This window comes from Meriones unguiculatus, chromosome 2, assembly GCF_030254825.1.
Source record: "Meriones unguiculatus strain TT.TT164.6M chromosome 2, Bangor_MerUng_6.1, whole genome shotgun sequence".
In the NCBI taxonomy this organism is placed as follows: domain Eukaryota; kingdom Metazoa; phylum Chordata; class Mammalia; order Rodentia; family Muridae; genus Meriones; species Meriones unguiculatus.
This window is the reverse complement of record NC_083350.1, coordinates 190,478,374-190,547,023: the sequence shown is the minus strand read 5'-3', so window position 1 is coordinate 190,547,023 and position 68,650 is coordinate 190,478,374. Positions and strand designations below refer to the sequence as shown.

At 45.6% G+C, this 68,650-nt stretch overlaps 2 protein-coding genes, 1 long non-coding RNA gene and 2 pseudogenes across 11 annotated transcripts; 2 read left to right on the top strand and 3 right to left on the bottom strand.

The window, feature by feature from the left end:
- Nucleotides 1-8,940: 8,940 nt before the first annotated feature.
- On the bottom strand, nucleotides 8,941-31,427 carry LOC110559538 (Fc receptor-like protein 1). 8 transcript variants are annotated; one of them, XM_060378532.1, is made up of 11 exons: nucleotides 31,302-31,427; nucleotides 18,958-19,079; nucleotides 16,761-17,039; nucleotides 15,688-15,975; nucleotides 15,264-15,542; nucleotides 14,977-15,102; nucleotides 13,968-13,992; nucleotides 11,365-11,441; nucleotides 11,145-11,216; nucleotides 10,629-10,660; nucleotides 8,941-9,660 (listed from the first exon to the last, which is right to left on the bottom strand). In XM_060378532.1, exons 2-11 carry the CDS (start codon nucleotides 18,968-18,970, stop codon nucleotides 9,589-9,591), a joined length of 1,263 nt encoding a protein of 420 aa, XP_060234515.1. In that variant the 5' UTR covers nucleotides 18,971-19,079; nucleotides 31,302-31,427; the 3' UTR covers nucleotides 8,941-9,588. The 8 variants fall into 8 exon arrangements, with proteins under 8 accessions (XP_060234515.1, XP_060234513.1, XP_060234516.1 ...); XM_060378530.1 differs by lacking the exon at nucleotides 31,302-31,427 and adding an exon at nucleotides 22,286-22,412 and having other exon boundaries at nucleotides 19,059-19,079; XM_060378533.1 differs by lacking the exon at nucleotides 31,302-31,427 and adding an exon at nucleotides 22,286-22,412 and having other exon boundaries at nucleotides 16,761-16,892; nucleotides 19,059-19,079.
- Nucleotides 31,428-31,507: 80 nt separating this feature from the next.
- On the bottom strand, nucleotides 31,508-43,177 carry Cd5l (CD5 molecule like). Of its 2 annotated transcripts, none has more exons than XM_021655010.2 (6): nucleotides 42,998-43,177; nucleotides 40,599-40,634; nucleotides 35,772-36,095; nucleotides 34,437-34,772; nucleotides 33,577-33,897; nucleotides 31,508-32,279 (listed from the first exon to the last, which is right to left on the bottom strand). In XM_021655010.2, the coding sequence occupies exons 1-6, from the start codon at nucleotides 43,023-43,025 to the stop codon at nucleotides 32,203-32,205; spliced, it is 1,122 nt and encodes a 373-aa protein (XP_021510685.1). In that variant the 5' UTR covers nucleotides 43,026-43,177; the 3' UTR covers nucleotides 31,508-32,202. The 2 variants fall into 2 exon arrangements, with proteins under 2 accessions (XP_021510685.1, XP_021510686.1); XM_021655011.2 differs by having other exon boundaries at nucleotides 31,508-32,230.
- Nucleotides 43,178-44,429: 1,252 nt separating this feature from the next.
- On the top strand, nucleotides 44,430-47,891 carry LOC132652238 (uncharacterized). Its single transcript, XR_009589720.1, has 2 exons — nucleotides 44,430-44,474; nucleotides 47,800-47,891. It is a non-coding gene; the product is annotated as an uncharacterized LOC132652238 (long non-coding RNA).
- Nucleotides 47,892-56,538: 8,647 nt separating this feature from the next.
- On the bottom strand, nucleotides 56,539-56,786 carry LOC110559540 (cytochrome c oxidase subunit 7A2, mitochondrial-like; annotated as a pseudogene).
- A 7,009-nt stretch (nucleotides 56,787-63,795) lies between these two features.
- Nucleotides 63,796-63,918, top strand: LOC132652651 (small nucleolar RNA SNORA17; annotated as a pseudogene).
- Nucleotides 63,919-68,650: the final 4,732 nt, after the last annotated feature.

Genomic DNA, 68,650 nt, shown 5'->3' with positions numbered 1-68,650 from the left:
TTTTAGTCATTAAAAAAGAGTAGAAGATTTTACTTTCCCAAGAATCAATTCTGCCCCTTTGAGGGTGGCATCACCCTTGTTGGAATGAAGACAGAGACCTGAAAATCAATGCCTCTCAGCAACCGGAATGCTGGACAGAAGGTCGTGGCTGTTCAAGGGTGCCTTTATAGAAGGAAAAGGCTCATGGTTGGCTTTCAACACAAAAAGGCTCCAATGACAGCAGCTTTGACAAGTGGTGTGCAAAGTCAGGCTGATTCTACATATCAATCAATGCAAGTACATGTCATAGTTAAAGGTGAACATGCTGATAATTGCTGGCAGTTGTTTTGTGTCGTTGGAAAGAGAGGCTTAGGAAACAACTTTCTGAACCTTGCTGTCCACCTTAGCCAAATATCACATCTACTCCTGCTCTGGTTAAGCAGGGCTTATGTCTTCCTTACTTCACAGGCCTAGCACCCAGCAGAGGGCGTGGCATTGAAAATCAGGCTTCCAAATAGAATGGTGAGTGTTCAGTTAGGTTTTAATTTTATTTAACAAATATCCTACTCTAACTACGTCCCACGTACTATCTCAAATAGTTAAAAACGTAGTCAGTTCCTGAAATTCAATGGTAAACAGAAGTGATATATTTTTGTTTCTTAGATCTGACAATCCTAACCAGTCACTTCTAATTTGCATAAATAAGTTAGTGAAAGAAGTGTTGAATGGTTGCTAGTGCTCCATTCAATCCTGACTTTCTTGCTGCAGTCCCGAACCTTGAGCTGCCCATCACCACACACTTTCATGGGCAGAGAAGGAACCAAGTCTTCAGGTTGTGTCTTATTCAGAGAGCTGGTGTGTAAGAAGGCAGGACTGACACCTAAAAACACTTCCTCTGTGAAATACATGAAAAATATGTTTTGGCCGTGGCCAGCAGAAGGGAAGTAAGGGCAGTCAGCCATTTCAGAGCTCAGCTCTGCCCTCTCAAGGACCAGTGTACCCTGAGGGCCGTGCTGTCCATGTCCCACTCACTTTTCTCCACTGTTGTCTCTCTGGTTTGGACTCCCTCAACGATGTTGAAGCTTACATTCTTCAAGCACCTTCTGGACTCTGGTGGGGGCTGAGGGCAGGGTTAGCCGACTAAAGAAACTGTTAACAGTATACCCTTTCCCCATTGTGGGGTACAAACCTGTGGTAATTTATGCTGAAAAATACAAAGTGTCTCTATGTATCTTTCCTGTCCCCACTCACTTCTGCCTGAACTTATTTCATACTGAGGTGAGCAGAGTGACTTTTCTCATTTCTAAATTTGGAGAGAGAGAAAAATGAAGCTGGCTCAACTCAGCTGCCTCCTCTTACCTCTTGATACAAGCTGGGATCTGCAAGTAGGACTTCCTGGAACTGGAGGACTCTAGGGTTAGAAAGCGAGTTCTCAGAGACACATGCAATCACATAAGCTTACATGTAAGAGAAATAAACATAAGTGAATACACATGTGAACACATGGGGGTTTACAAGGAAAGGTATTGATACGACCAGGGCCTCTGGTTCCCGTCTTGGGCTTTAATAATACAGTGTAACCTTTTCTAGATTGAAGAGATGATATTGGGCTTTTAAAACTTTTTAAACTTAACTTCTGAGTTGGCACCAAGGGCTTGCAGCATTACGGGAAATGATTTGTGACCTTAGAGGATGACACCAGGTTATGACATTTTTGCTCAAAGGTTCCTACAAAGAAAGGACCACACCCACTGCTGGAAATGAGTAAGATACAGGAATCTTATGGAGGCCTCTAAATATCCATGGAAGTCTTGACAAATGTAGAGAAATTCAGCCACGCTTGCTTCGAAGCCATTGCTCAAGAATGGCAGCAACAATCCGTGAGGGTGTGAAGTTGCTCAGCAAAGGCCAAGGGGAACGGGAGAACTTTCCCCCGCAGCCACAGCTGAAACAGCTGAAGCACATAGGCTCCCGTCTCTTCACTTTTGTAGGAACTGGTGACTGGAATAATATTTGGGGGTTATAAAATTTGTTGTGTGCCATAAAGTATCAAATAGGGCCTAGTACAGCTCTGCTGCTGCTTCGGATGTCACCCCAGAATGCACCCTGCATTCATGTCCAAGGAGAAACCTGAGGGACCACACTTGAATTCCTACAGCACTCTCCTGGCTCAAGGGTGAAAGTGTCTAGGCAATTACTGAGAGACACTGCACACCAGAAGGTCCTGTCCGTGTCCTGTAGGAACTGTTTCTAATCTGTGTGTTTCAAAAGTATGCAGGCATCAGGTTACTGGGGAGGAGCCCATTGGAAAGAACTCACACTCACTAGACTCTCTGAGCACTGGTTTCAGAAACATACACCCCAGTTTCGTTTCAGGGAAAGTGATGGGATAGATTTTCTGACTGAAACAAATGTGTGAGTGTGATGAAAACACTCACCAGGAGAAGAGCTAGTGAGGGCAAATGCAGGCCCACACAGAGAAGCTCTGTTCAGCATCAAGTCCTCACCAGGTGTGGAAAGCACACCCTGAGAGAGAAAGTGACATCAAAGAAGCTTTGAATAAATTCAGTGAAGAAGAAAATCACTAAGTAAGTGGGTCTCACCAACCTCCATGCCAATGAACGCCTGTCAGCATTAGCCTTGTGCTGCTAAGTGCTCAACTGGCTTGAGAGGGGTTCGGATCAACTGGCACCAACAGGCATCCTGCCGACACCAGACAAAGAATTTAGCTAGTTTCCTTCATGGGTGAGTCTGTTTCTTTTGTGGTATGTGGAGACCCTGATTGCCCATACAGCCCATACCCGGGACACTTCTGAGATTTATCAAGAATAAGAAACCAGAAGTTTATGTTGTTTTGATTTAGGATTTGGTTTATTTGGAATTTAATGTGTTCAGATTTTTATAAAAGGGTTGTTCAGTCTTAGGAATAATAATACTACATATTAATAATAGACACAAATGCTAGGGAGGAACTAACCACTTTTTGAGTGGGTCTAAGGCCACTCCTTGAGATGGAAGCTATACTCGATACCATCCATGAGGCCAAGAACCTGATACTATTATTTGGCTGGATGAATTTAGCAATAAAATGACTCCTAATGACATATTGCTATACCCTACATGAGTGCATTGCTGAATCCTCATCAGAGAAGCTTCTTCTTACAGTGGGTGTGATTAACAGGGACCTGCACCTGGGCAACAGGCAGAGAATGAGAAGCTTGGGGACACTCAGCCTTACATGGCGTCTCACAACCCCTCCCATAAGGCTGAGATCTATGAAAAGAAAAAAGACCATCAGAGGCAGAGGTAAGAAAGACTGTCAGAGGCAGAGGTAGGTGACTCTTTTAAGGAAACTGCATTTTCCAGACATAGCAGAGGCTGTGGCAGCATGCACAAGACCAGGCAAAATCCTGGCAGGAAGGAGGAGAAATGAGCATAAAGTCCCACCACTAGCCAAGTAGTTGTTCACAAATAATAGCTTCTGGGAGAAGAAAAAAGTCAATTGTCAATCAGTGGCACTGATACTAGGTATATAAAGGAGTTGATTAATACAAATAACATATAGTTTTAATGGCTTTTTTCACCGGGGCATGTATTGTTAGTTTTTTGGTTATTTTCTTTACTGTAGAGAAGCTTTGTAAATTTCATGAGACCCTTACGTAGTGGAAATAGACATGCTTTTGTTTTGGTCCCAGGTGTGGGATGTGGACTGACTCAGATGGTCACAGCAGCAGACTGTTGGCCTTGTGTGGGCTCTGAGAGGAGCTCTTTGCCAGCTGCAGACAGTGTAAATCTGAGGACTCTGGAGAGAGACTAAATGCCAGAGCTCAGAGAATGTGGAGTTCTGAGAAAGAACAAGGCTGCTCCTGTTGCCTTTGGTACAGTGAGACAAGAGTTTGGGGGTCTCCTGAAATGAGGATTGGACTCTCCGCCAGGAACCTGACAACCCTAACCAGCAGGAAACAGCTAAGAGAACGGTGCCCTTTCTCCCACTAACCCTTTCTCCTACCTGGTGTTAAAAGGGATTGGAGTAGGGAGAACGAGATATAAAAGCATGAATAAATAAATGATAGAGCACATAGTTATGTGATACCTATGAAGTTTTGATATGATGAGTACACCAAGTGTTTAAACCAACTTTATCATATTTCTTCAAATTTTTGTCATTTGTTCAAAAACTTTTCTTCTAGCTTTTGAAACCTACATTGCATTGTTGTCATCTACACAGTCTTCTGGGTCACAGAAACCTTAAACTAATTTATCCTATCTAATTGTAAATTAGCGCCTGTGGGCCAGCTTTATCTTCTCTCCCGCACCTGGTACTCTTCTGGTAACCACTGCTTCACTGTCAACACCTGAAAAATCATTTTGCACTTCACGTGAGTGCGATGATATATGATTTATGTTGATGTGCCTGGCTAATCTCACATACTGTGATAGCCTCAGCAATGTAAATGTTACAAATTAATAAATTCCATCCAATTTGGCTCCATATTTTAAAAAAACATGAATAAAAGAGTTTTTTAAAGAGTATGCGAACACCCCCACTTGTCAAATTTTGTTCTTACTTCTCAAGGAACTGGAGTCCTACTGAGAAAGCCATTGCCTCTACCTCTGTCTAGTCTGGTCAGAGACATGGACGCATTCATGGCAGTGGAGCAGGAGCTGAGAGCTACATCCTGATCTGCAGGTTGAAGGAGAGAGAGACAGAGACCGACACAGAGATGGAGAACATGGGCCAGCTGTTGGTCTTTGAAACCCACTGCCAGTGACACACTTCCTTCAGTGGGGCCACACCTCCTAATCCTTCTTAAATACTGCCACTTAAAGGCTAAATATTAGCATTTATGAGCCCATGGGGCCATTCTTATTCAAACCACCACATTCCACTCCCTGGCTGCCATAGGCTTATAGTTATGTCATAACACAAAAATGTGTTCAGTCCATCTTCAAAAGTCCCCATAGTCTATCACAGTCTCAACAATGTTTAAAGTCCATAGTCTCTTCTGAGGCTCATGGCAATCCTTCCCTAATGTAAAATCCTTACCCATGTAAAGTCAAAATTAAAAAGCAGATAACGTACTTCCAACATAAATTGACACAGAATATATATTACCATTCCAAAAGGAAGGGATGGGAGCATAGTGAGGAAATACTGGACCAAGCAAGACCAAAACCCAGTAAGGCAATTAATTCCTCATCTCCTAGTCTGATGTCAAAGTGCTCTTCAATCTCCAGCTCCTCTCAGCTCTGACACCCTTTTCTCTCTTCAGCTGATGCCACACCTGGTCTACAGTGTTTTCTTGGCATTGCACAGCCCTCAATCTCCAACACCTACAACGCAATCTCAGCTTCACACAACGGCTCTTTGGGACATCCCTGATACACGCCTGATCTCAGGGGCTTTCCTTAGCTACACAGACAGATTCTACAACCCCGTTCTTGTATCCGTGAATTTAAAGCCAGAACCACACTGATCCTTCCCCAGCCCTGGGAATGCTACCATTAGGGAAATGCCTGGCAGAGAATTCAGGCCCAAATTGGTTCCTGTCTCATTTTTCTTATCAGAACCAAAAGGGATAAGGTGGAACCTTGGCAACCACATGGACACCAGAGCAATATGTACAAGTGATTGAACAGATTGCTCATCTTCATAGTTTGGTCTATATAGAGGTGATGTTACTTTAGAACAAAAGTTAATAACTGAATAAGCTCTCTGGATGGGAAATGATTATTACATGTCCAGGCAAAAAGAAGGAAATTCTAACCTCCCCACTGGCCACAGGTGGTCCCTATGCAAGCTCCTCAGTGGGAACCAATAACAGATAAGGAGACTGAGGCAGAAGTCCTTATTTTAAGTTTTAGGGGGGCTAAGAAAGCCTGAAGTTAAGTCTCTGAATTATTCATAAATGGCTACTAGCTACCTTTTCAAGGCTGAGAGAGGACATGAAATATTGTGCTAACAGAGGTGGGATCCCAAGGACAGGAGAAACGTTTAAAGAGCAGATTTTGACTCAGCCAGCCCCCATTAAAGCTTCAGAAGCTTGCAGCTGAGCCAGGCAAGGCCCTGGGTGGTTTGGGTCAGGCTGCTACTCTGGTCTTTTGTAACCGTGGTCAGGAAGAGCCAAGGAAGGATGAACATCACGAGGAACCGCTAGCTGCCATCAAGGAAGCCCCCAGTCTAAATCAGGTCCTGCTTCCTCTGAGGGTTGGGAGGGCTATCTCCAAAGGTAGGCCAGGGCCCTGCCCCATCTGTGAGGACAGTCACTGGGAGAATCAATGCCCCAAGAATCTGTTGAGGCAGAGGCCTTCTTTCTCCCCCATCATGATGGGTCCCAGGGCCTCCTGAATAGGATCCCACCCCAACAGCATATCTTGACGTGCCTTGGTGATGCAGGGGTGTGTCAGCTCGCTCTCCTCAATACTGGTACTTGATTCTCAACCCTCCACTTCTTCCCCAAATCCCAGCAAATGACTATTGTGTGGGAATATCTGGCCAATCCCTTAAAGTTTATTCATCCTCTTGCCTGATTTCTGTCACTCCTTCCTAAAAGACCCTGAGACCCCGGGTCTTCTTTTGGGAGGATACCAAGGCAACTCTTATACAAGAAAGCATTTAACTGGGGCTGGCTCACAGTTTTTGAGACTTAGTCCATTATCATCGTGGTTGGGGGCATGGTGGCATCCACTGGCTGAAAGAGAGCCAACTGGGCCTGGCCACATCTCCTAATCCTTCTATTCCTATTAAAGAGTTCCACTCTCTGGTGACTACGCATTCAAATATATGAGCCCATAGGGGCCGTTCTTATTCAACCATCCTGGATATCCCTGGACCATCCTGCTGCAGGGATATCCAGAGAGCCCACACTCATTTACAGACGCTCTCTCAGGATCTAGTAGACTGGACACAACCCCAAACCATGCTGCTCCCATATGGTTAACTGTCTGTTTTGTGGGCATTCCAAGGGAGTAATATTCCAGGCCACAGAGTCTTTCAGATCTCCTAGGAGAGATAAGACCCATCTCTGCAAACCCTTGGCAGATCTCCGGAGGGAAAGGTGTTTTAATGCCCGTCAGGTGGCCTTGGCCTCAGAGACTGCCAGCTAGACCAGTGCACATGGTGGGGCCCTTCCAATAGGTCTGGTTACCTCAACTTCTCCAGGGGACGGCGCCGGCATCCCTCCATCCGACACAGCATCGGAACAGAGCACTCTACCCACCAGCCAAGCAGTGGTTCCTCCTGAAGCCACCCAGCAAGTAGTCTGGGTTCGTCACCTAATTGGTCCATCAGCCGAGTACCTGCAGCCCAGGCGCCACAGACACAAGCGTCTCCCAGGCAGGGCTAGCAGGCGCACCTCGCAGTGGCAGGACAACGGCCACACTTCTCATCATCCAGCTAAGGAATACAGGCCGGACAGAGGCTTGTTCGGGTGAAACAGAAGAGACTCCAGGCATGTAAAGCAGCTCTCAGGGTCTCACAGAAGGCTCTGTGGAAGAGCGTAAAGAAATCTTTCTGGATTTTGTTTTTGCTTCTGTTTTTTTCAAGACAGGGCTTCTCTGTGTAGCCCTGGTTGTCCTGGAACTTGCTCTGTAGACCAGGCTGGCCTGGAAACCTGTAGGTCTACCTACCTCTGTCTCCTGAGTGCTGGAACTAAAGGCGTGCACCACCGCCGCCACCACCGCCGCCGCCGCCACCGCCTCCGCCGCCTGGTGACTACTTTGTTTTTAATATGATGCAGCATCATTGTCCCTGCTTCACTGGAGTCCATATTAGCAGGTCAAGACTTTGTAAAAAAATATCAGCCTGCATTCCAATTTCTGACATTTAAAACTTACACATAGTGACCTTGACAGCTACTTTCTTACTGTAAATAAAGAAGATGGGGTCCATACTTTGTTACCATAAATAAGGGAGATGGGACAAGCATTCTGGCTCCCTGGATTTTTGCTTTTTTTCTTTTCTTTTCTTTTTCTTTTTTCTTTTCTTTCTTTCTTTCTTTTTTTTTATGGAGTATGGGATCAAACTGGGGCATTGAACATGCTAAGTACTTTACCTCAGAGCCAAATCCCCAACCCTGATCTATTCTTACAAGACTCTTTAATGTTTTTTTAACCTTAAAAACAGAAGTTTTGTACCTTTGAAAAAAAAATAAGAGAAGAAAAATGCAAAAGGCAAATATTAAACATAAGAAGCTAGTGTAATCTCCACTAATAATGGAATTTACACACAGACGATCAACTGAGTCAACTATAAACATAAATTGGCTACATCTCCCTCACATGCTGATTCTCTCTTGCACTGCTGGAGGGTGTGCAGATTTTCATAGACGTACTGGAGAGCATTTAGTAACTGTGTTAGCTCAGATTTCCAAACGTATTCCTCAGATAACTCACAGGAGGGTATAAACGAGAGGACTTTTAAATGGACACTGCATTCATCATAGGAACATTTGAGACAACTTTAAGGTCCATCACTGATGAAAGTGTTACAGTGTTGTGAGTAGACTGTGCCCCTGGGCTACACACTTGAGACTGTTAGAATGAGTGGCACACGGTGGCACACACCTGTACACCAGAACTTGGGAGACTGAAGCAGGAGAATCTCAAACTCTAGGCAAATTTGTTCTACATAGCAAAGTCCTGTCTTAAAAAAGAAAAAGGTTAAAACAATCAGTTTTAGGTTATATAGATTTACTATGTAAAAAATGCATATATTCTGATATGAATACACAACAGAATTTCCCCCCATCTTTGATAGTGTGATAGATACAGATAGATGCAGCCCTGGAAATGTTTCAGCTACTTGAATAGCTGTGCTTTAGATTTCCAGTATTTGTAGGCATGTGTGTTTGTACACAAATGGAAACCACCTAGAGAAATACAGGCTAAGTTTTTACAGTGGCATATGAAGGCAAAGACTAGTTTTTACTTAATCTCTAATTGTTTTAATATATAAATGTGAACATATAATTGATTTAAAATTAAAACAGACCAAGCAAAATGAGCATGTTTTCAGAAGTCTGATGACTCAAGAATAAACACTGTGTTCCTATATTCATAAAGCTTAGCATAAATATTGCACCAAGTTCAGAACTTGGTAAGCCTTTCAAACCTATAAAATTATAAACCTGAGAAGATTTAGACCAGCTTATATACACAAAATACACTGCTAAAATTAAGTGTAACCACAGCAAATTTTTATGCACCTGTTAAACTTACAGAGACTGAAGGCACGCCGAGCCAGGCATTTCAGGTGGAAACTGGGTATTATGTGCACAGCAGCACAGCTGTCTCCGCCACAGACCTGTAAAGCCACTGAGCTTGGCTTCGTACACTCTACATCTCACTGTCCCTCTGCTCCAAGCTTGCATCACACAATTTTCATCTTGTAAATAACCATCTGTGTGCCACTTGTCATGCTCCAACGTGAATGGTCTCCACCCAGATGCCACCAGCAAATCCTCCCAGCTGCTTTTCGGGTGGTTCTGCCGGGCCTGCCCAGCTCCTCAGTAGATGAAGAACAGTTCCCTGAAGGGACACATGTTGGGGAGGCGCGGGCAGCTGTCCCTGTGCTGAGCATTCCCGGGACCCCTTGCTGGTCACATAACTTCACATAGTGTCTCCATAGTCCACATATGTAATGTTGATGTTCCTTGGCTTCGAAGAACCCTCAAAGGAGACCTGGAAGGACCAAAGAAGAGAAGACAAGGCCATTGGGCTTTTCCCCAGTCGGCCTGGATGCATTTTGTCATGTGCACACACACCACTTTAAAAGGAACCTCTTGAAAGCCTGTGGTCTTCTGGTGGCGCTGTCAGAGGAGCCTCTGACACTCCAGGCGTGCTTCTGCTGGCCACTCTCCAGGCAGCCATGGTTCAAAGGTGTCAGAATAAATAAACTGAACTGAGTGTGCTCTCAGGGCTCACCAAGGACTCCAGTTCTGCCCTGAGACCAACTGCAAAGCACCTGTGAGACTTGTCGGACCAAAGTCAGAACACCTGCAGTTTTCAGAAAGTACTTTTGCAGCTTCATGAATGCTTTAAAAAATTTAAATTGTGCATATATGTGTGTATCTATATGTGAGCTTGTGCACATGAGAGTGGGAGCAGAAGGCAGCACTGGATCCTCTGTAACTGGAGACGCAGGTGTTTGTGACTGTCCAGTATAGGTGCTGGGCACTGAATTCTGGTCCTCTATAAGAGCAGGAAGGCTCTTAGGTGCTGGCATCTCTGCAGCCCTCAACATGGGATATTTTGTACCACCCAAGAGTTATAAGTTATGAATTTTTCACAATACAAGTCATTATCTCAGTTTTATTCAGTATTTATTTAGGTCCCTTCATATTGCTAATCATACAGCACTAGCTGATGGCTGTACAGGTCATTGGTATTTTAGGATAAAAATTTTCAAATAAATAGAACTTTTAAATACGTACAAGGCACGACTGAACTACACGTCAGCACATTGCTCAAGAAAATGCACCCACAGCCTCCAAACCCCCCCTCACTGCTCTAACTAGATGCTTATATCTCTACTACACAGGCGGATTAGGACCAGGACATTTCCCTCCTCCCAAGTGGCTGCAAAGTGAAGGGCACGAGGGCAGTCTCCAGAACTGAGAGAGAACAGAGAGAGAGAAGGGCTTGCTTACCTCGCTTGTCCTGTGCGTCCTCCTGTGCTGAGCTGCGGAGAACAATAAGCATGCTGAGAGCCCACTCATATTTAGTCTTTTACACCCTCCTGCCTGTTTTCCATAGAGTGATCTCCAGCAGGATTTCCTGTCTTCCTTTCTATCACATGAACAATTACCTTAGTGTCCACAGAAAATGTGCCAGCCTGGGGTGGCTGGGCAATTCTCCCCTTTTGCCATTGGAGACACTTTGTACTTCTGGTGTTGTCATAGCCTGCCATGTGTACGATGGGACAAGAGCAGCAGCTATGGTAGAACACGGCCCAGAGCGTGCAGGGCGGTGTGAACCACAAACGCTGCTAGGCCATCCTAACAACAGCACTGGGCTCTACTTGACACAGCTGCCAGAACAAAGGTCAGTTTTCAAGTCGCTACAGTTGGCCCTGAGGACAAATGCTGCCAAAATGCCAAGCAGAGCTACTGACTGTTCTGGACAGACAAAAGCCAGAGAAATACTCATCCGTTTCCATGTCTCACCTGCTGCTGGGTCCAGCTCCTGCTGCGTACAGTACACCAGCGAGTAAACTTCATTATCCCTTACAGTGCTCACTGAAACAAGAAAGGAGACACAGACAAGAAAGGTTGGCACAGTCCTTTCCCCATGCTCTTTCATTCGCCCCTCCCCACCTCCCCTAGCAGCCGACAACACCCTTGCCAGCTTGCTGTGCCATGCCCACGAAGGTCTCGGAAGCCTTACCATTCTCATACACGGGCTGCCCCGTGTCAGGCGAGTTGAGGTAGCTGGATTCTTGGCTCGCAGGCCTACGCGGGCTCCTGCAAACACAAAACACATGCCATCCCAAAGGTCCCAGGCATGATGTCTGAGGCAGCTAAGTGTGAAGGAAAGCATGGAGCACCGAGAACTCATCCATGGGCAAACAACGGCTGGAAGGCCAGCTCTGTGTTGAACACCCAGGCCTCGCCTGTGGGCGGTGGGGCTCTGTGGTGCCCGTCCAGAGCATGTGCCGCCCAGACACACCGTGTTTTGCTCACTCATTCCCTATGATATCACCCACACGTAACTGTTACTGTGTAGGTATCTTGATCATATTCAGTTTCCTCTGCCAGTTAGAGTTCAGTGGCAGAAGGAATCCTGAGTGCACAGATAACAGCAGACAACTTGTGAACACCACAGACAGCAGATGTCAGAATCAGCAGTTGAAGAAGCTTTTTACTGGGAGGGAGGAAGCATGCCTTGAAAGACCCTCAGCAAGCACACACAGCGGGCGCACACGTACAGTGGGCACACTGCAAAAGACCCTCAGCAAAGCATTCCCGGGATGGGGTTGGGGGAGGGGTCTTGGAAAGCTGAAGTCCGACTTCTTGAGGGTTTCTTCTTTTTCTTCTTCTTCTTGTTTTTAGTCATTTAGTCCTAATCTGGAGTTGATTAGTTGAAGAAAGACTGAATGGCTGATTGGACCACAACTGTGTGTAAAAGTGTCCTGATAAGATCTTGAACTTGGGAGCTAAAGACATGGCTCAGCAGTTAAGAGCACTGACCATTCTTCCAAAGGACCTGGGTTCAATTCTCAGCACCCACATGGTGGCTCACAGCCAGCTGTAACTCTAGTCTTAGAGGATCCTATACCCTCCTCTGTGGGAACAGCACACACATGGTACACAGGCAAAACATCTATGCACATAAAAATAAATAACTTTTTTAAAAAGAGAAATTTTGAACTTGTTGAGCCAGTCTACCAGCAGGGGCCTATCGGTTTGAGCTGCCAGGCGTTTGTCTCAGGTCAGGAGTGAGGAAGAAGACGGCCATCTTGGAAGTTCATCGTTTTTATTACCTAGTCATGATTTTCCTCCTTACCTGCCTGCTTATCAGGGAGTCTGATTTCTAGTACTCTAGAACAGTGCAAGGATACTAAGCAAAGAAATTGTGGTCCATCTCAGCTAAACATGGACAGCTGGCTAGAGTGAGCAACTTGGGGAAGGAGCAAAAGGGAGCAGCTACACATGCGACACCTCCGGGGCTGTGGAGCAGCTCTTTACTGGTGGCGTGGAAGATACCTAAACTAACTGTCTACCCCTCAAGCATTTCAGAGACATCCTCCTCCTCTAGGCTTCCAACAAACTTCACCAATCACTTTTTCAGTGTGTTGCTTATGTTGTCTTGCATTTCAGAGAAACGTAATGTATACAACTTACCTTTCAGACGCTAAAATACTTTTAGAGCCTCAGAGTTTTCCCATTTACTCAAACATTTCTGCTGTAAGCAAGCTGGCTGCATGGATAAACCAGTGGCAAGACCAAAAGCAAGCAAAGGAAGACAACTGCAGCACCATCGGAAGGAAGCAATGGAGAACATGCAAAAGGATTTAAATAATCAGCAAAGAGAAATGCCACTGGGGGAAACTCAAGAATGAGTTTTAGCTGTGCTAAACCAGGGAGGCAGCTCACGAGAAAGGACATCAAGGCTTTAAAGGTGTGTCTCATAGTACCACACGGCACCTCGCAAGCCCAGGAGCAGGGAAGCAATGAGCAGTCTTATCCACCTCTGATTCCTATGGACCACGAACCATAAAAACAACCAGTACGCCATAATAACCTGAAGGGTACAGTAGTGGCTAGTAGTACTCAGGGCTAGTGACATCACCAGTCGTGGAGGAGAACATACAACTGCCACTTAACTAAACCAGGAAAATGTCTAACTGCATTGCAAATATTTGTCCTTATACCCAAAGGTAAGTGCGGTCCTCACCCCTCATGAAGGAAACTTCTCTGCAGCAGACGGAGAACTTTACAGAAACCACAACCAATTAAAATGCAGAGTTGTGAAATCTCTTTCTGGTATATACATCTACAAAACAGTCCCACACCAAAGGCTGTGGGAACATAACAGAAGCGGGGCTGGAGAGATTGTGAGACTGTGTCTCCTGGTGAAGTCTGTGGCTTCATCCATAAGATCTCACCAACATGGCTATCTAAACAAAGATGACCCAAATAGACAGACTAAAGTGGGAAAGACTGTATACAAATTGCTCCAGGCAAGCAAGGAATGCTGGGAGTGGGAGACATAGTCTTCCCCGGGGAAGAGCACACCAATTGGTTATCTAATACCAACAGCCCTGGAAACATCCACACAAATAACACTATCAGACTGAGCAGGTTGTATTTAGGGTTAGAAATATATACATGTAATATTTGTATAAACAGCAATCAACAAAAAAAAGAGGCCATGAACCTGAAAAAGAGCAGGGAGGGGTATTGTGAAATGATGTAATTATACTATAATCTAAAAAAATAAAAATGTTTTCGGCCTCATCAGCACATGGGAGAAAGCAGGGCCCTTACCTGACTGGACCATCCAGTTGTCTTCCTGCAAAGCAAAAAATAAAAAATAAATAAATAAATAAGAGCGTGGTGTATCAGCGGAGCCCTTCTTGCCCTGCCTCCTGCCTTGATGGTGCTCAGTTTGGAGGGCACTCTGTCCCCAGGGGACATCTGGTAGATATTTCTGGGGGCTTCGTGTCACAATTAAGGTTATTCAGGTACAGAAGAGTTAAATCAACTTCCCAAAGCCTGTAAGTACTAGAAACATGGTTCGGGACCTTCTGTCTGTTACACGCTTGGCTTTAAATTTTGCAGCCACCCTGATGAAGCTCAGCCTGCCTAGAGCCCCAGAGCCAGGCGCTGACATGGCCAGGTTATAGAGAAAGAGAGATTGTGAGGCTGTGTCGGGAGACGTTGGGAAGGCTTGGAATTCCACTGAGAGCCCCACCCAGGCCTCTACTGACCCATCTTCAACTTGCTCAGCAGAGAACAGGAGACCAAGGTGAAGCATAGATACATGTGAAATTATGGGTTGTGATAAACTGGGAAGGTAAGTAATTTAAAATTCAGAATGGGGAACAACGGAGGAAGAGGAAGAAGAGGAGAAGGAGGAGGAGGAAAATGATATTCTTCCCCAAAGTGAGAACTGTACAGGAATGATCAGCACCTGTAGGGACGTTGACTGTGTTTCGGGGGGGAAGGAAGAGCGCACGCCCTTGGGTAGGACTGCGCCCTGATGCCAGGCCTGGAGCTGGCGAGGGGGAGCCGCCAAGCGCCCCTCTTCTGTGCTTGCGGACTGGTTTAAAAAGTTTCCTTTTACATAAAAGCTAAACCACCGAAGAAAAAGACATCAGCCGGTAGCATATGAGAGAGAAATAACGTTCCTCAAAGTGGTGTTTTCACAGGCTGTGAAGCTACGGAAAAGAAGACGGAGGCGAGGAGACCAGGCGTGAGCTCCGCTCTGCACGGTGCGGTGTGTCTCAGGGAGGAAGGTTATGGCCGCGAAATATGAATCCACTCGGTTACCAACCTAGTCTTCTCTTGAGCCAGTAGCAAACTATTAGGGCCACGGTGATGAGGCCAAGACAGCCAAGCAGCCACGCAGTGACCCCTGACGGGGGAAGACGGCGGCGGTTCTCGGCGGCGGCGGAGAGACCTGCGCGCAAGCTGCTGTGAGGAAGGGGCTGGGTTTGCAGACCCTCGGCTTCTCCCCCACCCGTGCCCTAGGGCGCAGTGGAGCCCGCCCGGGTCGGGACACGGCCGGGCCACCGCGGGCAGCGCTGGCGCCCTCCCGGGGCTGGGGAGACCCACAGATACCCGTCAGGTTGAGAGGCACGGCGGCGCTGCGCTGGGCGCCCGGGCCATTGCTGGCCTCGCAGGAGAAGGCTCCGGAGTGCTCCGCGCGCAGGGAGAAGTTGAGCGATGCCCCTCCCCCGGAGGGGGCCGAAGCGTTCCCCAGAGCCACGGCCTCGTGGTAGAAGCGGTAGAAGATGGGGGGAGAGCCTCCCGGGGCCTCGCAGCGCAGCTCCACCAGGTCCCCCGGCGCAGCCCGGCCTCCGGCGCCCCCAAACGTGAGCACGGGGCGAGACACTGGAACTGATGAGCGGCGGACGCTTAGAGAGCCGAGCGGAGCCGGGCCGCGGACCCAGCACGTCTGCCCGTCCTGGGGAGTGGGGGAGTGTGGAGGGGGAGTGTGCACCTAGGAGCCCCGCTGGCCAGGATGGGTATCTGTGTGACTCACCTCTGATGTCAATGCTCACCAGCTCACTGGGAACAGGGCCATAGCCGTTGTCAGCTGCGCAGTAGTACTGCTGAGCGTCACTTCTGTTCACTTCGGCAATCTCGAACTCTGCTGTTAGTGAATGCTGTGTCTTTGTTCCCAGGTTTGAACCCCGGGCCCCTCTGTACCAGAGGTATGTTATGTTTCCAGTGGCGTTAGCAACGGAGCAGATGAGGACCAGCCTGTTTCCCTCCATCACCCTTCCCCCAGGGGGCCGGGTCTTCAAGCTCACATCAGAGACAGGGATTCCTGTGGGGACACAGGTAATGAGGAGGGCTCTGAGGAGGAAGTGTTTCAGAGAGGAGGAGGAGGTGTGGAGGTCTTGAAAGCAAAGGCTGCTGGCAAAGTCAGTGATTTTTTCTTTTATAGCTTAAGTTGGGGCTGGTGTTCTGCTGAACTGGAATCATCTTAGGTTTGGCTGATAGTCACAGGGTGAGAAAAGCACCATTCCTCTACCGTGAGAGTATGTGATGTCATTTCCCACCCTAGGATAACATACTTCCCTCTAGTGATTTCAAGTCCAAGTTATAAATCAAACTGTGCTAGGAATACTCCTTCAGACTCTTAACTTTCTGTGTGTGTGTTTAGTCAGATGACTTAACTTCTTGTAGATCCAATATCCATTTGTAAATGTATTACTGTCATTACCTTCTACAACACCAGAATTCATTCACATCTGCTACATGTGTGCTGTTCAAGCTTTTCACAGCTGGGGGTGGGTGTTGTTTTCACCAGTGTTGAAGTATTAGCATGTTTGAGGTATTGGACATTTGCTTGTGATTATCAACTCTGACATGGAATCACACGCATGGTCCAGAATAGTAAAACAGAAAAAAAAAAAAAAAATCTTTTTTCTCCTGTTGTAGGCTTTCCCATAAACCCTTCTCCAACAGCCTTCCCTACACACTTCTACAAAGCCTGCCCTTGCTACTTGATTGCTGGCAATGTGTGCCTCCTCTGCTGTGAGAGATGGCCTGTTCTGCTCTCTTTTCCTCAGCTCTCAGTCTGGAAGCGTAAGCTCCGCACACACTCACTCTGCACGGGTATCCTGATTGGCAGGCTCCACCTGTTGGTTGTGAGACTTGTGGTCACTGCTATGCACTGGTAATAATCTGGCCATTTCCTCCATAGAGCGGGGATCTGAAGCTTTGGGGAGCGGCTGCAGCCTGACCCAAGAAAGTTGTCATTACAGGAAAAGCAGAATTGGACAGATTGCCTCTGTGCAGGGAGGTCGATCTTGCAAGTCAGGGTCACTGAACGCCCCTCTACAGGTTTGGAAGGGCTGGCTTCTAGCACAGGATGGGGAGACAGCACTAGAGAAAACACAGAAACACAAACTCCAGGGCAGTATTTGTGATTACACATCTTTTGTGTCCTCAGCCAGTAGGATGTCCGACTCCCACCACCTCCCTCATGAGTTTCCCTTTGCTGTGAACCCGTCCTGCCCCTTCTGGTGCACCCTGACCCTGTGTGTTGACATTAGCTTCCAGAAGGCAATCTGGATTTTACTTAGATCTCAGTATCTTATTTCTGGCATAAGTTTTGAAGTTCTGACAGTGCAGGTATATTGATGACTGTCACTTGCGAATGAGAAGCTTGAGGTTGTGGTAAACTGTCTCTGTCTCTTTCCTTTTGCCTTTCCCCTCCTTTCCTCCCTCCCTCTCTCCCTCCCTCCCTCCCTCCCTCCCTTTCTTCCTTTCTTTGTCCTCCTCTGGTTGTTGTCACTGTCATTGTCCTCCTCCCTAATTTTGGTAGTACCAGGGGTCTAAGCCATGGGGCTGTGTACACCCTGGACAAGTGCCCTACTACTGAGCTAACCCTCTTGACAAGGAAAATGGTTCCTCTCCCTAACACCTAGGCCCACAGTATCATTTTCAAAGGTACAGCAGGGGACCTGGGGGCGGTACCGAAGCAACTCAGAGGGGCTCTGTTCTCTGTCACCTCTTCCCTTAGCCCTCTGCTGCAGTTCGTGATGGAGAAAAGAGAGTGCACCTGCTGGAAGTGCCCTGAGCCTGCTGTCCGCACAGGCCAGATCTGTCGATTCTACCCAGACCTCTGTAGAGTGTGTGAGATAAAGTGAAAATCTAACACATGCCTTAAGCTGTAGGGATATAGGCTTTGGGGTGTTAGCAGTGTGTAAGGGTGATGGAGGTTCTTTCCTCATCTTCCTCATTTGCTTAGCCCTGAGAGCCTCCCAATTTGGGAGACTTCAGTAGATTCCCTAAAAGAAATTATTTCTCTCTTCATCAGATGAAAATACCAAGTCCTCTGGATCCCTGGTAATTCCTGGTTCACTGTCTAACCTCAGACCCTTCCTACAGGATGACTTTTTGTAGAGTCAGTGATGCCAGCAGTCAGCCTCGAGTGCTGCTAACTCCACAGAGTTTGGAGCTGAGCAGAGGGAGGGATGGGGGACCCTGTCACAGACCTCTCTTCTGACTGGGTGAACAGAACAAGGAGCAAGAGGCTAGCTAGCAGCGCCTCACTGCAAGAGTCTGGGGCTCTGCCTGCAGATCACAGCCTGTTTCAGATAATTCTCAGGCATCAGAGATTCTCTTAAAAGCATGTAAAGCAGCAATTTCCTTGTCCTTGGGTGGGTTTATATTTCTGGTCAGGCTGTGGTTAGGTGGCTGGGCTTAGAGGTGAGAGAGAGACAAAGGCACACAAAGCATTAGCACACACATGGCCTAAACTCGAGATCAGCAAGGGACCCAGAGGACCAGATCCTTCTGATCCCACTGAGGAGCCTGACCCTGCTGCTGGGTGCACCAGACACTCTTTAAACCTTGTGGCTAACAGTGTGTGTGCAAGGGAACAGTTGATACATGGTTAATTTGCATAAATGCTTCACAGTGAAAAATCCTTGCGGCAAGAAAATCAATTAAATTTGCTTATAGCAAGGAGAGAGAGAGAGAGAGAGAGAGAGAGAGAGAGAGAGAGAGAGAGAGACTACAGAGTGGAGCTAAAAATAGCAGGAAGCAGCAGACATGTTGGATTTTGGGCGTGGCTGAGGACTGACTGCAGTGCTGTGCCCTGCATCTCTTTGTCTTCATCTTCTCAGCCCTTGGCAGTGGATCCCAGCTGAAGCCACGGCCAGGACCTGGAGCCTGTGAAGGAGAACAGACCCTTTCTAACGTAAACCTTTGACGCTCTCTGCCATCTTGGTGTGACTGGTCCTGGTTCTGAGGTGTCACCCCGCTGGGCAGACATAGAAGTCTCTGAAGTTTTTACCCAGGACAGGCATGGCTGGTCAGTCATCCACAGGCCTCGTGTGCTGATTGGGGTGACAAGGTACCCCTAGCCTTCGAGGAAGACTGGGAAGCACAACTCACCAGCAGCTTCACAGGGCACAGCTGGAAAAGAAACCAGCACAGGCTAGACCAGAGCAGTCAGTTCCACACACACACCGCTAAACTTCTCTGAAGGGCTCTCCCAACTGTACCCCCTCCTTCCCTTGTGCCTTCCCCACAAGTCCCTCTTCTTCTGCCATTTTCCCTGCATCCCTTCTTGAATTCCTTTCTTCTTCATGTTCTTTTTATGAAGGTAATTTTTATAGGGTAATTTTTGGTAACCTTTGTCTCTGTGATGAAGAACCTTGTTCTTAACTGCCTGTCTGTCTGTTCCTCTACCATTGTCCCCTATTCCTTCCTCCTCTCAAAAATCTGAAGTATCATCTCTGGACTCCCTACCAGGTGTAACAACAGCCGAACAAAAGGAATAAAGGTCTCATTCAGGAGGCCTGGAACCCCACAGGCTGCCAGCACTCCAGCAGCGGATGCTTGGGTCCAGAGAAGAATTAGAGCTCCTCAAATATTCTCTCCTAATCCAAAGATCTGGGCATCTTATTGGTCAAGTAGGAGAAATTCTAGGGAAAATGCAGGGGCTGAATTAGTTAGGAGAGATATTGATATTCACATGCTCTCTTACAAGCCACAAGGTCCTGGCACGGGTGCTCCTCCTCTGTGAGATTGAGCTAGTGAGATGTGTGAGTGTTCACAGAGTGCTGAGAATAGGGCCTAATATTTCTTCAAGATCCAATCAAGATTTTCTCATAATAATTATTTTTATTATGCTTAGTTTGAAATGCCTACTTCATTAGAAGCTTATTTGAATAATTACTTCTTCAGATAGTAGCAAGGACTCAGAGGGAGCTGGCAGGAAAGTCATATTTATATATTCAGTCATAAATAAGTACTTCTGCATGCTTGGCTGGCAAGGACTCTCTGCTAACGTGGGAGACAATGCCACAGCTAAGGCTTGGAGGACATTGCGGAAGTGAAGACAAAGTGATTGTGGGCATAGAGGACTAGAAAGTTTGCTGAGATAGTGTGTATACAGGAAACACAAGGGACACCTCAACAGTATGCTGCCTAGAGAAGGCCCAAACAATGATATTGGTTCACATGCTAGCTCACAAGGGGAAGCTCATGGAATCTACCCCTAGACAAAGAATCATAGACAAATAATCACTGCTGTGTGTGCACACGTGTGTGTGTGTGTGTGTGTGTGTGTGTGTGTGTGTGCGTGTAGGACTATCCTTTTCTAGAGATGAGTTCCCTAATTGGTTGTCAGCCCTGAACTTGTATACACAAGCCATAATAAACTGACTCAACAGGTTGTAGTTATATATTTATGTATGTATATGGAACAGTAATAATAAAAAAAGATTATCAATGTGTGATGAAGTGAGAGAGACATGAGTGGGGTTAGAGGAAGGACAAAGAATGATAGAATTCTATTTTAATTTTAAAATGTTGATAAAAATAGAATATTATTTCAGAGAATGATGCTCAGATGAAAAATAAAGCAGAGAAGTGAGTTGTATTGATGTTTCAAACATCAATACAACGGGACACTCAGTGCACTCCCAGCATAGAGCAGCAACCATGAGGAGAGAGGGAGGGAGAGAGAGAGGGAGGGAGAGAGACAGAGAGATGGAGAGACAGAGAGAGGGGGCATAGAGCAGCAACCATGAGGAGAGAGGGAGGGAGAGAGAGAGGGAGGGAGAGAGACAGAGAGATGGAGAGACAGAGAGAGGGGGCATAGAGCAGCAACCATGAGGAGAGAGGGAGGGACAGAGAGACAGAAAGAGAGACAGAGAAGAGGGAGAGGAGAGGGACAGAGAGACAGAGAGGAGGAGGGGAGAGAGACAGAGAGGGGGCATAGAGCAGCTACCATGAGGAGAGTGGCCATGAGAGAGAGGGAGGGAGAGAGAGAGACAGAAAGCGGGAAGGGGAGAGAGACAGAGAGAGAGACAGAGAGTTATTAAGTGCTATTTCTAAGTTTTGGGACAGAGCAACCAGAAAAATGATGATGACATTTATTGAAAGAGAAAAGTTGTGAGGAAAACTGGGTAAGTGTGGTGTAGTGCTGACAAGAATCAAGAAAGCGGTTTAGGATGCTGGTAGATACATGAGTAGCCACTGACTGACTACATGAGAAGGCTTTAAAGACTAAGTCAAAGCTGGTGAGATACGATTAAGTTTAGAGTTAACATGACTCATTAAATGACAAAAAGTTGTGTAAATTTGGAAAAAAACTACAGATGAAGTCTAGAAATCCACTTCAAAACTGTCAACATATTGAGGACAGATTCAGTCTGGCAAAGGAGCTAAGTGAGAGCAGCAAACAGGAAGCAGAAAGAAAACAGAAACATAGCATTCTGGAAATCAAGTTAACTGTGTCTCCCGTGATCCACTGTGTCTGTCTCTGAGAGGCTGAGGAAGCAGGAAACGGAAATGACCTTTGGGGGAAGGAACGTGGAAGCTGTGGGTGATGTTAGCCAGGACAATTTCAAAGGCATAGAGGGGATAAATGGTGATTAAAGCCAGTTCACAAAACAAAAAATCTGAAACAACTGAACATTTGCCTGGATTAAAGATGAGAGAGGCGCTCGCAGAGCAAGACTGAGAGCACGAAGGAATCTTTGATATGATGGAACTGTTCTTTGCTTTGACTGACATCTGGAAAAAGTCTCAAGAGCCTAGGAAAGGTGAGTCTCAGTGTAACTAAAAACAAAGATTAAAGAATCGGGGAAGTGAAATGAAGTCACCGAGAGCAGAGAGAAAGAGATGGTGCAAGGATGAGAAAAAAAGTTCTCCAAGTATGCTCCAGCACTGCTGGGAATAAGCTGGAATAGAGGAATGGTCCCCTAACCCTGAGTGGAAGAGAAAACATAAGGCAAAAGGGTCTTAAATGAATAAGTGGACACTCCTATCTTTGAGACGAGGTATGTTCACGTGCGAGAGGAAGACAGGAGGTTTTTGGTCATTGGTCGACATGACACTAGAAATATAGAGAATTTTCTTAATCAGTTATAAAATGAGCCCCAAAAGGATTTAAGTTTGAGGAGTAATGAGAAGACATAAAATAATGGTAGTGAGAGACCAATTTGTTGCCTACATTGTGTGTGTGTGAGAGAGGGAGACAGACAGATAGACACACACGAAGCAAGCATCCCTGAATACTGCCAGTCAGAAACGTAGTTCCTAAAACTCTCTACCCCTTTTCAAGCAGTGAGAGCCCCGATCCAGACAGCACTCTAAGTTGTCCAACTCACCACAGAGCAACAGCAGGAGCCAAGGCAGCATGAGGACCATGGGGATGGTACCTTGAAGGTGCCTCTCACCAAAAGAAAAGAAAAGAAAAAAATGCAGAACCAAACTACTCACATAGGAGTCAATACAAGGCAGAGCGCCTGAGGTTTGAGGAAGTCGGGACCGGAAGTTAACCTGCACTCAGCGTGAGCTTACAGAGCTAGATGTGCGAATTGAACACTGCCCAGTGGTTACTCTCCACTCCCCTTCGTGAGCTGAAACATCTAAGATACTCTCCTTCGTGTGGTTTGGGTAAATTTCAGGACTTCCCAGTGCATCTGCAGATGAGAGCTCTCTTTAAATGCACCTCAGGGGTTTCCAGCAGATGGTTCTGGCTTTTGGTGAGCCTCACAGGAAATCATAGGCGTCATAAGCTGGGAGGTATTTGGAGGAAGATACAGGAGCCGCGTTCTCAGCGGTTAGCCTGTGTGCCCTGGAAGACATCTCCTTCCTCACTAACTCTGCTATCTGTGACACCCTTTCCCCCTCACACCAGGGGAGGGTATGCAATTCCTCCCATTGCTTTCTGTAGCATTTCTGTCACCATTTCTTTGCTACCTGAAGCTTGTATGTGATTCTCTTTATGGATTAAAGGGGAACAAACCATTTTTATTTTAAAACATTTCTTGAATGTTTTACCATCTAAGATTAACAATAGCCAGGCAATCCGTGAAGGCTGAGTTGTGAGGGGAGATTGAAAAGTCCGTCTAAGTTTGGGTATCAAGTGCAAAGAGAAGGATTAGGAAAAGAAGTGAACTCAACTTCAGGAAACACTGGCACTGGCAACTGTTGGGATGACCATCCCTCACACGGAGGTGTGTTCCTGTATTTTCAACTGTTAATTCTGTGCTGTGGAGACAGGGTTTCTCTGTGTAGCCTTGGCTGTCCTAGACTCACTTTGTAGACCAGGCTGGTCTCAAACTCACAGCAACCCACCTGCCCCTGCCTCCCTGAGTGCTGGGATTAAAGCATGCACTGTGCCTGGCTGCTGACAGAATTTTGGTACTGTACTTTTATGGCCTAGCACCAGCTTCCTATACGTAAATACTTGTCCTTTCTCACCTGCCCAAAAGATTATTGTCTTGTTGCTGATTGGCTCAGAATGGGCTGTGGCTTTGTGTGTGTGTGTAATAAAGAGCTGAGAACCAGAGCTGGGGCAGAGAGTATGGGGCTGAACTTCTGGGCAGGCAGGGACACAGGCTGAGAGGAAGAGATGGTCGGTCAAGAAGGAAGAGGTAGGAGAGCCACGCAGAGGGATGGTATGGAGAAGTCACGGTAACTTTTAACAGCTAGCTGAGAGACTGCCCCAGCATCAGGCCAGCAGCTTTAAACCACACAGACGTCTCCGTGCTTCCGATCCTCATAAGCCCAGCGATAGGTAGCCCAGCCGAATGTCCAGGGAAATCTGTGAACACCAGACATTTGTGTCCGCAAACCCTTGTGAAGACGGCTGACCAATTTAAACTTTCAGGACCAACAGGAAAGCCACCACCCCTTGAAATGCAGAAGAGGAAGTCCAGGAGGGAGGGGCTTTTGCAACAGTTTCACATCTCTTTTCCTTTGTGTCCTGCTCCAGTGCCCTTTGATTTCTTCAGATTAAAATATCTTTCCACACTGCTTCATAGATTAAAAGGCTTTTAAAAAATTCTGCCCATCAGAGTGCAATTAGCATAAACTAGAATGAATTCATCATAAGTGAAAGGAAAACTGTTGGCCCAGGACCCCCAAGACCAAGTTCTCAGCACAAAGGTGACTTATTTTCCCCAAAGGGACATAGGACAGGGAATATGAGACAAAGAGAGGAGAGAGAGCATGAGGGAAAATGGGAAGGGAACAAGAGAAAGGGGGAGTCGGACGACAAGGGGAAGGGGCAGGTGTATTTGTACTGGAGGCCCATAGGCAGACAGCAGTTTATAACCATAAAATGGGAATCCTGGTGTTAGGGTTAGACAGGTTAATTAGATGAGCCAAAGGGGGCTTTTGGTTGCTGACTTCAATACTTGGATAGTTGGGCCTTGGTAGTCAGCCTCGAGAGGAGGAAGTGGGTGGATAAGGGAATAGACCTTGGGGGCCAGCTTTAGGAATGTAATCTAAGGGTTTTAGTAGGGCAGAGGGGCTGGGGGAGAAGGGCAAGGCCTGCCAGAGCCAGCTTTGCCGTGCTGGGCTGGCCAGAGTCCCTTCAATAAGTATACAGGCAATGGTTTCAGACAAAGCTAAACTGATTTAAATACAACCATAGTAATTGTTCTAGAATATTTGTATCATCTCAGCATTATGTATGTGGTTACTAAACATCGGGTCACAGTCTGACCCTATGAGTGAGAATTCCTGGAAAAAGCCATGTCTGCAAAGAATGACTGACTAGCACTTCAGTGATGTGAAGACATTGGAATGTTGCAAGTCCAGGGCCAGAATTATCTTGGGCATCTTTATGCCTCCCCATTGCTGTCCTCTGTACATGAGCCAGCCTCTTCTGTCAATCTGAGGCACATTTTGGGGAATGTCCAAATGGAGCCCTAGTTTTCACCAACCAGATAATCTAATAAATGTGCGAGGCTCCCTGCTGTGCTCTAACCCACCTACCTGATGTACCTGCTGACATGTTTGAAAAGTGCTTTGCTTTATGACTTTCTTTGTTCTGGTACTGTAAAAATTGATACCTTGTTGGAACGTGGTATTTAGAAAAAAAGGCCTGACTCTGTGCTTTTGGGCCATGATCACTCTTGTTCACTCCAGAATAAGCCATCTCCTTATTCCTTGGGGATAGGAGCTCTCCTTCCTTGACAAGCCCACTATGCCAGGCTCAGACAGAGAACCCCTGTCCCATTGTCTCTCAGGGATCCGAGGACAGGGACTTTGGTACATTCCCGCTTAGAAAACACTAGTCAGCTGTTGCTGCTCACCCTCAGTGGGTCACTGAGAACAGCCAGATAAATATCAAAACCAGAAAGAGGATATTTACTCCAAGTAGCCATATTAGGAGGGACAAGAGATACAGTGATCTCCCTAGCCCATCTTTGGCGATTCAGCATGAGATCAAGTTTTAAAGGGGTCTGGGTAGCAATGTGCGCCTCTGCGCAGTCCTGGTCAAGGTGTGATTTGCCCACCACTGACCTGTCCTTGTCTGGGCTTGCATCCACCCTGGAAGGTGGACTGTCACAGGTTAGAACTGTGTGGAGTCCCAGGAGGAAAACTCCCGCTCCAGCTGGGTCCAGGGGTCTTCCTTTCACTCTCCCTGTATGGCCGGGCACCGTGGCGCACGCCTGTAATCCCAGCACTCCGGGAGGTAGAGGCAGGTGGATTTCTACAAGTGTGAGGCCAGCCTGGTCTACAAAGCAAGTCCAGCACAGCCAGGGCTACACAGAGAAACCCTGTCTTGAAAAACAAGAAAAAAATTTTAATTCCATAGAAGTTTCAGTGTCGTGGAATCCAGTGTTTCATTTCTCCCAGGCTGGCTGTGGAGTGTGTGTGTGTGGGTGAGTATGTGTGTGTACCTATGACTTCTCAGGCACCCCAAGCCTGTGTAACTGTTTATCTGCATTCTGTTACTATAGATTAGATTAGTATCTGTGGCTTCCTAAAAATGAAAATGTATAATATTTATTCTGTTTCTGAATTTATTTCCTTAGCTTAGTATTTCTGAGATCTCTTCATGCCTTATTGACAAAATACCTGTAAACCCTTGTGTGTAAGTATTTGAGTAAATATTTGACTGGGATTGTTGGGTCTGGAGATATTTAACTTTGGAAAAGTTTTTTCTGTAAGTGATTTTACATTCCTAGCAGACATCTGAGCCCCCACCATGACATTACTTTTCAGCCATTCAGACCCACCAGCTTCCCTCTGAGTGTTTGTTCTGTGTTTGTAGACTTTTACATGTTTTCTGTCTTGCAGTGTCTAAATAGGATAATGTATATCATTATTTAGAGCCAGAGCTATTTATCCAATTACTAACTTCAGGTATAGTCAGAGAGAGAGTCTTTTTGGTAGAACTGTAGGTGGTTGGCAGTTTGGACCAGTTTATGAATCTACCTCTTATTTTCCTACCAATGCACTTCAAAGAGTTCTCTTATTTTGGCAAAGTCAAATTTACAAATTTTATAGTTACGTCATGTTTGCTATGTCTCAGAAATCCTCTCTTTCAGGCAAGAAAACGGTGTAGATAATTAACAATCTAGTCCTGTGACCTTTGGTGTTCTTTAACAGTTCTCCCCGGAGTTATATGGTTTTCAGTGTTGGGGTGGTTTACATTTTTGTTGAACATATCCTTGGTTCTTTCATATTTGATTATATTGTAAGCAGAAATATTATACATGTTCAAGTTTAATTGCTGCTTTACATATAAATACAATTAATTTTGTATATGGAAATTTTGCTAACTTAAGAGTAGTTTTTTGGTAGAGCCAGCATTTTTTTCTAAGTTTTATTTTTTTTTCACAATTTATTCATTATATATTCCAATTGAAGCCCCCTCCCTCAACTCCCTCAGTCCCACCCTCCCTCCATCTTCCCCTCTCTCTTTCCCCTAGTCCACTGAAACAGGGAGTTCTCCACTATTGCCATCCGCCCAGCTTGTTAAATCTCATCAGGACTGCCTGAATCCTCTTCCTCCATGGCCTGGCAAGAGTGGATCATCAGGGGCGAGTGATCAGAGAGTGATCAGCTCAGTTCATGACAGAGGCAGCCCCTGATCCCCTCCCACAGAGAGCTACATGGAGACTGAGCTGCTAATCGGCCATGTCTGAGCAGGAGGTCTAGGTCCTCTCCATTCATGGTTCTCGTTGGTGCATCAGGCTCTGCAGGACCCCCTGAGCCCAGGATTTTTACATTTAGTCATAGCTGTGAATAGAAACATTCTCATTTTTTTTCTAGTTTGTATACTTGTCTTTTTGTTTGTTTGGTTTGGTTTGGTTTTTTAATTTTTTTATTTTTTGGCTTGTTGAACCAGCTAAGACTTGTAGGATGTAGAGAAAAAACAATATGGTGCATTTCAAAACAGCCGTGAAGAGAATAAGGCTTACACGTCACATATGAGCTGAGTGAGTCTTCTTGTTGAAGGCTCCTGACTACCTCTACCGAAAACTGAAGTTCATCTTACAGTTAAAAAAAAGTCACAGCAGCCTGTGTAGGTGACTGTGTCCATGCTCCTGGTAGCAAGGTATCCGGGAAAAGGAAGCAAAAACAGCCTCTGTTGGGGGATGAGATGTCGATGGGAAGGGACTAAAGGCAACGCTATAAGGGAGTAATAAAACCTAAGTGAGTATCGCTAAGCTTGATACCCTGAGGACTCGGTCAGTGAGACACTGAGAAATGGATCTGCATGGTACATGAAGAGCTACAAGGCATAAACTGCTTTGGAGCAAGGGAGAATTGTTTCTCTTCAGGGTGAGCTGCCTGATAGGCTATTTTTTTTTTTTGTCCACTTGACAAAAGCCAGAGTTATCTGAGTAGACAGAACCACAGTTGTGAAAAATGCCTCTGTAAGACTGGGCTGTAGGCAAGCCTGCTTTTCATGTTCTTAACTAGTGATTGGTGTGGGTGGACCCATCCCAACAGAGGTGGTGACTCCACAGGCAGGGGTCCGTGGTGAGTAAGAAAGCAGCCGGGCAAGCCTGGGGCATCTGCTCCTGCCTCCAGGTGCCTGCCTTGACTTCCTGCCCTGCCCTACCTGGTAAGTGAGATAGGAAAGACCTTTCCTCTCTAGGTTGCTTTGGCCATGGTGCCTTATTACATCAATAGAAACTGTAATTAAGACACAAATGGTCAGCACTAAACACAGGTATATGTATATATACATATGTGTGTAAGTGTGTGTGTGTAACACCAAATAGACTCAGTAGAATATATATTTAATATAGTATTTTGTCAACTAATTTAATATTAATATAAATATATTATAGATTATGTGTATTAACTGCAATATATATTACAATGAAAAAGAGGTCATGAGTTTGAAAGGGAGTTATTTGGAGGAGGCATGGAAGGAGTTGGAGGGGATAGGAGGAGGGATGGAAATGATGGAAATACAGTATTCACATATAAAATTCTGAAAAAAGATTTCAATATGAAAGTGGCCCTCTGTGGAGGCTCTTGTCCTGTCCTATAGATCTAAGCCCATCTCTGACCCTAGTAGAACAGTACTGTTGTTGTTTGTTGTTATAGCAGCCACCACCAGATGGATTTAGTGTAGAATTCTATCAGACCTTCACAGAAGAATTAACTCTAATATTCCACAAAACAGAAACTGAAGGAACATGTCCTAATTCTTTTTATGAGACTACAATTACCCTGATATTTAAACCATGCAAAGACCCACACAAAAAGAAAAGTATAGACCAATATCCCATATAAACATGGATGAATTTTTTTCAATATATTCTTGCAAACTTTATCCAAGAACACATTAAAAAGATCCACCATGATCAAGTAGGCTTCATCTCAGAGATGCAGAAATGGTTCAACATATGAAAATTGATAAATATAACCCACTATATAGAGACTGAAAGACCAAAACAACATGACCATCTCATTAGACGTAAAAGAGGCCTTTGACAAAATCTAACACCCCCTTCATGAGAAAAGTTCTAGAGAGACTAGGACAGAAGGGGCACATCTCAACATAATAAAAGCAATTTATTGCACTCCCACAGCCGACACCCACTTAAACATAAAGAAACTTCAAGCACTTACTGTAAAATCAGGAACAAGACAAGGTTCTTCACTCTCCATACCTAGTCAATATAGTACTTGAAGTCTTAGCTAAAGCATAAGACAACCAAAGGAGGAAGGGAGACACACCGGAAAGAAAAGTCAGAGTATCTTTATTTAAAGGTGATAAGATTTTATATATAAAAGAAAACTCACCTGGAAACTTCTATACTGATTAACACTTTCAGTACAGTAGCTGGATACAAAATAAACACTGAAAAATTGGCAATCTTCCTATTTAGAAAGGACAAACTGACAGAAGAAAACCAGAGAAACACCACCTTCCACAATATCTCAAAAATCATATTTTGAGATAACTCCTACCAAGCATTTAAAGACTTGTATAATACAAATATTATGACATAAGAAAGACATTGAAGAAGGCACCAGAAGATGAAAGGCTCTCCCATGCTCATTGATCAGTAGGATTAGCATTGTGAAAGTGGTCATTCTACCAAAAGCAACCTATAGATTCAATACAATTACCATAGTTGTTACAACACGATTCTTCAGAGAAATTGAAAACAAAACAAAACAGTTCTCAGCTTCATATGGAAAAACACACACAGACACACACGTGCACACATAGACACCAGGATAATGTGAACAATTCTGAATAATAAAAGAATGACTGACGGCACCACCATCCAGCTTTCCAAGTGTACTGCAGAGCCATCACAGTAAAAACAGTGGAGTAGTGCATAAAAACAAACATGATGATCAAAGGAACTGAATCTAAGATGAAAACCTGTGGGCATCTGATTTTTGCCAAAGAAGCCAAAAATACATACTGGAGAAAAGACAGCATCTTCAACAAACGGTGCACGTCAAGCTGGATGGCTGCCTGTAAAAGGATACAAACTGATCCATATTTTCCTCACACAAAATTCAACACCAATGGACCAAAGATATCACCACAAAACCACATACCCTGAGTCTGATAAAGAAAAAAAATGTGGAATAGACTTGAACTCACTGGTACAAAAAAAAGATTTTCTGAGCAGGACATCCATACCACAGGCACTAAGAGCAACAACAAATAAATGGGACCTTCTGAAAATGAAAAACTTTCATATGGCAAAGGATTCCATCATTTGGACAAAGCTGCAGGCTACAGAATGGTACAGATCTTCACCAATTGGACATCTAATAGAGGGTTAGTAGATGAAATGCATGAAGAGCTAAGAACAATGGACAACAAGAAACCAAACAACCCAATTAAAAACAGCAGAGAGTCCTCAAAGGATAAGCCACAGACAGTTGAGAAACACTTAAAGAAATGTCCATCACTTTTAGTCCTCAAGGAAGTGCAAATCAAAACTGAGATTTCAACTTAACAACAATCAGAATGGCCCAAATCAATAAAGCAAATGACAGCTCATGCTGGCCAGGGTGTGGGGAGAAGGGAACACTTTCATTGCTAGTGGGGCTGCAAGCTTGTACAGTCACGATGGAAATCAGTGTGGTGGTTCCTCAGGAAGTTGGGGTTAGATCCAGCTACACAACTCTTGGGAGTAAACCCAAAGAACTCAACATCGTGCTGGAGAGATGCTTGACCACTATGTTCATTGCTGATTAATTCAAAATAGCCAGAAATTGTTAACGGTGTAGCTGTCCACCAACTAATGAATGATGAAACTGGGGTACATACATACAATTTAATAATGTTCAGCTATTTAAAAATGAAACTATACATTTAGCAAGAAAATGGATGAAGCTAGAAAAATCATCCTGGTAATGTAACCTAGACCCCAGCAAGCAATTTTTTATTGTAGTTTTCTCTTATTTGTGACTGTTAGCTTTTAGGCATTCAATAGGCAAACCAGTGCACTCATGGTCAACTCTTTGGAGCGGCACAGCCATCATAGGCCCTGTCCCTGCGCTGTCGTATCTGTGAGTTTGGTTGTATAAATGCAACGGCAATTTCTGCATTGCTAACAACTAGCTTATCTGATCAGGCTCGGGAAATGTGGGTAAATTACCACTTCATTAATTTAAAATGAGTAAACTGGTTAGGGTTCTTTTGGTTAGCAGTACTAAAACCAATACCAGACAACTCAGTCTATAAAACTACTCTGCTTACGCACGGTTTGTTACATAAAGGCAGGGATGCCATTGGGTCCCAAGTTCTGCCCTGGACCTTGCTGTACCTCGTGTGTGCTCCTCTCTGTACGTGTGTTTTGTGATTATCTGTGTGTTTCTTCTGGTCTCTGTCATATGTGAGAAATATCCTTTCCCAGGTCCAGAATAACTTGTTGGAAACCCACTTACCTGGAGAACTCTACTGTGTGTCACAATATCCAGTCCCTGGAGAGTGTTGACTAACCCCAGGACAACCAGAGCTGCCACCAGAGCCCCGGACTGTGCTGCTCAGAGAGTTTCTGAAGATCACTCCATGGATGAGATGACTGTGGTTATAAAATTGCTGCTGAATTTTGGGCATAAATATAAGAAAATAAAATCAACATATCAAGAAGTAGCAGCACACTTGTGTTTATTGCAGCCTAATTTGCAGTAGCTAAGACATGGAATCAACCCGTCAATAGAGGGAGGGGTCAAGCTTGGGACAAAATGTTCCCTTCCCAAGGCACACCCAATGACCTTCTTCTTCGAACCCGGTCCTCGCTCCTGAAGTTTCTGCCATCTCCCAGTGGGTTCACCAGAGAGCAACCACTCGTGAGGGCTGAGGGGCCAAACCATGTGATGTCATTAGGTCCCAAAGGCTCCACCTCGGAATTCTGTTGCATTAGAACCAAACTTGGGACAAAGAGTTTTGAGTAGACATCTAGAACGCAACATGTAACAGCCCAGGGCTACGGGAACCACCATGCTGCTTCCTCTGAGAGCACAGTGACATGCTAATGCCATGATTACTGAGCTTGTAAAGTTTTGCAAGCATTTTAAAAATCTATTTTCCTCCCCACCTCCAAAATACTGTCTACCCACATTCCCTTTCAAGAGCTCCGTTGTGCTTTCACATCCTCAATGTTGCTTCCAGACAGGCAGGACACACTGGCAGCCCCAAGAGTTGCAGGTGCACCGGGGGCAGTTTGTAAAGGCTGAGAGGGATTTCGAGGGGTGAACACAACCACAGAGCTGTGGAAACACGTCATCAGCAAGCCAGCTCAGCAGCTCGAATCTTGAGGTTATTATAGGGTTGGATACCCGGAGATCAAGACATGAGCACGATGTTCAGACTCCTGAAAGGTTGAGGGAGAGGTGGCTGAAGTCCACACGGACACTTAGGGCCTGACAGAAAAAGCAGGGAGCTGGGTCACTGTTCTATGTCAGAAGAGGAAAGCAGAGTGAGGGCAGAAGTAGGCCCGGAAAGGCTCATTGCTCTCAAGCTAAACTAGCCAACTAGCGGATCAAGGGCCAGAATGGGAGAGAGCAAAGCCACATGTGTAGCTTTTTCCCCAACAGTATGAGACAGCTGGGGTTATACTCCAAAGGAACAACAGCTGCGTCCCTGTGAGTCACCAACAATGCCGGCCTCCCTTGCATTCACAGACAACTGAGGCCAGCATCCCCAAGGATGCTGGCGACTGCAGGTGCGGGAAGAGTCTCCCCTCCAGTTGCAACAAGAAATTGCATACTACCTAAGCTCACCCTTCTGTGTGCTTTCCATTATCTCTGGGCAACTTAGAACCCCGAACAAAACATGAGTGCTGTGTGAACTCATGTGTCACACTGCACCGGGAAGGGAAGAGAGGTAAGGAAACTGTGTTTAGTACAGGTAGTTTTGTGTTTCAGATGCTTCTGAATCCGTGAGTTCAGAATGCAGGGGAAAAGACAGCTGACTATCCTTACACACTCACAAAAACCCTTGATGAGAATGGGACAAGAGTCTTTTTGCCTGAGCTTACTTTAGAGTTAGCTGCTCACAGCAAGGAGCTCCCTGGAGCCTCCTCCCCATCCTAAATCCACATTACACTTGACCTTCCTCTCACACTTCCTCCTTCACTCCTGGGAGGAGGCCATGGCTTAGGGCTGGGATCCTCTACTCTTTGGGAAGATGCTCTCAGACATTCTCAGAAGGAGCCCCTGCCAGCACCGCCAGCTCTTACATACACCCTGGAAGCAGCAACAGAGAGAGGTCAGGCTGCCTTCTACAGTTAGCTCAAATTTAGGGCTTGAAGTTTGGGCTTACCTCTGAGAGCTAGTCTGGGGCTGAAAGCAAAGACTAATCAATTCAGTTCTGCTGCATAATTTCAAAGTTGTTTTCATGGTTTGGAAAACTGTTTTCTCTGACTCACTTTTTTCATGTTTACTGAAAGGACATTGCTCAACTCCTCTTATTCTTGTGTTCAATAACTGCATTAGCACATATATTATGTATATATTTTATACATATAACCTTATCCATCACCAAGCTCTTCTCCTCTACAAAGAAAAACCAAACAACTGCTCAGAGCTGGGGTTCTAGGTAGGTAAAGACTACAGCAGCTCTGCAGGCTAGATGGGGTTACTCTGACCCCCAGAGTGTGTCTGCCTTTCTTCCTCCTTTGTCCTTGAAGTGCAAGCTTAGAAGGTCAGTAGGGCTTACCTGAACACATCACCGCCACATCTTCCTTGTGGGTACAGTCGTGGTACCCCCACAGCCTGTGCTGGCAGAACTCCAGAGACGTCTCCTCCCCCGAGCAATTGATGTCATCCAGCCAGATGCGGCCTGCCCCAGGTCCATAGCTCTTCCTGGGTTTGTAGGGTGGAAGGAGGGACTTCCCACAGCCCAGCTGCCTGCACACCACTTGGTCCTCCTTTTCTCCCCAGCCATCATCACAGACAGAGCCCCACGTGCCCTTGTGAAGCACCTCCAGCCTCCCTGAGCAAGGCTTGTCTCCTCCCACCAGCCTCAGCTTGAAGGGGTCTGCAGGTTGAAGGAGGGAGGTGGTGACACAAGAGGTGAAAGGAAAAAATCAGATTCTGCATGTGGTTACCAAACCTCCACCTGCACGTCTGAAACTGTGTGTCTTGGTGACAGCTGCTGCTTCCCCAAGACTGGACCACTGCCAAGTCCCGCGGTCAGCTCTGTTTTCCTAACTAGAACATCTTCACCTTGTTTTTTAAATACAATAGCTACCTGTATATTGTATTTATAAATATGTCTTATTCATAGATACGTAATGTGTATAGAGTTCTAGTGGTTATTGAGAGCTGAAGGACTCAGCAGCTAAACCCTGTGTACAGCATTCCGTATCACAGTTCATAGCATGACGCCCAATGCGGTTTTAAGTGTTTCCCTCTACGAAGAGGGTTATTATGAAGAGAATTGCCAATCAACACAAATATATAAACTTGCAGCGGCCCTTTAGTGCGTGAATGGTTCTTTATAAGTAGATTGCCTGGGTTTCCATGTAAGCACATTGAGGAATAGTCCTAGTCTCTGGTTGCAGGGTCATCTCTTACCTTCACATTCCATCCATGTGTCCTCATCATGGGTACATTCGTTCTCCAGCGGACTGAAAGGGCAGTCCCGGAGGTTCACTTCTTGTCCAGAACATGACATCTTGCCCCTCCAGATGGGTCCTTTGCCCTGCATAGCCTTGTTGCAGCACCTGTGGGCCAGGAGCGCCCGCCCGCACCCCAGCTGCCTGCAGACCACCCTGGCTGCCTTCAAGTCCCAGCCTGCTCTGCACACAGTGCCCCACTGGCCCTGCTGCAGCACCTCCACTCGGCCCTGGCAGCGCCCCGGGCCTGCGAGTCGCACATTCTCTGGGATGAAGGGGCCATCGCTGTCTGGGTCTGGAAAGAAGGGAGAGGCAATGTCTGTCCCATGCCAGAACACAGTCTTCTCAGAAAAGGTGCAAGTCTATTAGACTAGTAAGCACCACATAATGGATGGCAGCGCAGAGAAGGACCTGAAGGCTTCCTAGTCCCCAGATAAACTGTAGTCATTTCTGTAGCATTCTAGTTTTCAAATTATTTCCATTTTAACTCTTTATTGGTCATCACAAGAGATAGTTAAAAGCAGTATGGTTTTAATAATATATTAATAAATATATATTAATATATATTAATAAACATACATATTAACATGAAATGTCAAAATAGTTTTGGTTCAATGTTGGCATGAATCAAATGTCCCAGACTAATGCTCCCAAATCTTGACTCCAAAAAAATGGAGGAGGGGAACTTTAACAATTTAACTTAAGAAGGGTCATCCTTTCTCTAATGATAAATCCTGTGGGGAGACAAAAAGAAAGAACAGAGGCAGCATTGCAGCCAGATCAGTCTTCAGAGAAAGCACACATACGCTTTTAGTTCATAGGAAGCTAATCGTGGAGAAGAGTGAAGAAATGGTTGACTGCGTATGTGTGCCCATCTGTCTGTGAGATGGCATGGCTTGCACATTTATGTGCTGTGCTCATCTCCCGGTGAGACCACTTTGTCTCCTCAGCTGAGCTGATGGACACCTGAGCACCGAAATGTTCACAGTGCACCGATCAAAGCTCGTGAGCTCCATCCCTGCTCTAGACATAGCCGCTGAAAGACATTCAGTGGCTGGAGGGTCTGCACGCATTCGTTGACACGCATGTAGATAAAATAGGATCTCCTGTGTAACTGGAGACTAACAAAGACACATATGGGAAGAATTCTGGGCTTTGTCACATCCAGGTTTCGCCATCAAGAGAGTGTGAAATCAAAGGCTGATGTTGCCATTGTTCACTGTGTGAAAGCCCACGACAGGAAGCAACGGCCACGCGGGGTGCAGGCTGCGGAGAGATGGCCTCCTGTACTTACTCTCACATCCTGCCCCAGCGTCTTCTGCATGCGGGCAATTGAAAACATCATCGTCTTGGTTACACTGGGCCAACGTGTCCTCCGTCCCACTGCAGTCAACTCCTTGAATAAGAACTTTTTGCTCTTTTGGTGCTGGCGGCTGATAGGACACACCACTTGGGGTTCTTTTGGCTGCTCCACAGTTCAGCTCCCGGCACACCACAGCCACGTCCTTCAAGTCCCAGCCATCGTCACACACAGTCCCCCACAGGCCTCTGCGTTCCACCTCCACTCGCCCTTCACAGCGGTGGGCGCCTCCCACTAGCCGCACTTTGGTTGGAGAATCTGCAGAGAGACGAAGAGTTAGCTGGAGGCCGCAGAAGCAGAGAAAGAGTGTTTGGGGGAGTTAGCTGGAGGCCGCAGAAGCAGAGAAAGAGTGTTTGGGGGAGTTAGCTGGAGGCCGCAGAAGCAGAGAAAGAGTGTTTGGGGGAGTTAGCTGGAGGCCGCAGAAGCAGAGAAAGGGTGTTTGGGGGAGTTAGCTGGAGGCCGCAGAAGCAGAGAAAGGGTGTTTGGGGTACAGGCAGTCGGTTTGAGACTCTGACAGCATGAGGAGCTGAACTCAGAACAGGGGAGGTAAAGGAACTTCTGGATACGTTTATGCTCTTAACTGTATGCTTCCAAGAATTGCCATGTCATGACACACAGCCACATGGATATCCTTTTCAGATTGCCAATTGAGGCAAGAAGCTGGTGGAGGAGATTTTAGAGCCTCTAGTGGTCAGAGCCAGAGGCTCAGTAAATGCCTACCCACAATTTCACAGATGAGGTAGAAGTGATGGCTCACTATGGGCCGCAGCCCAGAACTGTGTAAGGATGATATTTTCACGATTCTTTTGTTTCTTGACTTTCTTTTGTGGTAGCCAGATTGAGGTTAACTGAGATTAACAATTAACAAATTCTCTTTACTCTCTTCTCTCCTCATCTCTTCCTCTTTCTCTCCATATTTCCCTTTCCCTTCTACCTCCCCCTCCTCTCTCTTCCCCTTTCTTGCTGCTTCCTATAGTATCATCCTTCTCCAAAATCCTAGCTCAGAAGAAATGGCAAGGGGAGTCAGCCCTTGGAAGGCTTGAATCCCCGATGGTTTGACGAGAGGTCTATGGGAAAGAGGGAGGCCTTTGGAGCCTCTATGGGTTCTGAGGAATAAAGGACTTAGTTGTATTTCCTATTAAAACTCTGTGTATGGAAAAAAACTATGAATTCTCTCCCTTTCATTAGGGGGTAGGGCAGAGAATGCTGGTGGGGAACCAAGCCTATCAGACAATACATAAGCACTGAGCAGTTCTGTGCTTCCAGTGTTGTTTCGTGAACTCAGAAAACAGTGAGGAACAGCATGGAATTTATTCCCTCTGAGAGCTTTCGTTACATCTTGCAACAATCTTGCCAAGTCTGTTGTAGCCTCAGAGTAGTACAGCAGAGTGCTGAATTAATAACATCTGCATTCAAAGGGAAGGTCAACTGAGGCTCAGAAATAGTCCACCACATTTAGTCTGGTGGACTGTGGCTGCTTAGGGGAATGACACCTTAATTAAGGCAATGTGAGTGCCTCCATGGGCACAGTCTGATTCCTGAGGAGTAGATTTCCCATTTGTATGCTCAATCTCAACTTTGCTCAAACTCCAAAACCTGGAACCAACTCAGGAATATATTATACCGAGGTAGCCCAGAGCCAGAAAGATGAATATCACATGTCCTCTCTCTAATGTGGATCCTAGCATGAAGTGTTTAGGGTTGTATGTCTAATTTGAAGTGTCTATAGAGAAGGCTAGAAAGGCCCATGGAAAGGCAAAAGGAGAAGGTCTTAAGAAGTGAGGGGTAGCAGGACTGACTGAAGAGGAGTGGGGAGGAATCCTGGAGGTAGAGGCTTAGGCAGGGCTAAGAGCTTGAAGGCAAGCTCCTAGAAAAAGAGAGCAAGTTAAGAGAGGAAAGGGTAGGGCACGTTAGCCCAAACCAAGGCTATCTGAAGAACCATTACAGAAACCCACCACTTTGTCGGCTAATTAAAAATTTAATTTTCTAAGTCGGACACCACACCTACAGTCCCACACTCCAGGAGGCAGAAGCAGGCAGATCGCTGTAAATTCAGGGCCAGCCTGGTCTACAAAGTGAGTCCAGCTACACAGAGAAACCCTGTCTCAAAAAAGAAAAAAAAAGGAAGAAAAATAAAGTAAAACAAAAATAAAAAACAACGAAAGAATGTAATTTCCTAAAAAGAAGAATGGATTTGAACACAGGTACCCTGTATGGTTGGATACTCCTTCCCACTAGAAGACAGGACAATCTCAGTGTCCAGTCTGAGATATCTCCTTGTGAGTTATTGGCCAGAAGGTTCTCAGAGGCTTCCTAACCAATACAGGCTGCTGCCATTGTTCTTGGTTGCTGACCATGAAAAAGATGTGATTGCTGAAGACACGCCATGCTTTGGTTGAGGATATAAGGGAAACCGGGCTGGACCTGACCTGAAAATTTCCTCCCTGGTAGCTTTCCGAGTGCCACAGGGCCATGCAGGAGGGAGAAAAGCCATCAGTGGTATATCTAGTGGGGGATGTGCCTGGCTTGCCAGGCAAAATATGCCAATAATGCAACAACGGCTTGAAAGTTGTGGGGGTAGCCAGCTGCTTTGGACTGAATTTGAGGCCTGCGCCACAGAAGGGAATCCATGACTGTACTGCAAGCCTTATCAAAAGCCCATGACTGGGGAGCTCGTAGGCCGTGGCAGGGTGAACTTATTACTATTGCCTTAAGTGGACAGGTTGTCAAAGTGCCTTCTGAATATTTGTGTTTGTGCACATATATTGTTGCTTCCTTCAACTTCAAGAAAAATCTTCTCTCTGAGTTGGCATCAGTTAACAAAGAGAGTCAAGGCTGACCAAAGTGCTCAGACTAAGTAACCACTGGGTAAGATATCTATCATCACTTCGGGGAACACGGTGGAAGGAGGAGAGTCAGAGCTAGAGGACTGTGTGAGATGCTGTCTTCTGAGCACTGCAATCCACCAGCCCCCTGTGGCCACAGTCAGCAGACCCACGCAGAGTCAAGCCAGCGCAGCCGGCAGTCCAGGGAGCACAGGCTGACGTCAGCGTTACACTGTCGTTGTTCTGGATTTTGTTCGTTTTGTTTTTGTTTTAGGGAAAGGACATACAGAGGAAGGGGGTATGTTAAGGGTGCCTGGAGAAATGGAGGGAGAAGTTGAGAATGGATATTATCAAGGTATATTGTTTACATTGTCAAAAAAAAAAAGCCACGAAGGATACTCTATTAAAAAAAAAACAAAAACCTAAGAAAATTTCCATTGCTGTGCATTTGAGTTTAAAGTTAATGTATCTGGGTACAGACAGAGATCAACAGTCATGTGAGGTAGAATTTTGGGTCATTGGATATAAGATAGAGTCTAGGTTGGCATTATTTTGCAGACTAGGAAAAAGTTGCTATTAAGATCATGCATGGGCTAAGTTATTTCATTTTGGACTGCAAAATAGTTGTTTTAATGAATTATTTTTTCAAAACAGGGTTTCTCTGTGTAGCTTTGGCTGTCCTTGACTCACTTTGTAGACCTTGTACTCACAGATATCGTCCTGAGTGCTGGGATTAAAGGCATGCATCACCAAACCCAGCTATGAATTTTTATTTATATTTTCTCATGGAATAATGACTAGAGCAGTTTCCAGAAAAGACAGCATAAACCAAAAGTACAGTGAGGATAAGGGGGAAAGAATTGAGCTAGAAATAACTGAGTTGAGGAAGTCAAGCAATGCCCTTATTCGGCTTTAATAGTGGAAGGCTTGAAAGATAGCACCTGTCCTTTCCAGCGTGTACGCCAGCCTCCAGCCTGTGCAGATGGATTCCCATCTCCAGGCTCCAGACGTGCTCAGGGTGGTTTTCCTGTCCAGTCCTCTGTGGCCCTAAAAGTTCATTCAGCATCTTAAAAAAAAAGTCCTCACATCAGGCTTCTTCGTGTCTGTGTCCAGGGAATGTATTCCTTTTGTCCTTTTGCACGTGTGTGTGTGCACGCGCACACACATACACGCACACACAGGAGCAACATCCTTGGTGTGAGTAGACTGCAAAGAGAGCAGGTAGTGCCCACATTGGTGACAACAGTGGAGGCTAAGAAAAAAGGATCAAATGAACTCAGCTTCTGGGTGAGCACCCTGATAGGTCAAGTCTCACCCATGTGGCAGAGGATCTCGCCTTAACATATGGCGTTGTCTCTGGTCAAGCCTCCAGCATCCAGTGAGAGAGAAATGGAAGGAGAGTGTGGAAGGACTGAAAAGGGCTGAAACCATAGTCTGTGGTTGCTTCTCTCCCTTCCCCTCTGTCCCCTCCTCCACCTCTGCTCTTGGCACCCTCCTCCTCCGTGAGGAGGCAGCCAGTGAGGGCTGACCTCCAGGCTCCCCTTGGCTGGTCAAGCCACAAAGCATTTCTACTCTAAGGCTGCTAATAAGGCTGGAAGAACATGTGGATGGGGTGGGGTGGAGGCGGAAGGACAAAAGGAATACATTCCCTGGACACAGCCACTAAGGAGCCTGATGTGAGGACTTTTTTTTTTTCCAGATGCTGAATGAACTTTTAGGGCCACAGAGGACTGAACAGGAAAACCACCCTGAGCGCGTCTGGAGCCTGGAGATGGGAATCCATCCACACAGGCTGGAGGCTGGCATACACGCTGGAAAGGATGGGTGCTTGCTTGGTTTGACCCTCTTCATAGCCCAGGAAGCAACAGATTTTCTTTAGTCCGGAGAACTCAACAAATGAACGAACAAACAAACACCACAGACAAAAATTCCTTACCTGAGAGGCATGATCCAATGAAAATGCCTGAGATGGCTGAGGGGAGAAAAAAGAGGAAATATCATAAAGTCCTTGTTCAAATTACCCATGTATAGAAAGCCTTTGCCAAACTGCAGGGCGAGTGGAAGACACATAGCCTCCGAGGGCAGCCCTATCACGGCCTTTTCCCGAGCGCTGGCCTTAAAGGCCATTGTGGAACCATGGAGGCCATGCTAGCAAATGACTTAGTTGTTCCTTGCACGTGTCTGTAGCTCCACCCAGGCACAGGGCCAGGAAGTGTCCGCCACTGTCTTTACACTGACTGACGGTAGCTGCCTCAAGTGGGAGAGTGGGGGTGTAGCGTTTTAGTTCTACCGCAGAGCACTGGAGGCCACAGGACAGTGACTGGTGGGGAAGGCAGAGTGGCATGGCCCTCTGTGTTCACTGGCACTGCATTCAGTGGGAGCAGGCAAACTCCTTTTGTTAGAGCTGAGAGAAATGATTTCTGACTTTGTGAGCTGCGTGTTCAGTCCTGCCCCCAAGACACGAGAGCAGCCAAGTATATGTGGACAAATGAACATTTTCAGAGTCCCAGAAACCTTTGCTTATGGACATCATTTTAAATTTCAGGTAATTGTTATGCATTGTGAAGAGATATTTAATTTTTGTTTTCCTCCATCATCTAACAGCATAAAGTCATTCACAGTCTGTAAAAGTCACAGAGTGATTCATTGTCAGTTTATTTAAATTAATAGACCAGGAACAGCAATTTATTTAGTTTCAAAATTCTAGCATATTCCAGTCTAGCACACTGGAATGTGGGAGGCTCTTCCCTGCACAATCTGTATGTGGTTGGACCCTTCTGTCTCCTTCACACTGGAAAGCGTGTAACCAACCCTCAGCTGCCACTGAAGCCAAATGTTTTCAATCATGTAATTTCCTAACACATATGTTACAGGATTTTCCCAATAGAGCAAATATCTTTGGACCAGTCTAGAGTTTTTCAGATAGCTCCAAATAGCTCTGTGATTAGTCTTGAAATACTTCTTTCTATAAACAGCTTCTCTGGAGCCTCTTATTCATAATCTCCACAGTGAGTTCACGCTCAGCTCTGTATTTTACAGCTATCTAAGACTCAGTTATACTATGGGTATGCATGGCATATCCTCCCACACAGAACAGAAGGATATCAGAATGAAAGTCAGTGTTCCAGGCTGATACCCAGGAGCAGATGTGATAGAGCCAGAAAATGATTTGGAGCCTCTGAACGTTTTCAACAGCAGGGATAATGCAGGTGGCATCGGTCTGAAGGACTTTCTGAAAGAGGCAAGACTTCAGGTGAGCCTTGAAGGCTCAACATAACCCACAAGTGGCAAGATGGTTGTTTGTTTCTGCCCAGATGTTTATGATACGGTCATTGGGCATATAAGCCTGAAGCTGGAAGAACAGCGTGGGCTTTGGCAATGCTCTCACTCATCAAGACCCTAAAAATGGAGATGACTTATAATGGTCACAGATTAGTAGACATCATTAGATAGCGCTTATTAATTGCACTTTTAAAAGGCTTCTAGTTGGGCATGAACTTGCAATCCTAGAGCTGAGTGGACAGAAATGGGAGCCTCCCCAGTCCTCACTGCCCAACCAACCTAGACTAACTGGCCAGCTTCGGGCCAATGAAATAGTGTCAAAAAAAGATTGTTCAATAACCCAAGGTTTTCTTCTGTTACACACACACAGCACACAAAATCCTTTAAAAACTTCTGGGGAATGTAACATTATGTTTACTTCAGAGAGCAAAATTTCAGAGTAAAATTTATGTAACCTATAAATTCAGTTAAGAGTCATGACTAAAATATGCGTTCCTTTGCAATCCAAAACTCCAGATTGTCCAATACAGAGACTAACGTTAGGAATTTAGAGAAACCCGTGAACCGTTTTCAGAGTGTGCCAGACTAACAGACTAATGAAAGATTATTATTTTGCATCTCTACTTTATTTGTTTTTACCTTTCTTAATAAAAACTTTTTAAATGATGCGGAAAGGACGTTGGCAGAGTTTTATTACAGAAAGAAAATACTCTGGAGAGATGTGAGCCGCTCAAAACCTGTGACAGCTGCATTTTCTTCCCTTTCTGTACCTCGTTGCCACCCATTGTCTAGTCATTAATGTACCTAGAGAAATGTGTGTAAGAGAGGAGGTACGCAAAGGTGAGTATAGGAAATAGACAATGTAAATATGGGGACAAAGACAACATCTGGGAATTAAGATAAACCTCCAATTTAGGGGCTTTCTAAGGTTTACAGCAAGTTCCCATGGATAAAAAGCTATTCTTGAAAGATACCTGAATCTGGGCCCGAGAATATCCTTCTGATCAAGTTTCCAGAAACCCTGAAGTCTAGAGAAACAGCAGAGCCACTCACCAAGCATACAGCTGAAGGACAGAGCCATGACCCAGGCCCCTGAAGATGGTGTGCTGAGCCAGGAGGGATGGAGACCCAGGCAGCACTATCCAGTCTGAAGGCTAGGAGAAGGAAGAGAGACAGGCCCTGCTTGCAGCAGCAACAGCAGCGTCACTGAATGACAAAAGCCAAGGGGTCCAGGGGATGGAACTGATGGAGCCAGAGGTGCTGAGCTCAGCAGGGAGGAAGGGAGGTGCCTGGAGCAGCTAAGATCCTGAAGGGGGGAGGGAGGCTGATACTGTTATGACCGAAAGCCTAGTTCAGCCTGTCTCTGCTTCATGCAAACAAAAGCCTAGTTCAACCTGGTCTTCTCTGTATAAACAAGAAAACAGGTTTCATAAGGGAAGGGAGGTGCCCCACTGTGGTCCTCCTTCATTAGAAGCCTAGACATAGTCAGCCTCCAGAGATGGCCTGTGGGCTTCCAAGTCAGTGTGAATGACTTGACCTCCAAATGAACCCCCTAGCGAGCATGGGGCGAGATCATAGCGTAAATGTGTGCTACCCTTGAAGGCCCAACCCATACACCATAATCCACCATTGTGTATCTGTTTCTGTTGTTAGGGCTGGCTTTCCTACTTCAGCCAGCTTCCCAAGGGGAGAGCGAAAGGCCTAACACACAGTCTGCTTTTCTAGGCTTTGCTGGTTGTGCCCATCTGTGGAATTTGGATGGCCACAGGTCCCCACAGCCACAGAGAGACGTCCCTTGCTGAACTCACGTGGCCTTTTGGTATAAATTATGATGCTAACAAGTTTGTTAAGCACTTCTTCTCTTCCAGAGCTATGAGACTAATCTAGTGGAGCCAGCAGTGTCAGGTCACGCACTGCAGTAACCCTCACATAGTGAATTTCCCTGGTGATGGAAAGCTTAGATCACTTAGCATGAGACTTGGCTCATTGTGGGGTTTATCCTTAATATTTTATTTCTTTGTTTACTTATTTAAAATATAACAAAAGAAGATAATAGGGCCAGTCAGTTCAGAAAGGGAGGGTGACACATAATTTGGGGTTCCATTTGGATGGAAGTTTATTTAAAAAAGAAGAGTTGGGCCATGATGGGGCCTCGAGGTGAAAGGAGCATCATTGTACAATATGGAATCTAAACATGAAGGGACCTGAACGGGAAGGAGAGGTTTCCTTTAAAACTTAGTGAGGAATTCCATGATGAGTGAGATTGGGGTGAGCCCACTGAGAGGGCATGATGGGAGGAGGCCAAAGAAGCCTTCAGAGCCCCCACCCAACCCCAGCAAATTCCTGTGAGGAGTCTTAGGCCAACCCCAAGAACAAAAGGAAGGTCTAACACTTCAGACCTTCTTAGGACTGGCAGGGAGTTCCACATCACATGACCTGATCTGGTTCAACACAGCATATGTGACAAAGAGCGTGGAAAGCTTTCAAGGCCCTGCGCACACTGCTTCTTAACTCAGGCCCAGGGACAACGGTAAGCAGTTACACGACACAGGCTTTGAGTAGGGTCTCAAGGTCAAGCCTGCATTCTAACAATCATTCTCTCCAAAAATGGTTTTCAGCAGCTGTGAGTGCCAGTGTGTTGAATGCAGAGCGACCGGGTGAATGAGAGCTGGCTTGGAACACCAGAAAAAAGTCTAACATTGCTGCAGCAGCAAAATCTGCTAGGAGGGAAGTACAGCCTCAGGGATGTGGTCTAGGAAATGACTACTTCTACTTGGGGCTATCCAAAGAAGGGTCACAGAGGGGCGACGCTCGAGCGGGACTCAACGAGTGCAGCAGCATGGGTGCGAGGGACGCTTGGCAGAGTGCAGGCGAACAAAAGCGCAACTGTCCGTTTATGGAACAACAGGAAGGTAGCTGGATGGCAGACAGCGGGAGCGGTTAGGGTGTCGCTAAAATGTCCTGCACTTTCTCTGTCTTTTCAGACCCTGGCACAAATAACAGCGTTTATCTTTGAAAAATAAAAGCCTTTCTTGTATCCCATGGGCAAAAGCACCCCAGAGAACACAGACTTGTGTCTCAGGAGTATATTTTGCATACTAAATTGAGTGGGAAAAGAAGACAAAATATTTTCCCAATAAAATACCTTATTAACACAATCAAGAACACGAAGAAAGCAAAACAAGCTCAGTCACAGGGCATTATGTCAGAGGTGTTATGGTCGGCTGTGCCCTCTGTCCTCAAGCAGACAGCTCACTACCGTGCTAACCAGGGCAGCCAGGATTACCCACAAGACAAGGTCTGCCTGTGTGCATTCCCAAAGAGAAGGTGAGTGTGGGCAGGTCGGTAGGGCTTACCTGACCACGGCCACTACCTTCTCCTGCATCCTGACCCCAAGCACGCCCCACCCCAGACGGTCTCAGCTAAGGTGGAATGCTAACTGGAAAAGAGAGACTCTATTCACAGAGCTGTCAGACGTGAACGTCATGAGGGATGACTTTCAGTGAGAGAACTATTTCAGGGTCCCCCATGAGTAAACCAAATAAGCTCATTGCTTCAACAGGTTGGATTTGGTGGGGTTGTTACTTTGATCTGTTGGCTGGACCCTCTCTGGAGCACACAGACATTAGTTCATGTCTTTCCAGGAAAAACTCTAACAACAGCGTTTGGACCACGTGTTCTGGTTTCACAGTGGCAGAACTGGAAGGGAGGGAGACCGCTACTGAGCCATGGAGACACAGGAAGGGAACACTGGCATGGAATGCTGTGACCAGAGCTGTAATACTAGCATTCCAGAGGCAGAAACAGGCTTACAAGTTTGAGTCCAGTCTGGGATACACAGTGAGACCCTGCCTCAGGGAGAGACAGAGAGACAGATAGACAGAGAGAGAGATCACTAGACCACTGAACTAGTCCAAAGGGAAGAGTATGTGAACAGGAGGTGCAGAGTTTGGGGTGAGGTCAAAATGGCATTTATCGTCAGTCTGGATGGCTGTATTGGGCTGGGAGCTTATAGAAGGCCATAAAGGTCTGAAATTATTTTATTTTAGATGTTTGTTTATTTTTCTTTTGTGTTTGCCAGCATTTATGTCGTGTACCTGCTGTCTCAGGAGGCCAGGAGAGGACTCTCTGTTGCCTGGAACTGAAGTTTCAGGTGGTTGAGAGCCTCCATGTGGGTTCTGGGAGCCAAATGCGGGTCCCCTGAGAGCAGCCGTCATTCTCAGCCACATTGCAAGCCTCCGTTTGGTTTTATTTTTTATTTTTACTTTTAGATAGTGTCTCACTCTATACAGCCAGGCTAGCTTGGAGCTTACAGTGTAACCAGGGCTGACCTTAGGCTCATGATGATCCTCCTGGCTCAGCTTTTGAGTGCTGGAATTACAGCCAGGCATTACTACACTTGACTAGAGAAACATTTAACTTTTGAGAAAAAACAGCTGAAGAGAAGCTAGTTTGTCTGTGTCATGATAATCTGTGGCTGTCTTCACGCCACAGTCATCTGGCCTGCTGAGAAGCGCTCTGCTGTTCACATTATTTTCATCATTTGAAAATTTCACACGTGTCCTGGATGTGTTCTAATCAACTCTCCCCCAATTCCCTTCTCTCCTATTCCCTCAACCACTTTACTTCCAAACTCCCTGTGATCTGTCCCTAACCCACTGAGTCCACTTAGGGCTACATATACACATATGATGTATGTGCATACGATATGTATATAACACACACATGTGTGTGTGTGGGTGTAGGAGCATCTCTATTGGAACCTGGTGGGCACTCACTCTTGACTAAAACAGACTGTACTTACTCCAGTAGCCAAGAATTACAGTAGTTCCCCAGCTAAGGTTAGGATTTTATGAGTGCCTCCTCCGTCCACAATGAGATTTTGACTGATTTGATATTGTGCAGGTCTTATTCATGCTGTCACAGCTGCTGTGAGTTTGTGTGTGCCACAGTCCTGACGTGTCCAGGAAATTCTGTTTCACTGCAGAACACTACCACTGGCTCTTACAATGTTTCTTTCTTTTTCCTCCAAATGACCCCTGGTGACTCTGGACACTTATGAACCTTGCTTTTTGTTTAATTATTTTATTTAGTTATGAGGGAGAGAGTGGGCATGTGCACATGAATTTATTTTGCCTGTAGAAGTGACAAAGCTCTCTGGAGCTGGTTCTGGGTGGTTGTGAGCTGCCTGATGTGGGTGCTGAGCATCGAACTCAGGTCCTTTGGAAGAGCAATTTATGTTACTCACCACAGAGTTAGGGGCCGAAGGGATGAACACCGGCTGGTCTTCCCAAGGACCCAAGTTCAAATCTTTCTTGATCCCTGTGCCATAAATAAGCCCGAGGCGTGGGGATATGAGCTGTATCCTGATGCCGTACTCAGAGCAGAGCACTGCAGTCTTTTATTCTGTGCACCAGCTGAGAACCTCCATATGAACCGGCGTCGGCTGCAGAAAGACGCTCTAGGGCTGGGCGCAGTGCTGCACACATGTGGTCCCAGCACTCTTGGATGCAGAGACGGGTGGATCTCTGCGTTCAAGGCCAGCCCGGTCTTCAAAGTGAGTCTATGGCAGTCCAGGCTAAACAGAGAAACCCTATCCAAAAGCCAAACAAAGCTCTAATGAGCATTGAGAAATTCACTGATCTATGGATATAAAGATAAAAACATGGGAGGCAGTTTTTACTATGTCCACTGTGCTGTCTAGTATTTTTTTTAATATGTCAACTTGACTCAGGCTCGAGTCCTTTTAGAAGAGTGAAGCTCAGCTGAGAAGATGCCCTACCAGACAGGCCTGTGGTCAAGTCTGTGCTGCATTTTCCTGATTGGTGGTTGATGTGAGTACACTCATTTCCCAGGAGGCGGTTCCAGCTCTGGATGGGTGGTTCCAGATGGCCTAAGGAAGCAGGCTGAGCAAGGGATGCGGAGCAAGCAAGTCAGCAGCACCCTTCCATGGCCTCTGCATCAGCTCCTGCTCCAGGTTCCTGCCCTGTTTGAGTTCCTGCCCTGACTTCCCTCATTGATGGACAATAGAACTGTAAGCTGGAATAAGCTTTTCCCTCCCAGGATACTTTTGGTGTAGTGTTTTATCACAACAATGAAATGCCTATGACCTACATAACCGTGATTCTTGGCTTAATTAAGGGTACCAAGCATGAACCCTGTCTCGTGAAACAGGCCTTAAATCCGATCAGAAATGCTTGGCTATGCCAGTAGTGTTCTAGCCAGCACATTTTTCAAGGCTCATCGTTACTGTAGCTTGCTGAGTTGATGATGGGTAAGGCTGTTGATGACTCCCCCCCCCCATAATGTGCATAGAAGTTTCCAGCACTAAGAAGCCTAGCTAGTAGGGATAGCACTTGATTTCTGTGTCCTATCACTCAAGAACACGGCATCTTCAGTAACAAGGTCTTACCATTAAGCTCTGGGAATTAGCCAGGGCCGATGGTAATAGCTTATAATGTTTGGAAATGGCTATCTCTAGGAACCGGCTGACAATTGGAAAGAGGTAACCCTAACCCATACCTGTCACTGGGGTTTTTATTTTATGAGCTATGATGTCTAGGGAGGTTGTTTCCACTACAGATTAACTTTATTAAATCCCTGTTATATGTGTATATAGTTTTGAAAACTTCTAGAGGTCTATAGGACATTTTCAAAGGTCTTCAGTATTAGTGAGCTACCACCATAATCTCTCCTCCACTCAGTCCTCCCAACACCCTCTGTACCATCCAGTCCTTCCTGTTTCCTCAGGCACCTCCCTACCTTTATATCACCAACCTTCTATCCCCCGCATTAAAATACACACTGCCATGGCCATGGGCTCCTGATTTCTTTGGGCACGTCATTTATTTTAGTTTTACCGATTCTTTGTGAACTTCATGTCATGTGCTCTAATCCCACTCATTTTCCAGTCTTTTCATCTCTGTCCTCCACCCTTGTAACCTCCTTCCCCCAGGGAAAAAGATCTCTGTGCAGAAGTCATGTGTGTGTCACCATGTGTCACACAGTCTACCATTCTGTCCAAACAAGTTACTTGCAAAGGAGTCATTGTTCTGATTTGAGCCCTCTGACTTCTGCAACACTGTCAACACTGGACCCTCACTGAGATTCCTCTCACATAGCCTGCTGTTCCCTGAGTCATGGAGATCCTGCAGCTTTGGTCCTGCAGGACTGGCTCCTTCATGCACTCCAGCAGCTCATAGGTAGCCTAGATGTTGGGGTGGGCCAACTCAGAGCTTAAAATCTGAGCCTGGGTGGTCAGGAGTTAGTCAATCCAGCAGCTCCCCTGCACCCTCACCAACGTGGCCAGCTCTTCTGTACTGCCCAGGCAAGAGACCAGCTCTCCTGTGCTGCTCAGGTGAGGGGCAGGGTCAGCCCTCCTATACTCACACCACGAGGCCAGCTCTCCACTCCCATGCCACAAGGGACACTGCCAGTTATAAGAGACACTCCAATTTAAACACACATATGGGAAAGAACATGCAGCCTTTGTCTTCTGGATCTGCATTGCCTCACTCAAAATGATATTTCCTGCTCCAGTTAATTTTTTAAATATCATCAAATAAAAGTTTGTTTTGAAAACAAAACAAAAAACAAAATATCCAAATCGCAGTGGTCCTGTCAGTCTGGGGCACCATGGCAGCTGAGAAATGCACAGGACATGGAGGCTGTGGTCTCCCCTCAGGCCACAACAAAGCCACAGTGGTCTCCTTTCTGCAGGTATGTGTAGTGAGAGGTCCCAGAGCAAGGCAGGCAGGAGATGGCATCACAGGAAGAGGCCTGCTGGCCTGGCTGCCTTGGCAGCACTCCTGGCTGGCTGTGTCCTGCTGACCTCCAAAACGACCCCAACCTTTTATGGCCCCACTGTGCTCTGCCTGAGCTTTTCTGGACTCGCTGGGAACTGCAATGAAGCCTTGCAACTGAGAGGCTGAGAGCCTGCCTGTTGCTGACCTCACTCCACTTCTCTTCAGCTTCAGACCAGCCATACAGTCATGAGCAAGAACCATGGCTCTTTGGGGCAGTTGTGTTGGCTAGGACTTGCCCTGCCTTCTGCTAGCATCATGAGTTTTTCATTTCTGCATTTCATTAGGTAATGAGAATTTATGTAATTTGATCTTGATTAACCTGTTTCTCTTCTTCTTTTTAATGAGATTTAAAAGTGATGAAGACAGTAAAGAGAATAATTTCTTTGATACCTCAGAGGAGCAGCAGGAGGCGAGGCCAGCCACTACCTAGAGCCAGTTAATCCTCCAGGCCCCAAATTTATTCCCCTGGCCATCTCTGACCCAAGCCTAGGCCTTGGGAATGGCATGCTGGGAAATCCCAGTCTTCCTCAGCAAAGAGAGGATGGTTTTCTTTGACCCGTGTGACCAAGAACACCATTTGTTTTCCCCTGGGCCTCACACGCCTTCTCTGTGTGTGCGGCATTCCTGCCGCACGTGGCCTGAGGGAGGAGAGTGCCTTTTTGTTGGCCAGAAGTTGAAATTGGGGTGAGGAGATGTCACATCAGGAGTTCTGCGACTGTTGGGGGCCACCGAACACATCCTGCCTCAGTCCAGTGGCGGGCGCAGTCAGTAGCCAGCTAACTGTCCTGTCTCCTTTGTTTCCTTCCGCCTGCTGCTTCTTCATCGCTTTTCTTTTTTCTTCCCACATCACTGGTGCTGTTCTCCCTTCTTGTTTTAATCCCACTGGTCCCTGTGAGCTCCTAGAAGGATGTGTTTCCATGTGCTTTCCCCCATGCCGCTCATCTGCCTGCTCACCAGTGATACCAGCCTCCACACCCAGGTCATTATCCATCTGTTTAAGTTGTTTACTTCTCTGGCTTTAATGTTCTTGGGTCGTAAGAGTTTTGAAATCCATCCATTTCTTTAATTTTTTTTTTTTTTTTTAGTTTTGTGGAATGTAAAATGTGATGCCATTTCCTTTGCTTTTAAGAATTTCATTGGTATCTGGTAACACCTGTTTTTACATTTCCAGTTTTATTAATTTGTGTCCTCCCCCTTGGCTAATTTAGCTAAAAGAGAGATAAGATCAAATTAATAAAGTTAGAAATGAGAAAAAGACATTACTGAGGACATTCAGAAAATTGTAAGGATACACTCTAATATATATATATTTCATCAAACTGGAAAATCTGAAATAAATGAAATATATAACCTAACAAAGTTAAATCAAATAAGCAAATTAAATAGACCACAACCTCTACTAAGATAGAAGAAATTAATTAAAAGTCTCCCAACCAAAAAAGCATAGGACCAGATGGAGTCAGCGTAGAATTATATCAAAGCCAGAGGCCAGAGCTGGCAGCCCAGATGACAGCAGACAAGAAGGGAGCACACATAGCCACGGGCCCCTGTATGAGGAGCTATTTGAGGGGGCTTTCCAGACTCTTTCTTTCTGTCAGCTCATCTCAGAGAGAAACTTCCCACCACGCCCCTTTATGGAAAGCATCTGTTATTCTTGTACAAAAGCATAATAGAGAAAGGTTGATTTTTTTTTAATGTCAGAAACTTCTCAGAAAGGTAGATAAGCTATCAGTATTCCCTTCCCTCTTTTTAGTAAAGTATTAATATTTTTCTAAACTTCCTTATCTAATTTTTCCTTTCCTTTTTAAGACGTATTTTTCTCACTCTGACTAAAATGTTCTTGTCTACCTACAGAATCTACTAAACATCCTAGTGTTATAACTGTATTCTGGTCAAGCATTTGAGACAATTCCTTATATTTCTGTCAACCAAAGCAGCTTACCAAGAAACAGATCACTGGTCAGGGAAATGCCCAAACACTTCATCTTTCCTCAAAATTGAGTGCGGCGTCAACTTATAAGGAGTGGAGGAGTACGGGAGGGGGAAGGGACTGCTGAATTTTAGGTTATTCTGTAAACTAGAATTCATATCTGTAGAACGGATGAGGCTGGTAGATTGCTTTGTTTACATGTGCCTTTTGGGCTATATTTTAGGTGACAGACAACAGATCAGGTTAGGGACTCCTCAAGGAGAAATCAAGGAGAGCATGCACCGCGGGCGAGGGCGCGCACCGCGGGCGAGGGCACGCACCGCGGGTGAGGCACCTATGTCAGGGTCGAGAACTGAGAGCGCTGGGAACGGAGCCTTAGAACTGAGGCGGTGTGATTCGGAAGTCTTTCGTGTGAAGCGGAGACCAGCCCCACTTTTCCATGCCTGCTTTGCAGAACTTTTGCCAGTGCTCTTAGTTAAGGAGCCTGTTCGTTCCAGTAGAAACCAGTAGAGAGTTAGTGTTATACTCAACTCTCCCCACACTCTCTTCTGAACATCATGAAAGTCTTTAAATTTTTATAGTGTTTTCCCATCATTGTGACTCTTAATTATCATATGTGCGACAATAAGAGCATTTTAGAGTATCTGAGCCTCATGTAAAGTAATGATTCATCTATCTGGTTGTTGGACAACTAAATACTGACAGTCTGCTTACTACTAGTTAAAATTGGCTAACATCTAGTTCTAACAGCTTGGAGAATAACTAGAATGAACATTCTTCCCATTTAAAGATGTTAGAGGCCTCTCACTGGTCATCATCTAATACCATAGGTGCAACTGGATGCAATCTAGCCTTTTTTGTAAAGAATTGCTTTAAAATACCCTTCATGTATTTATCTTAAATGCAGGAACTGTTCAACTTTAATTTTTTAAAAAAACTTTCATGGTTCTAGAAAGATGTTGATTTTTAAAACATGATTATTTTAAATCATATAAAGAAAAGAGGAAGAGAAACGGGTTAATCAAGATCAAATTACATAAATTCTCATTACCTAATGAAATGCAGAAATGAAAAACTCATGATGCTAGCAGAAGGCAGGGCAAGTCCTAGCCAACACAACTGCCCCAAAGAGCCATGGTTCTTGCTCATGACTGTATGGCTGGTCTGAAGCTGAAGAGAAGTGGAGTGAGGTCAGCAACAGGCAGGCTCTCAGCCTCTCAGTTGCAAGGCTTCATTGCAGTTCCCAGCGAGTCCAGAAAAGCTCAGGCAGAGCACAGTGGGGCCATAAGAGGTTGGGGTCGTTTTGGGGGTCAGCAGGACACAGCCATCCAGGAGTGCTGCCAAGGCAGCCAGGCCAGCAGGCCTCTTCCTGTGATGCCATCTCCTGCCTGCCTTGCTCTGGGACCTCTCACTGCACATACCTGCAGAAAGGAGACCACTGTGGCTTTGCTGTGGCCTGAGGGGAGACCACAGCCTCCATGTCCTGTGCATTTCTCAGCTGCCATGGTGCCCCAGACTGACAGGACCACTGCTGGGGTTCAAAGTCCTTGGGCCTCTTTCCTGTGTGTGATTAGACATTTTTTTTCAAGCAGTTTACAAACTGATCCATGTCCAATCTTAAAAGTCCTTAAGTCTTCGAACCTTTTCCCTCCATTTAGCCCTGGAGTCAGATATACTGACTCCAGACAATTTGCTTGTATTTCCGCTTTTGAATCAGCTCATTTCCTGGTTTCCTATAAATCAGGGCCTTTAGTGGTCAGTATAATCTGCTGTCTTATTTCAGTCTCAAATTATTGGACATTTAATTATATTATGTCTTGTCCTTTTTATTTTATGGGTTCTTTTTATTAATAAGTTCTGTTCTTTTACAGTTTTATATATAGATACGATTCATTGTGGTCATTCTCTGAGAGCTTCTTTTATTTTCCTCCTTCTCTGACCAGCCCCCCCCCTTTTTTTTTACAGACATGCTCCTTTTACTCATTACCTTTTTACTTTGATTCTCCATGAATTTCACTGGGGCTATCTCGGTGACCCTGGGTCTAGAACTATCTATTCAAGCCTCGTGCACCCATCAGTGGGTACAAAGCTCTGTTTTATGTATCGCTCCCCGAGAATCTGTTGGTTTCCCATAGGTCAGCAGGAAGTGGTAGAATTCAGGATGGCCCAGCTTGAGTGGGCCCACTACCACAGATGTAATGGAAGCTTCAGTTTCTGCATAAACTGAGTTATGTTATGTAACTATGAACCTAAGGCCTCTTCAGTCATGGGTTTTGTTTTTTAGCCAGGTTATAGTAGCAGTCGTCGTGCATTCTTTTCTGCAGTAGACCTCAAATCAGAGAGCAGCTAGTTATCTCATAGTAGTCGAACCACTATAGCATCGATGCGCATTCCTTGCTTGGACATTTGGTTCTTTGGTTCATAAGGTCTACAGCTGGGTAAGATTGTAGGTGCCTTTACCCCTCAACACACACATACACACACATGGAGCAGCCTACATAGCACCATCTGGCACCATGAAAGATAGTCAGCAAAGAGGAACTCAGCGTTAGCTTGATTTAGCTATATCTTACATCCAAGATACGTGGTGTCTCCAAGCAACAGGGTCTTATTAACTGGTTCTAGTGGGTAACCAAGAATAATGGCAGTAGCCTGTGTTGTGTAAGAGCCTCTGGCACCTCTGTGACCCATAACTAATAGAGAAATATGCTATGCCTGCTGTGCAGCTTTGTTTAGTAACCCATAGAACACACATTGTCTACCTTTGCCAGCTGTCTGACGTTTTCCTCTGTCTCTGTCTCTGTCTCTCTGTCTGTCTGTCTGTCTGTCTGTCTCTGTCTCTCTCTCATGTTTCTTAATTGGGTTGTTAGGTAGTAAGTTCCCAAGTGGTTTCTCATATCCCCTTCATTTTGATTAGTCCCCTTTCCCCAGTCCCTTCTTCTCCCTACCTCTCCACCTCTTTCCCTGTTTGAACCTTTCCACATCTAATATTTGTTCTCATTTTACCCATGTGCTATAAACATCTCCATAAGGGCCATTCCAACCCGTCCACACTGCCCCTCTTCAGTGTCCCCTTTCAAGTTTCCTGGCTTCTGGAGGTACTCCAAGTTAAACACATAAAGCTAAGGACCTGGGGCCAGGCTCTAATGAGAAACAGTATGCAGCATTTGTCTTTCTGTGACTGGCTTATTTTGTTCAGCAAAATTTTTCCATCCATTTTCCTACAAATTTCAGTTTTGTTTTTCTTTATAGCTGAATAAAATCGCATTGTGTTTGTGTCATATACTATCAATAATACAATACCCACTCTTAAGTTGGTGGCCATCTAGGCTGTTTCCACTTCCTAGCTTGTACAAAGAGAGCTACAATGAACACGGAAGTGCATGTATTTCTGTAGGAGGACAGAGGCCCTCTGCTGGTATTGCTTTGTCAATTTTACACAAACTAGAGTCATTCGAGAAGAGGGAACTAACGTCAAGTGAGAAAATGTCACCACCAACTGTCCTGTGGGCAAGCTTGTGGGACACAGTGGGGAAAGGGCCCCGCCCACTGTGGGTGGTGCCATGCTGGGGGTGGGGCTTGTCCTGGATAGGGTAAACAAAGGAGGGGCTGAGCAAGCGGTGCCCTGCTTTGGGCTCCTGTCGCCTTCCCTGGACGATCAGCTGTAAGCTGCAAGACGAAACAGGTCCTTTCCCTTCCAAGTTGCTTCTGGCCATGCTGTTTTGCCACAGCAACAGAAATCTGACCTGAACGGATCCTTTAGGGTTTATGCCCAGGAGTATGTGGCTGGGTCGGGTGGTAGATCTGCCCCTAGGGTTTTGATGGCCTCCAGACTGATTTCCAAAGTGGCTGCACAGTTTACACTCTGACTAACGGTGCAGAAGAGCATCCTTTCCCCAGTATCCGTGCCAGAGGTTGGTTTTTGTTTTGTTTTGTTTTGTTTTGTTTTGTTTTGTTTCGTTTGTATTCTTGATAATGACCATTCTAAATGAGCTGAGGGGAGAATCTTTGAGTAATTACTTTTTCTTATTTTGTTTTAATTAAAATATAATTACATTATCTTTTCTCTCCCTTTCCTTCATGCAACCCTCTCATGTTCTCTCCCTCGAACCTTCTATGACCCCTGACTACCTCCCAAAATCATGTCTTCTTTTTGTCTGATTACTGTTACATGTATATAGTAGATCCAATGTAGGTTTGCGTGTAAATACAAGGCTTCAGGGCAGCCGGCTTGGTGCTGGCTAAGCAGTTAGGGGCTCACCCCTGGGGAGACTAACACCGCCTCTGTCGACAGCTGTGGTGGCTGTCTGCAGTCCCTGCCTAGAGGTAGGGCAGCGTGAGATTTTCCCGTCTCACCATGTCTGATGGCGCCATCATTGCTCAGGCGTTGTTAGGAAGCCTCACTGTTATGTCGTGGGTGTAACTTCTCTGTCACCCCCAGAGATACAGTCTCGTGGCAGACATCCTGCCTTCTGGCTCTCACAACACTCGTTGCTCCTCTGCAAAGGTCCTTGTGCCTGAGGTGTGTGCATTTGCTGTAGATGTGTCTGTTGAGGCTGGACACCCAGAGCCAGTTACTCTCTGTATTTTGACCAGTTGTGGATTTTCTTTTTTGTTTCCTTTTTTTTTAACTTTAAACATTTTTTGTTATCTAAGATTTGCCAAGAGCTGACCCACAACTCTATCACCAGTAATTTATATCCAAGTGAAAAGGGAGACAGAGCATGGTAAAGACTGCTTTATTGGCGGCGGTTAGGATGTGTCAATAAACATTGGTCCCCAGAGAAGAGTTCAGCTTCTCATCATGCCTGGTCCATCGAGCGCTGGGTGGAGCTGAACCACGTGAAGACTGGGAGGAGTCAGTTCTGCTGCCTGGGAAACGAGGACACAGCCAAATGATAGCTGGCGTAGGCTCTTCCACCAACTGTCAGAGCCACTGTGCGTCTGTGGAGGAGGGCATCAACGCCTGCCCTTCAGAGGCACCAGGATCCCATCATCCTCCTGAAACAGCTTTTGTTTCTCTGGAACATTGTTTTCAAAATGCCTTCGTGAAGTGGGTTGATGGTCCTCTGGGTAATCTGCCAAGGGCAAGCAGATTCCGAAGCATCCTGGCTCAGGTGCTGCCACCAGCCGCCATTACGGCTTTCTTGTGATGGGCTCTGTCTGCGGCAGAGAGGCTCTGAGATAAGGAACAGAGCTATACTTGCCTGTGGATAAGGATGAGTCCTGGGAGAGCAGTTAGGAAAGAGGCTGGTCTAGAAGCGGCGCTGTGGTTCTCCTCTGAGACTGACAACCTCACCAGCCCGGGAGAGCTGGCTAACTTTCCAGTTTCCAGCATGGCGTCCAGGTGAGCAGGCCCTAGATGCAAGTAGAGAGCTGAGGGTTCCTACTAGGGTCTGAGTGCTGCTACTGCCCTTCAGGGATGCCTTGCCATGCTGGTTGTCGTGGTGCGTAGACTCCGAGGCTCGACAGGTTACGGATGTGCCACTACTTTGGCATCTTTTATAGCACCTTCTAGTACTATGAAAACCAGTCTCCGGGGAGGAGCCTTCAGGTCAGAGCCAGTTCAAGTCTTCTGAGTCCTGTGTCTGAGGTACACGGTATCTCCAGCTATAGGGACCTTCAGCTTCTGCAAGGCAGCTAAGGGCAGCAGCAACAGCCTATGTTGTTTGGGGAGTTTCTTGACCAACAACTCAAGCTGAGGTTTTTCATGCCTGGCTAAGATTCTTGGGGGAGCATTGTCAGCCCAAGTAGCATAGCTTCATTAATATTTCACACAAATACACTTGTATGCTATATGTGAGCTTAGGTAAATATAAAATAATGTTTCTTTAAGGCATTGTCAAATATCCTTAGTGTTATTTCTCCTCCTCCTTCCCTTTAAAGTCTACTCCCCATTTTCCCCATTGTTCTCTTCGTGTCTGCATTTCCCTACTGGCAAAGGATGGTGAACCCTCAGCAAAAACCCATCTCCTCATCATTTGTAATTTTTTTTTTTTTGAGAACTAACTCCATTTAGTGCCTTTGACCACTGTTTAGTTGAATTCTTTGTCTCTTGGAGTTTAATTTGGTTTTCTGTTTATCCTAGATACTAATCTCTCAGGTGCGTATCTGGCAACTATTTTCTCCTGTTTCGGGAGCTACCTTCTCACTTACCAGTTAACTTTGCTGTACAGAAATGTTTTTAGTTTCATAATAGCACATGGGTCGATGTTAGTTTTTTTCCTGTGATACTGGATTCCAATTCAGAAAGCCTTTATCTATACCATATTTTAGCATATTCCATACTTTTCCCTCTAGCAGCCTCAGGGTGTCAGGTCTTATACTGGAACTTCAATCCATTTGGAGTGAAGGTTTATGCAGCATGAGATATAGTGGTCTAATTTCCTTCTTCTATATGCTGCCCGTCTTGTCTTTTAACTGTTCATATCAGACAACATTAGAAAAAAAAGTAAACATTTACATTTGGGTTTTTTTCTGTTGCTGTTCTTGGCCAAATGCCTTTTACATCTTCAAATTTCAAGGACTCTTAAGTAAGGGCATCTTTGAGATTTTCTATGCTGGTATCTAACCACAACTCTACCTCAGACACTCATGATAATCGTAATCCTCAATATAGTTTTGGACTACACCTGAGCCTCCTTGAAAAATTAAAATTCCATTTCTATATTCTTAGCTTTTTGAAGCCAGTGGTTTGGTAAGTTAATACATTCCAAAGGTTTTCCATGATAGTCAACAGGGTGTTAGATCAGACACAAAAAGTGACTGTTAAGGTGGCTAAATTCCAAGATAATTTTGACTCTTCTTCTGCAACATTCCAATTCTGCACAATTTTGAAGTTCTCATTAGTCGATCAGTCTTGTCTAATATTTAAAATACACAGCATTTTTGAACCTTTTTTCGGTTCTTTGTGAATTTCACATTATGCGCCCACTCCCACTCATCTCCCCTCCCCTCGTCCTTGTCCTCCCCAACAGAGGAAAAAGTCTCACTGTGGAGGCTGCAGTGTGTCCCAGTGTGTCCCACAGTGCACCCTTTGTCCACACCTCTGTGCTTGCAGATGTTCACCGCAGTGACCCCTTGGTCTGGTGTGAGGCCTCTGGCTTCGGCTGCTCTGTCGAGAGGGGAGCCTCCCTGGGACTCCTCTGGGACATCCCGTTGTCCTGTCATGGGGGTCCTGTAGTTTTGGGTCTGTAGGACCGGATGCTTCGTGCACTCCAGCAGTTCACCGATGGGGTAGATGCTGGGGTGGGTCAATTCAAAGCCCTGGACCTGGGCCTGCGAGGTATCTGAGCTGGCCGGCCTGCCAGCTCTCACCGGCAATCTCTGCAGCCCGGGCTAGCTCTATCTACCCTGCTGCCAGGCGAGGTGCAGGGCCGGCCCTCCTGAGTGCTGCAGCAGGTAAGGGGCAAGGCCAACTTTCCTTCCTGTTTAGGTGGCAAGGGGTGAGGGTGGGGAGGGCATCTCTTCCTCACCCACCTACTGCTCTACAGACAAGTTGCAGCGCCCACTTTCAGGGCAGCTCACGCATGCCCCCGCCATCAGGGGCAGCTCTCCTGTGCTGCCCAGGCGAGGTGCAGGGACGGCTCTCCTGAGCGCTGCAGCAGGTGGGGAGCAAGGCTGCTCTCCCACTCTGCTGACCTCTGGGACAATTCTCCTCGGAGGTGCCAAGGGGTGAGGCTCTCTCTCTCTCTCTCTCTCTCTCTCTCTCTCTCTCTCTCTCATGTCACTGAATGGCAGACAAGTGCCTGGGCCAGCTCTCCCACAATGCCCAGGTGAGGTGTCGGGCCAGGTCTGTAGCAGACCCTGGCTAGTGCAGGGCCACCGATCCTGATGTGGCTCTAGGTGGCAGCACAGGCCAGGACCCCACTGTGGTTGCAGGTGGCACCACGGCCATTCCCATCAGGCTGCTCCTCACCACCCTCGAGTCTCCAGTTCTGCCCCTCTCCATTGTGCCCACACCCTTCTGTTTCTCTCTCTTCCATCTCTCCCCTACTTAGTTGCTCCTCTTAATGGTGCCCAGGGTCTCTGAGTGTCTGGGGCCATCTCAGGAATGATCTCAGGAGTTCTATGCCCCACTTGTGCACTGTGGCACCAGACAGGGGTCATTTTGGACATGGTCTGCTCCCCTAGGCCTTTGTGGCACTGGACTGGTGGTCATTTAAGGATGGCTCCTCACCCCGGCATGTGGCCTCTCATGATTGTCTGTCTCAGGCTCAGCCAGGGCCAGCTGTTGCAGTGGGGTTGTTTTTCTAGTCTCCAGTTTGCTCATGATCCTGGGAGCCTGTCTGGGCCTGCCTGGTACTAAACTGGTGGTCTAGATGGAGCATTTTTTCAAGGAATTTTGGACCCTGACTTTTCACCAAAACCATTTAGACAATGTAGCACTTTGAAGAAAACAATGCATAAATGCAACCTTCAAAAGCCTTGATCCTTTACAGAATAACTAATAAGGAGGTGACAAAAAGAGGGATTGGTAAAAATGTGAAAACAGTATAGCATGTAGCCTTCTAAGAGTTCTGTCTAGGAGATGTCCCGAAGATCACTTATCACAGCATCTCTTCTCTCCAAATCCCTCTTTCTCCAAATCTTTGGTTTCCTGATCTTAGGCTGCATTTCTTATCCCAGCCTCTTTACTTTTCTGGTACCCTCCTCTTCTTACATGCTTTGTTCTGTGTGCTTTTGATTCTCCTCTCTTGATTAAGAGAACATCCGCATAAGCGGTTACTTCTGATTCAGAGGCTACAATTGTATGCTCTGTCAATGTGTGTGAGAGCTGTGCTCTTGGAAACTAAAATATAAAGGAAATTTAGAGTGCAGCTAGTTAAGTACACTCTAATGGGAAAGAAGTCCGCGCAGGACTCCTGAAGGAAGGTAACCCCACAGTCTGATCAGATTTGAATTTTTGCGGAGATCTAATTTGAACCCAAGAGCACTTAGATGAAAGACTCTTGCATTTGAGGCATGGGTTTAAGGGTCTTTATTGGCATGGAAACTATAAAACAGAAGTTGACTTAATTTTCAGCTTGAGGACCTCTGGTCACTGTGCAGCTCTGGTCCACAATCACTCAAGGATCGAAGTGCCTGACAGGGGACAGACAGGACTGCTCATTGCTCTGAATGGTGCTTCCTGTTTTAGTAATGTAGCAAGAGTTCTCTCCTGCCCTCTGTGGACAGATAGGATGGCTCATTGCTCTGAGTGGCACTTCCTATTTTAGTAATGTAGAAAGAGTTCTCTCCTGCCCTTTGTGGACAGGCTGCCAACATGTTTGCATCCTCAGCAAAGATGTGTAAATAGAAATTACTGAGGAGTTCTTCTGGAAAATCCCCCAAAGGAAAGGGGCTGACTCAACTGGGAAGCAGTTCTGTTCTTCCTTCTTTACACTTAGAAGGAGAGTGTTGTAGCTGTGGCTTTTACAGTAGAAGACATGTGCTGATAATGACACAATGGTAGACTAAAAGGAGTCAGAACATTGAAATAAACAGACATCGAACACAGAGGAAGATAACAAATACTCCAGACCTTGAAATGGAAGTGTTTTGCTTCATCTTGAGCCAGATGAAATGGTGCATATCTACAAACCCAAACTTAAGTGTCTGAGGCAAGAGAACCATGAATTTGAGGCCAGTCTAGGCTACTTGTGGAAATTCTCTGAAATTTTATTAAAATGAAATACACATACTTGTTTTTGGCAATCTCATGCATGTACACAATGTATTTGGTCAGATTGACTCCTTTGCTCTATTTCCCCCTCCTCCTGTCTCTCATTGAGCCCCTTCTTTATGGCTACTCTCCCTTCTGCTTTCATGGTGGTGGTGCTGTGTGTGTGTAAGAGAGAGAGAGAAGGAAAAAGAGAGGGGGAGAAAAAGAGGAAGAGAAAGAGAGGGGGAGGGAGAGAGAGAATGAGAAGGAGGGGAGAGAGAGAAGGAGAAGGGGAGAGAGGAGAAGGGGGAGAGAGGGAGTTCCGTTGGCTTGCTGCTGTGGGTGTGGGAGTGAGCGTGAGCATACAGAGTCCGGGACACAGCCCTGCTGCACCAGGTACTGATCCATTACCTGTTAATGGATCCACAAGGAGGGCTGGGGCCGCGCCGTCTCCTCTTTCACCGGTGAGTAAATGTGGCGGGGACCAGGCTTGTGAAGGTCCGGCGCACTAACCCAGGCTGCTTTGAGTTGGTGCTTGCAATGGCTGTCATATCCAGAAGACAGCGTTTCGCAGTACCTGGGCCTCCCTATCTTCAGACTCTTACAGTCTCTCCACTTCCTCTACTGTGATGTCCCCTGAGCCTTGAAAATCAACACAAAGGCCCATAATTTATGACCCCCCCCACTTCTTCCTTTGCACCAAATAGCCAATTACATCAGACTGGAAGTTGAGCTCTAGTCACTGAGATGAGACACAGCCACCACCTATGTGAGGAATAACAGACAGAGATCGCTTCATGGAGTCTGCTCAGGAGCCTGGTTTGGGCTCTAGAACACTCCTTTTGCAAAAAGAACTTGCCCTGCTTTGTGTGTGTTCCTCTGTGCGGCAGGGAGGTGATTTGGAGATCCGTCCTGGATTTAAAACCCATCACAAAGAGTGTTCACCGGAGATGCTCCCAGCTTTCCCGCCGATCAAGAACTATCCCAGAACACAGGTTCCCCTGGCAGTGCGAAAGGGCATAGGAAAGTTCATCAGTGACCAGAAAACCCCGTTCACAGGAAATGCATTGCACAGCAAGCCATTCCTCGGTGGTCAGGGCAGTACAAAGGCTGTCTGAGGTTCATGAGCGAGAGGCTGGGCCTCTAACGGACTCAGTTTATATCCACGAGGCCTCCTCCTTGGGAAGGGGGGGTGACTGGGTTCTAAGGATGGAAATTTATCAGGCCAAACTCAACTCCAGAGAAAAGAAACAACTTTCCTGAGGTGGGGAAACTGATTCCTGTGGTGAGTCCAGGCTCCTACCCTTGCAGTATGCTTCTCTCTGCCTAATGAAAGTAGCCCAGACCTTGTGAAGGAGGCCTCCAAACCCAAACCCGACTGTCTTCTTTCCGGGCACAGGAGTCTCTTCTTTCCCTCTTTACCAGGGTTACCTCAGAGAGACGGGGAAAGAGGACACAGTGGTTGTGTGGTGGGAAGTCACTTTTCTGGCTGAGTAACAGTGCCATTGAGGCCACTAAGGCTCTAGCTCAGAATTAGCTATTTTTATGAGCTAATTTCTAAAGCTCCTGAATTCGAGATAACATGGAGTTTACAGATCCATCAGATCACGGCGCATACCATGCTTGGGTGGGATAAAACAGCGTCAAGGCTGCCTTCTCCTTCTCAGGCTTTCCATGTGCTCCTAGTACAGCAACACCAACTATGGGCAGGAGGAACACTTCACAAATGCTTTCACTTCCTTCATGGATTTCTTTCCCAGAAACATCTTGTGCATAGAGCTAAGGGGAGGTAAAAATGAGACCCAAATGACACTCAGAGGTATGATCTGTAAGGTAAGACATATGAACTCGTATCATGCTTATTAGATGGAAACTATGGGCCTCTTTCTTGTTTCTTTGCTTCAGTGTTTTGGGCCCATACACCTGAGGGAAATTTCTCCTTCTATATACCTGCTAACCTAACTCAGTTTACAGGCCGCTCATATTCTAACCTTTCTGCCAGCCAGATCCTGCACATTGTGTTCTCGAGTCTAGTCAAAGGAGTGCACCTGTACCTCCGCTCCACACACAAACTGCAGGTTCGGCCCAGCACATACATCCTGCATGTCAGCCTAGTCCCTATGTACATCTGACTTCATTCTACAGAAGCCGTATCCAGTGCTTAGGTCCACCCTGGTCTCCACACCCTTTGCTCTGCTCCAATATGCTCCATGCATTTCAGACACAGAACTAACAAAAGAAATCAACATATACAGAGCTTGTCAAAAAATACAAATAACATGAAAGATCAAGCAGCATTCCAACCCTCCCCCACCAATCTGCCAGTGCCATTGAGGTGTTTGGCGACAGGAATCTAGATGAACTCCAGGACACAGAACTTAGGAAGAACAACTATAAACTTCATCAGAGAAGTCAGGGAGTTTAAAGAAGACACAAGGAAAGCTCAAAGAACTTAAAAAGGGCAACACTGAGTAATGCCTAAGACACACAGATGGCTGCTGTGTCCTGTGTGCGTCAGCAGGCGGCAGAGGGGAGAAAGGCTATGTCTACACTCAGCGTTCCCACCTGTGACGGTGAGTGATGAATAGCTCCCTGAAAAAGGTGAGCCTGAGATGACCGCAGTCTGGCGCAGGAGGCCCAGATGGGCTCCCAGGACAAGAAGCAAGCCAGAGACTAGAAGACTGGGACCAGGGCCACCAGGCGGGAGCGCACTCCAGAGACAACCCCAGACACTCAGAGAAGCAAGTAAGTGGTGGAGAAATGGAAGAGAAAGAGAAACAGAAGGATGTGTGCTGGTGTAATGTTCTCAGGGAATATACACAATTTACCCTTGTTCATTCAAATGCTCATTTGAATATACACAATTTACCCTTGTTCATTCAAATGCTCATTTGAATATACACAATTTACCCTTGTTCATTTCATTTGAATATACACAATTTACCCTTGTTCATTTCAAATGCTCATTTCGGGACATTGCATTGTGATGTTTATTATAAGCATCACCTGTCTCAGGTCTGTGTAAACGTGCCACCATTTGCTCTCTGTAATTTCAATAAAACAACCAGCTAATGCTGAGCAATGGAGAGAATAGGGTGAGACATCCTGTTCCAGAAGGGAGGAGAAAGAAGCAAGTGAGAGGAGAGTTAGGCAGGAGAGGACTTGGAACCACAAGGAGAGATGAACCTGACCTAAGATATGACTAAATGCAAGTATAATGAGGGAAATCTGAATGGGAGGAAACTATGTGGGCTTGGAGGTTTAGGAGGGAGTAACTATTGCCCAGCATTGTGCTCTAGGTTAATTAAATAAATCCTAGTCTCTGTGTGGTGATTTGGGTATACAGCTGGTTAAGGAATAACCACTGCTTAACTAAAAGATAAATCAATAATGAATATTAATAACCAACAACAAATGGCAAACCAACATGTGGCAGAATTTGCAGTAATCTAACAAGAACTTACATAGAAAGTAAAACTATAGGGCAGTTTGTTCTGTCCTTAAAAAAAGCCGTTCCTGAAGTAGGAGCTCACAGATTCCTGATGAGACAGACCCCCTGCAGAGCAGCAAGGCCTCCAGCAGGCTGCAGAAGAACATAAAAACTCTAGAGAGGCAGTTTCTTTAGGTAGAGAAAAAAGTGGCTCTTTAACAAGGAAGCTTCTCTAAGCCAGACTTTGCTATCCAAGGCAGAAAGCAAAATCCCTTTGAGAAGGGGCTCTTGCCTATCAGGGAGCAAACATTTGTGGACCAAGTAACTTCCTAGAGTGAGGAAGGGGTCAGGATCCAGTGAGAGAAAAAATACCTCTCCCTGGAAGCTGGATCCAGAGACAGACAGAGAAGCCTCAAACATCTGACCCGGTGAGGTATGAAGGGGATGCTGGGTCTGACATCAGAGGTTTGTCAAGACACTGGAACAAGGCTAGTGGGACCATCTGTATGCTAACAATTTGTCTTGATCCTACTCTTCTATGGGAAGAAGTGAGTAAATTTATTACTTTTTCTAGTATTGATTAGTTTCTGACGGCATTCTTTCCATAAATATTTAGTATAATGAGTATACAACTCAAGGTCAAATGTCAAAGTTCTGAGTTCAGGGGAGGGATGTGTGATGCATTTACACAAACTCTTCACAGACTACACCCGCATTAAATCTGCCTGTTGTAGCCATGTTAGCTGAGCATTGCTGACTGAAAGCAGACTCGACAGTGGGCCTGTGAAATGTCGAGGGAATTGGCAGAATTTCCTGAGGTGCAACCAGGATGGAGGAAAACCTTGACAATGCCAGTCTAAGCTCTGCAAGGCTGCCTTGGGGGCTAGTGTGCACTTGCTACTAAAAGTTGTCATTAAAGCCAGCCTGGTCTACAAAATGAGTCCAGGACAGCCAAGGCAAGGCTACACAAAGAAACCCTGTCTCAAACAAAACAAAACAAAACAAACAAACAAAAGGCAAGTCACAAATGAGGATTCTGGAGAGATGTCTCAGGCGTTCAGAGCAATTCCTGCTTTTCCAGAGGACCCAGGGTTCCCCGCGTCTACATGGCTCATGACTCTTAACTCCAGCTCCAGAGGATCTGGTGCACTCTTCTGGTTTCAGAGGGCAAGTGTGTGTGTGTGTGTGTGTGTGTGTGTGTGTGTGTGTGCATGCGTGCATGCGTGCGTGCGCGCGCGCATGCAAAAGCATGCAAAATGATCCTCAAGATTTTATTTGTACTCTGAAGATTTAGACTTTCTCACTTTCCCTTCAGTAAAGTTAGAGGATTTACTAAATAATCTCAGTTCTCTCCTAATTTGAGTGTTTAAGCCTGAAACTAGAATGTAGGATTAATAGGGTCAAGACTGAACCAGTTACTCCACCACAAGTGTAATGAATTGGGGTAGTTTTGGAGAAGACTAAACAAGTCTTAGTTAGCTAATGTCTTGTGTAAGTTTAAACACCATTATACATTGTAGGTGACATAATTGAGATAACTTTGAAAGCACATCTTGTTCCACAGTCACATGTCTTTAACAAACGCAATGGTAGGCTGCAGAAGTCCTTAGGGAAAGGTTTTTGAGATTTAAAAATATAATTTTCTATGTTGAAATGGAGGAAGACACAGTGACACAGTGCTTCTGTGTAACATTTAATTTTGTTGCTCTTAGCATGCAAGTAATTTTTTCACTGATGATTTAAGTTTTTTTATATCCTCTTTGGGAAAGACCAGGATAAAACAGATTTAGAGAAAGAAGAGACTGAGACAATAAATGATAAATTAAAGGCCATAGAACAGAGGTTGGGGGAATCTTTGAGTCAAAATAGAGAGCCTTCAGAGAAATCCAATCTGAAATTTACAATAACACCAAAAGAGGTGGTTCCAGATGAGAAAAGTCCATGGGCTTGAAGATCCTGCAAAATGTCAGCCCATTGAAATGCTAGAGAGAAAGCCTTTAGCTTTAGGCCAACTTGGTCAGACTGGATATTGTATGTGTATCCTTAAAGTTCAATTACTGGATGAAGGTCTATATGCTAAAGTAGAAATGCAGATCCTGTTTAGTGTTGTCTTAGAACAAGGTTATACAGTGGCTGGTGTGCTCCACTTTATAGAATTTGGAGAACTGAAATACATACACCAGGCCATAGGCTCATATTCAGAATTCCAGTGGGCTTTTGCCTTAAATTCCGGAGAGCATGATCCTCATGTTACATATTTGTTAGAGATGGTGAATGTTTTGGAGATGCCCTTGCAAATTGGGAATGATGGTACGTCAGCATATCCATTGGAACTCAACAATATTTTAGACATTATGACACGAATCCTGTTACAGATATAAGTTATAATCCTACAGCTCAAACAATTATAAAAATATCTAATAGTAATTTTAAAAAGATGGTCATAAAACAGAAGAGAAATATACTATCTCCCCAAATAGATTAACTAATAATTTATCAATTTTAAATGTTTAAATGAGGTAAGTAGCACACCTGCTAAGACACAGTGGAGTTTAGAAAGGGCTGCTGACTTACATCAAAGTGGAGAATAGGAAATGTGTTACACTGGGGAAGAGGTTTGTGTATATTCATACAAAAGAAGAGAAATTATGGGCTCCATCAAAACCAATAAAAATCAGTTACGACAGAGGAAGACCACCAGAAGATCTTGGCCACATGCAAGAAGAGAGAAATCAAGAAGACTAAACAGAACAGGTAACATAAATTGATAATCCCTTCACGTGGGAACAACTCTAAAACTGACTAGACATTAAAAAAATGTCTCTAGCCAGAACTCCAACAATACATGGCCAACAAATCCTTGGCTACAATATCCTCAAAATTTATTATGTCATTCTTTTAATTGGCATAGATTAAATCAGTTTACAGTTTAGTTTCTTCCTGCACATCTCATATGTTTATAATTTTAGGACTGTATAATGATTGTGAGAAATTATATGTTTGCAGAACAAAAGGACTGGACACCAGAGACACTGGATCAAACCTGACAGAATTCATCCATCCTGCATGCTGAGACACTGAAAGATCTGTTCCAGCATCTTGCATGTTTCAGCCTTCTGCTTGTTTCTGCCTCAACTACTTCACTTGCTGTTTCTCATCAAAGCCTGCTCCCAAGAGAGTGTTGGAGAAAGCTACTAATCTCAATTGGTCCAGCATTTTAGACTGTTCCAAATAATACTTTTATTAAGCCTGAAATTTCTCAACATTCAAAGACTGGACCACAAATGTTAATACTTGCTTAACTAACCTTTTTTTTTTTCAAATTCCTTTGGGCCCCCAACAGGATTTCTACATGTCCAAAAAATCAGCTAGAAAAAATTTCATGTGAATGACATCCAATTTTCTTTAAAGGGGGTTGGGTAGGTTTTTGGTTGTTTTCTGGGGTAAGAATGTTTATTATCATTGGGAGATGGTTATAAGTTGTTAATGATCTTATTCAGAGAGAAAATAAGGTTAGGATATTAGGTAGTGCAAGTTGTTAGCCAATTAACTCTTAGTCATATCAACACTAGTCTAATTTATCACAGGAGTTATTCATCCTAGATTTAACAGATAGATATGATTCTATAGACAGGTAAATTATATGAAGATAGGTAAGACCTACCAGAATATGGCATTTAAAAATGTTTTCATTATTTTACAGATTCTTTGACAATGAGACAGGGCATTTCCTGGCAGCACCCCGCCTACCTCAAAGAAGATGATGAACATCATAAAACCTCCATATGGAGATGGTGTCAAATGTGGCAAGCCAGCCACCTGGGTAAGAAAAATACCCTCACTTCTCAGGGCAAGCTTAAATGCAGGACAAGTCGACTGCTGAACTCTGCCAAGACAG

Excerpts from the sequence above, each read along its gene's own strand:
- Cd5l (XM_021655010.2), bottom strand. The coding sequence starts at position 43,025 with ATGGCTCTGTCCTTCAGCTGTATGCTTG. Across the intron at positions 36,096-40,598 it reads CATTGGATCATGCCTCTCAG|ATTCTCCAACCAAAGTGCGG; the intron begins GTAAGGAATTTT and ends GTCTCTCTGCAG. Across the intron at positions 32,280-33,576 it reads TGTGGCGGTGATGTGTTCAG|GCCCTAAGTGTCCGTGTGGA; the intron begins GTAAGCCCTACT and ends TTTTTCTGTCAG.
- LOC110559538 (XM_060378530.1), bottom strand. The coding sequence starts at position 22,325 with ATGGTCCTCATGCTGCCTTGGCTCCTGCTGTTGCTCTGTG. Across the intron at positions 17,040-19,058 it reads TGTGCCCTGTGAAGCTGCTG|TGCTGTCTCCCCATCCTGTG; the intron begins GTGAGTTGTGCT and ends TGTTTTCTCTAG. Across the intron at positions 9,661-10,628 it reads GGACGCACAGGACAAGCGAG|GTCTCCTTTGAGGGTTCTTC; the intron begins GTAAGCAAGCCC and ends TGGTCCTTCCAG.